The following is a 71435-nucleotide window of genomic DNA, read 5'->3' as shown; positions in this document are numbered from 1 at the left end:
ATAACGTGGGGCGAAGAGGAGGAGACTGATGACGAGGAGGACACCCGGTAAATTTCTCGGAAACTAAGAGAAATCATTTTTCCCAAGCATTTTTATTTTTCTGCATAGTGCGTTGGTCCACGGTTGCTGGCGCTCACTCGGAATTCGTGTGGTTCTGCAGATCGCCGCCGACATCGTGGGACGAAAATACTGATGATGAGGACGTTCCCTCCGGGAGCTCCGAGGACGTTCCTTCCGGGAGTTCCGAGGACGTTCCCTCCGGGAGTTCTGACGACGTTCCTTCCTGGAGTTCCGAGGAAGTTCCCTCCGGGAGCTCCGAGGAAGGGGAGCCCATGTACAATTACAGCACGGTGGATGAGGTGAGTCACAAGCAGACATTGTCCCAGTATGGTCACTCTCTGTTTCCTCATGCCTATCAAGTGTAGCTACATTCCTCTGCTACTTATGTGTACACTCTTTGCTCTGAATCCTACCGCTGTTCGTTGAGCATAAGTTACTTCAGCGAAAAGTCAGACCAGAGGCGGTCACCCAGCTCATTCCAGTGTTTGCTTGGTTAAAACCTCAGCGTGTTGCTCAAATTATGTGTCTCTATTATTCAATCTTCGGCGCGGTCTTCTTGATAAACGTTGCGAAATGTCATATCCTGGCAGGGTATAAAATGTTTTAACCTGTATGCTACATGGCCAAATCTGCATAACGTAAACTGTTTCTCCGAGCCACACATTTACTTTCTGTTTAAAATATTTTCAGCTACTTTATCTCCATTTTGAAATTATAAGTACATAAATCGCATCCACATCATGTTGTCGTGCGCTTGCCTTCTCTAGACTACCACAGTGTTATTTGGTACTAATTTCGATATATGAAGGTCATTACTGCACTGAGAGAAGCTGGGCTTGAATCATCAAATCTGATTTTTGGCATTGACTTCACCAAAAGCAACGATTGGTCAGGTAATGTTACTTCTGTATCACTGTCACCGTCAGATCTGCCGTTTTACCCAACAGGGTCCCTGTCGTTTAACTGAATAAGTATCCTGCTGGATTTCTGTAGGTCAGCATTCCTTCGGAGGAGAATCTCTGCATGCCATTAGTCGCACCCCAAATCCATATGAGCAAGCCATTTCTATTATTGGGCGAACACTATCACCTTTTGATGATGATAACTTGATACCATGCTTTGGATTTGGTGATGGTAAGTATTCGCTCACTGTTTTTTCCTTTTCTATTTTAACTTTCTTTCAAGGAAATTTTGTACTTCTTCTGTGACTTGATGGAATGTAATTCAAACCTGTAGTTTCTACATGTGATCATTCCGTCTTCAGCTTTTACGAAGATTACCGTCCTTGTTGTGGTTTTGAGGAGGTTCTTGACAGATACAAACAAATGATTCCATATTTGGACCTTTCAGGTAATGAAGGCTTATTCCCCTTTTTTTCTTCAGTAGAGATTCTGGGATTGTAAAACCATAACAAATCTGAGTTTTATCTGTCTCAGTAACTTTGACAGTGGAGACAATCTTTTTCTAATCGATGAACTGTTTTTAGGACAAGTTATGTTTTTAGGTAGCCATATAGTGCTGTGCTCTGTTTCCTTGCTTCAACTTATTTGATGGCGTGCACGCCAGACCTCCTGACCCCTCCCTGCATTGATGGATACCTAGCCGTACAGTTTTCTGTTTTTTGTTTCATTTACTCCAGGCCTCCCTTTGTTTAATTTTGTTGGCTTTGCCTTGCTTTGTTTTCAGTTGGTCGCCTGTACAGGTCGCGTCATCTTGATACCTCCTCCTAATACAAAATAACGCGCACTTTGGTGCTTATTTGAGAAAAAGAACTTATTTGATAATGTTCCCAGATTACCCTAGGATAGCACACAGCAAATAGTTCTATTTAGTGCATCTTTTAAGTTTCTGACATCACTTGTTGATAAGGTTTATATCCTTGCGATCGTTGCATCATGATTACACACATTATTTTGACAAAGACAAAGGTATTTGCAGTATAACTCATGTATTGTGTGTTGACTGAATAATTTTGTATCTATGACGCCGTCTCTGTCTAGGGGCAGCTGAATACTTCACTAGCAATACTTAAATCTTTTGTTTCATCCATAATTTGGTTGAGCTGGTGACTGTAGGACCAACTTCCTTTGCACCTCTTATCTACGCGGCGATTTCAGTTGTTGAAAACAGTAACTACCAACATCATGTCCTCGTCATCATAGCTGATGGACAGGTAATGTGTTCATTCTAGCAGTAAATTCTTCAATGGAACTTCATCCCTTTAGCGTGAGTCTCACTTGAGCAAAAGTTGCAGGTAGCCACCTCAAAGTCTTACAGCATCGTAAGTCCACAAGAAGAGGCAACTATACAAGCACTTATTGATGCTAGGTAAATGCAGTTCATCTATTGTTATTCGACTTGGTGTTGTTGTATTACTAACTAAAGCCTTTTTGTTTGCTAGCTTCTATCCTCTTTCAATTGTGATGGTGGGAGTGGGCGATGGACCATGGAAGGAAATGCAGCCTGCTGATGAATGTATTCCTGCCAGGGCTTTTTACAATTTCCAGGTGATTTAACAATGCTATTACGTTGCTTCAGTTCCAAATTTTTTGTTGTGCCCACACTAAAAACAGTGCTACCTTCAATGCTAATGATTCTAGCTGTGTTTCTTGGACTTAATGATGTGGGAAGGCTGATGATTCCAATAAGAAATAAAATAACAAACTATGTTGAGATCAATTTACTTTGTGCTGTTGCCTTCTCTGATTAGAAGAATTTCAGATTTGTGTTGCATTCATATATCTATTGATGCAGTTATAACCTTGTTGATAAACTACTGCAGTTTGTGAACTTTACTGACATCATGTCAACAAGCAAGGATATGGCGAAGAAGGAGGCTGCATTTGCCTTTGCAGCTCTGATGGAAATACCCACTCAATACAAAGCGGCCCAAGGCCTCTACCCCCCAGAGTACTCGCTCTTCTTCATTCTTGGAGTCCCTGCATTAGTCATCCTTGGCATCCTTGTCATATTCTCATTTGCCGGCGTTGTACTTATTGTCTTATCCTAAACTAATCTCTCAGGTGGCACGAAGAAATGGCTGATCCTTGGATGATCCTTCCGCCACCAATTGAAGTCCTTGAACGTGACGATGCTGTTGCAGCTACCTATGCTCCAGCCGCAACCTTCCTGCCAACCGACGTTGGCAATGACGCTTCAGTTGAACAGGTTGGTACCTTCAGGCTAGTAGTAAGTCTGCACCATATTCATTTTTTTTACAGTCATGGCCTCTTATTAAACTCTGTTTTTGTAAAACTTGTAGGTATGCCCCATCTGCTTAAGGAATCCGAGGGACATGGCTTTCCAGTGCGGTCATCTGGTAAGTCTAGCGCCGGACAAACTCGACTTGTGAACTTGCAATGAAAACCCGACTATACTATGAACAAACACGGCTAAATCCAGATACAATGAAGTAGTAGCCCTTTTCTCGGATTAGTGCCTGATCTAACCTCCTTTTGCCTTCTTTTTGCTGTACGAAGACATGCAGGGAATGCGGTCCGACACTATCGACTTGCCCCGTGTGCCGTGTCCCGATCACGCATGAGGCTCTTCTCGTAAAGAGGGTGCGGCCTTCTGAAGCGGAGGATCTGCCGTTCCATCCAATTTGGTATGAGTAATTCAGGAGCAAGAGGTTGGAAAGACAATCCGTTCAAAAAAAGGTTGAAAAGACAGATATATATGAATAGAACTGTACTTTATATGTCCAGAACCAACTGTATTTCAGACTTCCAGTGACCTGTTGATTGCACCGTTTATTACTGTCATCATGTACAAAGTTGCAGTGGTAGTTAACTGTGTTTTTTCTGGTAAAACCTGAATGGAATACCAGCAACTGTGTTACAGTATGATCTGCATGACTCTTATCTTCATATCACGGACCTGATACTTCCACCATTAAGGATGCAAAGCGGGCAACCCGCGAAGCATTTTCGTGTGTTTGCACAAAGTCAACCAGTGTAATCCCTCCCTCGGCATTAACATAAGGTTGACTTTCAGCATGCTCACATTCGAGCTTTCGCGGGTTCCGCTTGCATAGGTACTTGCCATGTAGCTGTTGTTTCTTATGAAAAATCATGGGAGACGAATGGACTAGTAATCAATCAAATGAAAATGTTTTAGCTAGAGCGGAAAAATTATGAAAATGCTAAAGGTCTGAAGTCAAATTTTTGGACATGGCAAATTGAACATTTTTCATGGCAAATTATATTAGCGTCAGGACGGCAAATTTAGTTTGAAGCATGGCAATTTTCTGACAAAAAATGAACTGAGCCGGATTTGCTATGCTCGCCAACTAAACTTACCATCCTGGCCAACACAAGTTGCCATGAAAAACGTTTGTTTTGCCATGCCTAAAAATCTGACGTTCGCTAGATATACGGATCCAAAAAATATGGGTTGCAGAACTAGGGTTGTCAATTCACGAAAGACTACTATTGACACATAGTCAGTGCAGCGAGTTGAAATACTCTGTGCGGGCATTTCTGAGACTAGGTTGTTTCGATCAGTTCGGATTCGCTGTCCGATTCGGTGAACCCAAACTAAAACAGCGCCCTGCTAGTTGTGCTCTTGGTTGTGGTCATCCTCGCGCGTCACTCCGCCCACTGCCCCACGACGCATTGAGAGGAGTGATTCCACGTTTCCTTTCTTTCCTAGAAAGAAAGACTCCCAACCGTCTAGGGTTTCTCTGCCCCCTGCCGGCACCGCCGCCAATCCAGTGCCATTAGTCGCACCCCAAATCCATATGAGCAAGCCATTTTTATTATTGTGCGAACACTATCACCTTTTGATGATGATGATGACTTGATACCATGCTTTGGATTCGATGATGGTAAGTATTCACTCGCTGTTTTTTCTTTTTCCATTTTAACTTCTTGCAAGGAAATTTTGTATTTCCCACAAAAAAAGAGGAAATTTTTTATTTCCACCAACAATAGAAGGAATTTTTGTACTTCTTCTGTGACTTGATGAAATGTAATTTTACTAGGATGCTCATGACTAAATTCAGATACAGTGTAGTACTGGCTCCTTTCTTGTATGAGTACGCTGAGCAAACACGACTAATGTATGCCCCAAAAGACATGCTAAGAAGCAGGAGGGTTGTGCGTGCTTTGCTGCGCCGTTGATGTTGTTAGATTTTTCATAATTTTATTACTCCATCTATTTCAAAACATAAGGTGTATTAGATTTTGAAAAGTCAAACCTCTGTAAGTTTGACCACATATGTGTAGAAATATATCAATATCCATAATATCAAATCGGATTTTTAGATTCATCATGAAATGAATTTTCATATTTTATTTATTTAGTATTGTGGATGTCGTTAATTTTTTTTCTCTCTGAACTTGGTCAAAAGAATTTGACTTTTCAATAAAGTAATATACCTTATATTTTGGAATAGAGAGAATATTTGGTTTGGTTAGTGGGGAAGATGATGGAGTGTGTTTTATTTTTTATTCATATAATGCGGTGTTTTGATGGGACTTTTGTGGTGTGATTTTGTATTGTCTGCTAATCAAGTTGTACTTATGTGAGATTTTTTTTTGCATCGGTGGCTGCATGTACTATAGTGTCTCTACAGTATCACTTCATTTTTCTAGGTGATGAGAGGGTGCACGGGATTGGTATGGTTTTATAGGACGGATGCTTCCGATTGATTTGAAAAATTATTGACCCGGTCAAAATCATGAACCACAAATTCAATATGAAATTTCTCAATGGAATGAGAGAGCTCCAAAATTAGAGAGCATAGGGAATTAAAAGAATTGAGTGAGAGATTGTTGTCCCGGTCAAAATTGGCGACCCAATTTTAAATTGGTGACCTCAATTGAATGAGAGGCCTCCAATGCTAGGGAGCTTAGAGCATCTCTAGCACACCCCGCATCCCGCCGACCCGCAAAACGCGTTTGCAGTTCGCGAAAAAACGGTTTTGTAGGCCGGCGCGGACGGAATAAAACTTTCGCGATGATTTTTCTTGGACCAGAAGACACCCAGGAGACTTGGAGTGCAAGTTAGAAGAGCCACGAGGCGGCCACAAGGGGGAGGGCACGCCCCCCAACCCTGTGGGCCCCTCGGTGGCCTCCTGACCTAGATCTTCCTCCTATATATACTCTTATACCCCAAAAACTTCCAGGGGAGCCACGAAACCAGTTTTCCACCACCGCAACCTTATGTACCCGTGAGATCCCATCTAGGGGCCTTTTTGGGCATCCTGCCGGAGGGGGATTCGATCACGGAGGGCTTCTACATCAACACCATTGCCTCTCCGATGAAGCGTGAGTAGTTTACCTCAGACCTACGGGTCCATAGCTAGTAGCTAGATGGCTTCTTCTCTCTCTTTGATTCTCAATACCATGTTCTCCTCAATGTTCTTGGAGATCTATTCGATGTAATACTCTTGTGCGGTGTGTTTGCCGAGATCCGATGAATTGTGGATTTATGATCAGCTTATCTATGAATATTATTTGAATCTCCTCTGAATTCTTTTATGCATGATTTTATATCTTTGCAAGTCTCTTCGAACTATCGATTTGGTTTGGCCAGCTAGATTGGTTTTTCTTGCAATGGGAGAAGTGCTTAGCTTTGGGTTCAATCATGCGGTGCTCGATCCTAGTGGCAGAAGGGGAACCGACACACATTGTATTGTTGCCATCGAGGATAAAAAGATGGGTTTTCATCATATTGTTTGAGTTAATTCCTCTACATCATGTCATCTTGCTTAAGGCATTACTCCGTTCTTTATGAACTTAATACTCTAGATGCATGCTGGATAGCGGTCGATGTGTGGAGTAATAGTAGTAGATGCAGAATCGTTTCGGTCTACTTGACACGGACGTGATGCCTATATTCATGATCATTGCCTTAGATATCGTCATACTTTGCGCTTTTCTATCAATTGCTCGGCAGTAATTTGTTCACCCACCATAATATCTTTGATCTTGAGAGAAGCCTCTAGTGAAACCTATGGCCCCCAGGTCTATTTTCCATCATATAAGTTTCCGATCTACAATAGTTTCCTATTTACTTTCTTTTGCAATCTTTTACTTTCCGTTCCATAAACTAAAAATACCAAAAATATTACTTCACCATTTATCCATCTCTATCAGATCTCACGTTGCAAATAACCGTGAAGGGATTGACAACCCCTTTATCGCGTTGGGTGCAAGGTTGGTGTTTGTTTGTGCAAGTATTCGGTGGCTTGCGCGTTGTCTCCTACTGGATTGATACCTTGGTTCTCAAAACTGAGGGAAATACATACGCTACTTTGTTGCATCACCCTTTCCTCTTCAAGGGGAAAACCAACGCAAGCTCAAGAGGTAGCAAGAAGGATTTCTGGCACCGTTGCCAGGGAGATCTACGCCAAGCCAAGACATACCAAGTACCCATCATAAACTCTCATCCCTCGCATTACATTATTCGCCATTCGTCTCTCGTTTTCCTCTCCCCCACTTCTAAAACAATTTTCGAAAAGATTCGCCTTTTCTTTGCCCCTCTTTCGTTCGTCTTGTCGTTTACTTTTTGTGTACTCGTGTGTTGGATTGCTTGCTTTGTCACGATGGCTCAAGATAATACCAAATTGTGTGACTTTTCCAATACCAACAACAATGATTTTAATAGTACTCCGATTGCTCCTGATGCTAATGCGGAATCTTGTGAAATTAATACCGCTTTGCAGAATCTTGTTATGAAAGATCAATTTTCCGGCCTTCCCAATGAAGATGTCGCATCCCATCTTAATAATTTCATTGATTTGTGTGATATGCAAAAGAAAAAATATCTGGATAATGATATTGTTAAATTGAAGCTATTTCCGTTCTCGCTTAGGGATCATGCTAAAACTTGGTTTTCATCTTTGCCTAAAAATAGTATTGATTCATGGAATAAGTGTAAAGATGCTTTTTATTTCCAAGTACTTTCCTCCCGCTAAGATCATCTCCCTTGGGAACAATATTATGAATTTTAAGCAACTTTATCATGAACATATTGCACAATCATGGCAGAGGATGAAATTGATGATTAGAAATTGCCCCACTCATGGTTTGAATTTGTGGATGATTATACAATTTTTTTATGCCGGATTGAATTTTGCTTCTAGAAATCTTTTAGATTCGGCCGCGGGAGGCACTTTTATGGAAATAACTTTAGGAGAAGCTACTAAACTCCTAGATAATATTATGGTTAATTATTCTCAATGGCATACTGAAAGATCCACAAGCAAAAAGGTGCATGCGATAGAAGAAATAAATGTTTTGAGTGGAAAGATGGATGAGCTTATGAAATTGTTTGCTAATAAGAGTGCTCCTATTGATCCTAATGATATGACTTTATCTACCTTGATTGAAAACAATAATGAATCTATGGATGTGAATTTTGTCGGTAGGAACAATTTTGGTAATAACACGTATAGAGGTAATTTTAATCCTAGGCTGTTTCCTAGTAATTCCTCTAATAATTATGGTAATTCCTACAACAATTCTTGTGGAAATTATAATAAGATGCCCTCTGATTTAGAGAATAGTGTTAAAGAATTTATTAGTTCGCAAAAGTATTTCAATGCTTTGATTGAAGAAAAATTGCTTAAGATTGATGATTTGGCTAGGAACGTGGATAGAATTTCTCTTGATATTGATTCTTTAAAACTTAGATCTATTCCACCTAAGCATGATATCAATGAGTCTCTCAAAGCCATGAGAATTTCCATTGATGAGTGCAAAGAAAGAACCGCTAAGATGCGTGATAAGAAAGATTGGTTTATAAAAGCGTGTTCTTCCAGTTTTCGTGAAAATAATTATGAAGATCTTAAAGTGATTGATGTGACTCCTATTGAATCTTTGTTTTCCAATGTAAATCTTGATAAAGATGGGACTGGAGATGCGTCAACTTTAGTTAGAAGGCGTCCCAATGATTCAGAGTTTTTAGATCTTGATGCAAGAATTGATAAAAGTGGGATTGGAGAGGTCAAAACTTTAGGTAGCAATGAACCCACTCTTTTGGATTTCAAGGAATTTAATTATGATAATTGATTTTTAATAGATTGTATTTCCTTGTTGCAATCCATGTTGAATTCTCCTCATGCCTATAATCAAAACAAAGTTTTTACTAAACATATCGTTGATGCTATGATGCAATCTTTTGAAGAAAAGCTTGAATTGGAAGTTTCTATCCCTAGAAAAATTTATGATGAGTGGGAACCTACTATTAAGATTAAAATTAAAGATTATGAATCTATGCTTTGTGTGATTTGGGTGCTAGTGTTTCCACGATTCCAAAAACTTTATGTGATGTGTTAGGTTTCCGTGAATTTGATGATTGTTCCTTAAATTTGCATCTTGCGGATTCCACTATTAAGAAACCTATGGGAAGGATTAATTATGTTCTGCTCGTGGATTTCATTGTTCTAGATATAGATTGCAATCCTACATGTCCTATTATTCTTGGTAGACCTTTCCTTAGAACGATTGGTGCAATTATTGATATGAAAGAAGGAAACATTAGATTTCAGTTTCTGTTAAGGAAAGGCATGGAACACTTCCCTAGAAAGAAAATTAAATTGCCTTATGAATCTATTATGAGAGCCACTTATGGATTGCATACCAATGCAAAGATGATAACACTTAGATCTATTCGTGTTTTATGCCTAGCTAGGGGCGTTACACAATAGCGCTTGCTGGAAGGCAACCCAATTTTATTTTTGTTCTTGTTTTTTAGGTCCTGTTTCGCAATAAATTTTTCATCTAGCCTCTGTTTAGATATGGTTTTGTGTTTTAATTAGTGTTTGTGCCAAGTAAGACCTTTGGGATTGTTGGGGAACGTAGTAATTTCAAAAAAATTCCTACGCACACGCAAGATCATGGTGACGCATAGCAACGAGAGGGGAGAGTGTTGTCCACGTACCCTCGTAGACCGAAAGCGGAAGCGTTAACACAACGCGGTTGATGTAGTCGTACGTCTTCATGATTCGACCGATCAAGTACCGAACGCACGGCACCTCCGAGTTCAGCACACGTTCAGCTCGATAACGTCCCTCGAACTCCTATCCAGCCGAGTGTTGAGGGAGAGTTTCGTCAGCACGACGGCGTGGTGACGATGATGATGTTCTACCGACGCAGGGCTTCGCCTAAGCACTGCTACGATATTATCGAGGTGTAATATGGTGGAGGGGGGCACCGCACACGGCTAAGAGATCAATGATCAATTGTTGTGTCTATGGGGTGCCCCCTTGCCCCCGTATATAAAGGAGCAAGGGGGGAGGCGGCCGGCCTAGGAGGAGGGCGCGCCAAGGGGGGAGTCCTACTCCCACCGGGAGTAGGACTCCTCCTTTCCTTGTTGGAGTAGGAAAAGGGAAGGGAGAAGGAGAAAGAAGGAAGGGGCGCCCCCCCTCCCTAGTCCAATTCGGACTAGTCCATGGGGAGGGGTGCGGCCACCCTTTGGGGCCTTTCTCTCCTTTCCCGTATGGCCCATTAAGACCCAATACGAATTCCCGTAACTCTCTGGTGCTCCAAAAATACCCGAATCACTCGGAACCTTTTCGATGTCCGAATATAGTCGTCCAATATATCGATCTTTACGTCTCGACCATTTCGAGACTCCTCGTCAAGTCTCTGATCTCATCCGGGACTCTGAACTCCTTCGGTACATCAAAACACATAAACTCATAATATAACCGTCATCTAACTTTAAGCGTGCGGACCCTACGGGTTTGAGAACTATGTAGACATGACCGAGACACGTCTCCGGTCAATAACCAATAGCGGAACCTGGATGCTCATATTGGCTCCCACATATTTTACGCAGATCTTTATCGGTCAGACCGCATAACAACATACGTTGTCCCTTTGTCATCGGTATGTTACTTGCCCGAGATTCGATCGTCGGTATCTTAATACCTAGTTCAATCTCGTTACCGGCAAGTCTCTTTACTCGTTCCGTAATACATCATCCCGCAACTAACTCATTAGTTACAATGCTTGCAAGGCTTATAGTGATGTGCATTACTGAGTGGGCCCAGAGATACCTCTCCGACAATCGGAGTGACAAATCCTAATCTCGAAATACGCCAACCCAACAAGTACCTTTGGAAGCACCTGTAGAGCACCTTTATAATCACCCAGTTACGTTGTGACGTTTGGTAGCACACAAAGTGTTCCTCCGGTAAACGGGAGTTGCATAATCTCATAGTCATAGGAACATGTATAAGTCATGAAGAAATCAATAGCAACATACTAAACGATCGAGTGCTAAGCTAACGGAATGGGTCAAGCCAATCACATCATTCTGCTAATGATGTGATCCCGTTAATCAAATGACAACTCATGTCTATGGCTAGGAAACATAACCATCTTTGATCAACGAGCTAGTCAAGTAAAGGCATACTAGTGACACTCTGTTTGTCTATGTATTCACACATGTATCAAGTTTCCAGTTAATACAATTCTAGCATGAATAATAAACATTTATCATGATATAAGGAAATAAATAATAACTTTATTATTGCCTCTAGGGCATATTTCCTTCAGTCTCCCACTTGCACTAGAGTCAATAATCTAGTTCACATCGCCATGTGATTTAACATCAATAGTTCACATCACCATGTGATTAACACCCATAGTTCACATCGTCATGTGACCAACACCCAGAGGGTTTACTAGAGTCAGTAATCTAGTTCACATCGCTTATGTGATTAACACCCAAAGAGTACTAAGGTGTGATCATGTTTTGCTTGTGAGATAATTTTAGTCAACGGGTCTGTCACATTCAGATCCGTAAGTATTTTGCAAATTTCTATGTCTACAATGCTCTGCACGGAGCTACTATAGCTAATTGCTCCCTCTTTCAATATGTATCTAGACCGAGACTTAGAGTCATCTAGATTAGTGTCAAAACTTGCATCGATGTATGTAGGGAATCGTAGCATAATTTTAAAATTTTCCTACGCTCACCAAGATGCATCTATGGAGTCTACTAGCAACGAGGGGAAGGGAGTGCATCTACATACCGTTGTAGATCGCGAGCGGAAGCGTTCCAATGAACGTGGATGACGGAGTCGTACTCGCCGTGATCCAAATCACCGATGACCGAGTGCCGAACGTACAACACCTCCGCGTTCAACACACGTACGGTGCAGCGACATCTCCTCCTTTCTTGATCCAGCAAGGGGGGAGGAGAGGTTGATGGAGATCCAACAGCACGACGGCGTGGTGGTGGATGTAGCGGCTCTCCGGCAGGGCTTCGCCGATCTTCTGCGAGAGAGAGAGAGGTGTTGCAGGGGAGGAGGGAGGCGCCAAAGGCTGTAGCATACTGCCCTCCCTCCCCCCCTTTATATAGGCCCCCTGGGGGGGTGCGCCAGCCCTAGGAGATGGGATCTCCAAGGGGGGGGGGGGCGGCGGCCAAGGGGGGAAGGGGTTGCCTTGCCCCCCAAGGCAAGGGGGAACTCCCCCCTAGGGTTCCCAACCCTAGGCGCATGGGGGGGAGGCCCAAGGGGGCGCCCCAGCCCACTAGGGGCTGGTTCCCCTCCACTTTCAGCCCACGGGGCCCTCCGGGACAGGTGGCCCCACCCGGTGGACCCCTGGGACCCTTCCGGTGGTCCCGGTACAACCCGATAACCCCCGAAACTTTCCCGGTGGCCGAAACTGGACTTCCTATATATAATTCTTCACCTCCGGACCATTCCGGAACCTCTCGTGACGTCCGGGATCTCATCCGGGACTCCGAACAACTTTCGGGTTTCCGCATACATATGTCTCTACAACCCTAGCGTCACCGGACCTTAAGTGTGTAGACCCTACGGGTTCGGGAGACATGCAGACATGACCGAGACGCCTCTCCGGTCAATAACCAACAGCGGGATCTGGATACCCATGTTGGCTCCCACATGTTCCACGATGATATCATCGGGTGAACCACGGTGTCGAGGATTCAATCAATCCGTATGCAATTCCCTTTGTCAATCGGTATGTTACTTGCCCGAGATTCGATCGTCGGTATCCCAATACCTAGTTCAATCTCGTTACCGGCAAGTCTCTTTACTCGTACCGCAATGCATGATCCCGTGACTAACGCCTTAGTCACATTGAGCTCATTATGATGATGCATTACCGAGTGGGCCTAGAGATACCTCTCCGTCACACGGAGTGACAAATCCCAGTCTCGATCCGTGCCAACCCAACAGACACTTTCGGAGATACCCGTAATGCACCTTTAGAGTCACCCAGTTACGTTGTGACGTTTGGCACACCCAAAGCACTCCTACGGTATCCGGGAGTTGCACGATCTCATGGTCTAAGGAAAAGATACTTGACATTGGAAAAGCTCTAGCAAACGAAACTACACGATCTTTTATGCTATGCTTAAGTTGGGTCTTGTCCATCACATCATTCTCCTAATGATGTGATCCCGTTATCAATGACATCCTATGTCCATAGTCAGGAAACCATGACTATCTGTTGATCAACGAGCTAGTCAACTAGAGGCTTACTAGGGACAGGTTGTGGTCTATGTATTCACACATGTATTACGATTTCCGGACAATACAATTATAGCATGAATAATAGACTATTATCATGAACACAGAAATATAATAATAACCATTTATTATTGCCTCTAGGGCATATTTCCAACAGTCTCCCACTTGCACTAGAGTCAATAATCTAGTTACATTGTAATGAATCGAACACCCATTGCGTCCTGGTGTTGATCATGTTTTGCCCTAGGGAGAGGTTTAGTCAACGGATCTGCTACATTCAGGTCCGTGTGTACTTTACAAATATCTATGTCTCCATTTTGAACACTTTCACGAATGGAGTTGAAGCGACGCTTGATATGCCTGGTCTTCCTGTGAAACCTGGGCTCCTTCGCAAGGGCAATAGCTCCAGTGTTGTCACAGAAGAGAGTCATCGGGCCCGACGCATTGGGAATCACCCCTAGGTCGGTAATGAACTCCTTCATCCAGACTGCTTCCTGTGCTGCCTCCGAGGCTGCCATGTATTCCGCTTCACATGTAGATCCCGCCACGACGCTTTGCTTGCAACTGCACCAGCTTACTGCTCCTCTATTCAAAATATACACGTATCCGGTCTGTGACTTCGAGTCATCCGGATCTGTGTCGAAGCTAGCGTCCACGTAACCCTTTACGACGAGCTCTTCGTCACCTCCATAAACGAGAAACATATCCTTAGTCCTCTTCAGGTACTTCAGGATATTCTTGACCGCTGTCCAGTGTTCCTTGCCGGGATTACTTTGGTACCTTCCTACCAAACTTACGGCAAGGTTTACATCAGGTCTGGTACACAGCATGGCATACATTATAGACCCTATGGCCGAGGCATAGGGGATGACACTCATCTCTTCTATATCTTCTGCCGTGGTCGGGCATTGAGCCGTGCTCAATTGCACACCTTGCAATACAGGCAAGAACCCCTTCTTGGACTGATCCATACTGAACTTCTTCAATATCTTGTCAAGGTATGCACTCTGTGAAAGACCAATGAGGCGTCTTGATCTATCTCTATAGATCTTGATGCCTAATATGTAAGCAGCTTCTCCAAGGTCCTTCATTGAAAAACACTTATTCAAATAGGCCTTTATACTTTCCAAGAATTCTATATCATTTCCCATCAATAATATGTCATCCACATATAATATGAGAAATGCTACAGAGCTCCCACTCACTTTCTTGTAAACACAGGCTTCTCCATAAGTCTGTGTAAACCCAAACGCTTTGGTCATTTCATCAAAGCGAATGTTCCAACTCCGAGATGCTTGCACCAGCCCATAGATTGAGCGCTGGAGCTTGCATACTTTGTTAGCATTCTTAGGATCGACAAAACCTTCCGGCTGCATCATATACAACTCTTCCTTAAGGAAGCCGTTAAGGAATGCCGTTTTGACGTCCATCTGCCATATCTCATAATCATAGTATGCGGCAATTGCTAACATGATTCGGACGGACTTCAGCTTCGCTACGGGTGAGGAAGTCTCATCGTAGTCAACCCCTTGAACTTGTCGATAACCCTTAGCGACAAGTCGAGCTTTGTAGATGGTCACATTACCATCCGCGTCCGTCTTCTTCTTAAAGATCCATTTGTTTTCTATGGCTCGCCGCTCATCGGGCAAGTCAGTCAAAGTTCATACTTTGTTTTCATACATGGATTCTATCTCGGATTTCATGGCTTCTAGCCATTTGTCGGAATCCGGGCCCGCCATCGCTTCTTCATAGTTCGAAGGTTCACCGTTGTCTAACAACATGATTTCCAGGACAGGGTTGCCGTACCACTCTGGTGCGGAACGTGTCCTTATGGACCTACGAAGTTCAGTGGCAACTTGATCCGAAGCTTCATGATCATCATCATTAACTTCCTCTCCAGTCGGTGTAGGCACCACAGGAACATTTTCCCGCGCTGTGCTACTTTCCGGTTCGGAAGGGGTGACTATCACTTCATCAAGTTCCACTTTCCTCCCACTCAATTCTTTCGAGAGAAACTCCTTCTCCAGAAAGGACCCGTTCTTGGCAACGAAGATCTTGCCTTCGGATCTGAGGTAGAAGGTATACCCAATAGTTTCCTTAGGGTATCCTATGAAGACGCATTTTTCCGATTTGGGTTCGAGCTTTTCAGGTTGAAGTTTCTTGACATAAGCATCGCATCCCCAAACTTTTAGAAACGACAGCTTAGGTTTCTTCCCAAACCATAATTCATACGGTGTCGTCTCAACGGATTTCGACGGAGCCCTATGTAAAGTGAATGCGGCAGTCTCTAAAGCATAGCCCCAAAATGAGAGCGGTAAATCGGTAAGAGACATCATAGATCGCACCATATCCAATAGAGTGCGATTACGACGTTCGGACACACCATTTCTCTGAGGTGTTCCAGGCGGCGTGAGTTGTGAAACTATTCCACATTTCCTTAAGTGTGTACCAAATTCGTGACTTCAATATTCTCCACCACGATCTGATCGTAGGAATTTTATTCTTCTGTCACGTTGATTCTCAACCTCACTCTGAAATTCCTTGAACTTTTCAAAGGTTTCAGACTTGTGTTTCATCAGGTAGACATATCCATATCTACTTAAATCATCAGTGAGAGTGAGAACATAACGATATCCTCCGCGAGCCTCAACACTCATTGGACCACACACATCGGTATGTATGATTTCCAATAAGTTGGTTGCTCGCTCCATTGTTCCGGAGAACGGAGTCTTGGTCATCTTACCCATAAGGCATGGTTCGCACGTGTCAAATGATTCGTAATCAAGAGACTCCAAAAGTCCATCTGCATGGAGCTTCTTCATGCGCTTGACACCAATGTGACCAAGGCGGCAGTGCCACAAGTATGTGGGACTATCGTTATCAACTTTACATCTTTTGGTACTCACACTATGAACATGTGTAACATCACGTTCGAGATTCATCAAAAATAAACCATTGACCAGCGGGGCATGACCATAAAACATCTCTCTCAAATAAATAGAACAACCATTATTCTCGGATTTAAATGAGTAGCCATCTCGAATTAAACGAGATCCAGACACAATGTTCATGCTCAAAGCTGGCACTAAATAACAATTATTGAGGTTTATAACTAATCCCGTGGGTAGATGCAGAGGTAGCGTGCCGACGGCGATCACATCGACCTTGGAACCATTCCCGACGCGCATCGTCACCTCGTCCTTTGCCAGTCTCCGTTTATTCCGTAGTTCCTGTTTTGAGTTACAAATATGAGCAACCGCACCGGTATCAAATACCCAGGAGCTACTACGAGTACTGGTAAGGTACACATCAATTACTTGTATATCACATATACCTTGGGTGTTGCCGGCCTTCTTCTTGTCCGCTAAATATTTGGGGCAGTTCCGCTTCCAGTGACCACTTCCCTTGCAATAAAAGCACTCAGTCCCGGGCTTGGGTCCATTCTTTGACTTCTTCCCAGTAACTGGTTTACCGGGCACGGCAACTCCCTTGCCGTCCTTCTTGAAGTTCTTCTTACCCTTGCCCTTCTTGAACTTGGTGGTTTTATTCACCATCAACACTTGATGTTCTTTTCTGATCTCCCCTTCCGCTGATTTCAGCATTGAATATACCTCGGGAATGGTCTTTTCCATCCCCTGCATATTGTAGTTCATCACAAAGCTCTTGTAGCTTGGTGGAAGCGACTGGAGGATTCTGTCAATGACCGCGTCATCCGGGAGATTAACTCCCAGCCGAGATAAGCGGTTGTGCAACCCAGATATTCTGAGTATGTGCTCACTAACAGAACTGTTCTCCTCCATTTTACAGCTGAAGAACTTGTCGGAGACATCATATCTCTTGACCCGGGCATGAGCTTGAAAAACTAGTTTCAGCTCCTCGAACATCTCATATGCTCCATGTTTCTCAAAACGCTTTTGGAGACCCGGTTCTAAGCTGTAAAGCATGCCGCACTGAACAAGGGAGTAATCATCAGCACGTGATTGCCAAGCGTTCATAACGTCTTGGTTCTGTGGGATTGGTGCATCACCCAGCGGTGCTTCTAAGACATAATCTTTCTTGGCTACTATAAGGATGAGCCTCAGGTTCCGGACCCAGTCCGTATAGTTGCTGCCATCATCTTTCAGCTTGGTTTTCTCTAGGAACGCGTTGAAATTGAGGGCAACGTTGGCCATTTGATCTACAATACATAGTGTAAAGATTTTAGACTAAGTTCATGATAATTGAGTTCATCTAATCAAATTATTTAATGAACTCCCACTCAGACAGACATCCCTCTAGTCATCTAAGTGAAACATGATCCGAGCTCAACTAGGCCGTGTCCGATCATCACGTGAGACGGACTAGTCAAGATCGGTGAACATCTCCATGTTGATCGTATCTTCTATACGACTCATGCTCGACCTTTCGGTCCTCCGTGTTCCGAGGCCATGTCTGTACATGCTAGGCTCGTCAAGTCAACCTAAGTGTATTGCGTGTGTTCCGAGGCCATGTCTGTACATGCTAGGCTCGTCAACACCCGTTGTATTCGAACGTAAGAATCTATCACACCCGATCATCACGTGGTGCTTCGAAACGACGAACCTTCGCAACGGTGCACAGTTAGGGTGAACACTTTCTTGAAATTATTATAAGGGATCATCCTACTTGCTACCGTCGTTCTAAGAAAATAAGATGCAAAAACATGATAAACATCACATGCAATCAAATAGTGACATGATATGGCCAATATCATCATGCTCCTTTGATCTCCATCTTCGGGGCACCATGATCATCTTTGTCACCGGCATGACACCATGATCTCCATCATTGTGTCTTCATGAAGTCGTCACGCCAACGATTACTTCTACTTCTATGGCTAACGCGTTTAGCAACAAAGTAAAGTAATTTACATGGCGTTATTCAATGACACGCAGGTCATGCAAAATAATAAAGACAACTCCTATGGCTCCTGCCGGTTGTCATACTCATCGACATGCAAGTCGTGATTCCTATTACAAGAATATGATCAATCTCATACATCACATATATCATTCATCACATCTTCTGGCCATATCACATCACATAGCACTTGCTGCAAAAACAAGTTAGACGTCCTCTAATTGTTGTTGCAAGTTTTTACGTGGTTTGTAGGTTTCTAGCAAGAACGTTTCTTACCTACGTATGACCACAATGTGATTTGCCAATTTCTATTTACCCTTCATAAGGACCCTTTTCATCGAATCTGTTCCGACTAAAGTAGGAGAGACAGACACCCGCTAGCCACCTTATGCATCTTGTGCATGTTAGTCGGTGGAACCTGTCTCACGTAAGAGTACGTGTAAGGTCGGTCCGGGCCGCTTCATCCTACAATGCCGCCGAAACAAGAAAAGACTAGTAGCGGCAAGAAGAATTGGCAAACTCAACGCCCACAACCACTTTGTGTTCTACTCGTGCATAGTAACTACGCATAGACCTGGCTCATGATGCCACTGTAGGGAATCGTAGCATAATTTTAAAATTTTCCTACGCTCACCAAGATGCATCTATGGAGTCTACTAGCAACGAGGGGAAGGGAGTGCATCTACATACCGTTGTAGATCGCGAGCGGAAGCGTTCCAATGAACGTGGATGACGGAGTCGTACTCGCCGTGATCCAAATCACCGATGACCGAGTGCCGAACGTACAACACCTCCGCGTTCAACACACGTACGGTGCAGCGATGTCTCCTCCTTTCTTGATCCAGCAAGGGGGGAGGAGAGGTTGATGGAGATCCAACAGCACGACGGCGTGGTGGTGGATGTAGCGGCTCTCCGGCAGGGCTTCGCCGAGCTTCTGCGAGAGAGAGAGAGGTGTTGCAGGGGAGGAGGGAGGCGCCAAAGGCTGTAGCATACTGCCCTCCCTCCCCCCCTTTATATAGGCCCCCTGGGGGGGTGCGCCAGCCCTAGGAGATGGGATCTCCAAGGGGGGGGGGGGGGGCGGCGGCCAAGGGGGGAAGGGGTTGCCTTGCCCCCCAAGGCAAGGGGGAACTCCCCCCTAGGGTTCCCAACCCTAGGCGCATGGGGGGAGGCCCAAGGGGGCGCCCCAGCCCACTAGGGGCTGGTTCCCCTCCACTTTCAGCCCACGGGGCCCTCCGGGACAGGTGGCCCCACCCGGTGGACCCCCGGGACCCTTCCGGTGGTCCCGGTACAACCCGATAACCCCCGAAACTTTCCCGGTGGCCGAAACTGGACTTCCTATATATAATTCTTCACCTCCGGACCATTCCGGAACCTCTCGTGACGTCCGGGATCTCATCCGGGACTCCGAACAACTTTCGGGTTTCCGCATACATATGTCTCTACAACCCTAGCGTCACCGGACCTTAAGTGTGTAGACCCTACGGGTTCGGGAGACATGCAGACATGACCGAGACGCCTCTCCGGTCAATAACCAACAGCGGGATCTGGATACCCATGTTGGCTCCCACATGTTCCACGATGATATCATTGGGTGAACCACGGTGTCGAGGATTCAATCAATCCGTATGCAATTCCCTTTGTCAATCGGTATGTTACTTGCCCGAGATTCGATCGTCGGTATCCCAATACCTAGTTCAATCTCGTTACCGGCAAGTCTCTTTACTCGTACCGCAATGCATGATCCCGTGACTAACGCCTTAGTCACATTGAGCTCATTATGATGATGCATTACCGAGTGGGCCCAGAGATACCTCTCCGTCACACGGAGTGACAAATCCCAGTCTCGATCCGTGCCAACCCAACAGACACTTTCGGAGATACCCGTAATGCACCTTTATAGTCACCCAGTTACGTTGTGACGTTTGGCACACCCAAAGCACTCCTACGGTATCCGGGAGTTGCACGATCTCATGGTCTAAGGAAAAGATACTTGACATTGGAAAAGCTCTAGCAAACGAAACTACACGATCTTTTATGCTATGCTTAAGTTGGGTCTTGTCCATCACATCATTCTCCTAATGATGTGATCCCGTTATCAATGACATCCTATGTCCATAGTCAGGAAACCATGACTATCTGTTGATCAACGAGCTAGTCAACTAGAGGCTTACTAGGGACAGGTTGTGGTCTATGTATTCACACATGTATTACGATTTCCGGACAATACAATTATAGCATGAATAATAGACTATTATCATGAACACAGAAATATAATAATAACCATTTATTATTGCCTCTAGGGCATATTTCCAACAACGTAACCCTTTACGACGAACCTTTTGTCACTTCCATAATCGAGAAACATATCCTTATTCCAGTAAGGATAATTTTGACCGCTGTCCAGTGATCTACTCCTAGATCACTATTGTACTCCCTTGCCAAAATCAGTGTAGGGTATACAATAGATCTGGTACACAGCATGGCATACTTCATAGAACCTATGGCCGAGGCATAGGGAATGACTTTCATTCTTTTTCTATCTTCTGCCGTGGTCGGGCTTTGAGTCTTACTCAATTTCACACCTTGTAACACAGGCAAGAAACTCTTTCTTTGACTGTTCCATTTTGAACTACTTCAAAATCTTATTAAGGTATGTACTCATTGAAAAAACTTATCAAGCGTCTTGATCTATCTCTATAGATCTTGATGCTCAATATGTAAGCAGCTTCACCGAGGTCTTTCTTTGAAAAACTCCTTTCAAAACACTCCTTTATGCTTTGCAGAATAATTCTACATTATTTCCGATCAACAATATGTCATTCACATATACTTATCAGAAATGTTGTAGTGCTCCCACTCACTTACTTGTAAATACAGGCTTCACCGCAAGTCTGTATAAAACTATATGCTTGGATCAACCTATCAAAGCGTATATTCCAACTCCGAGATGCTTGCACCAGTCCATAGATGGATCGCTGGAGTTTGCCTATTTTGTTAGCACCTTTATGATTGACAAAACCTTCTGGTTGCATCATATACAACTCTTCTTTAATGAATCCATTAAGGAATGCATTTTTGTTTATCCATTTGCCAGATTTCATAAAATGTGGCAATTGCTAACATGATTCGGACAGACTTAAGCATCGCTGCGAGTGAGAAAATCTCATCGTATTCAACACTTTGAACTTTGTCAAAACCTTTTTCCGACAAGTCTAGCTTTGTAGATAGTAACACTACTATCAGCGTCCGTCTTCCTCTTGAAGATCCATTTATTTTCAATGGCTTGCCGATCATCGGGCAAGTCAACCAAAGTCCATACTTTGTTCTCATACATGGATCCCATCTCGGATTTCATGGCCTCAAGCCATTTTGCGGAATCTGGGCTCACCATCGCTTCTTCATAGTTCGTAGGTTCGTCATGGTCTAGTAACATAACCTCCAGAACAGGATTACCGTACCACTCTGGTGCGGATCTTAATCTGGTTGACCTACGAGGTTCAGTAATAACTTGATCTGAAGTTTCATGATCATTATCATTAACTTCCTCACTAATTGGTGTAGGTGTTGCAGAAACTGGTTTCTGTGATGATCTACTTTCCAATAAGGGAGCAGGTACAGTTACCTCATCAAGTTCTACTTTCCTCCCACTCACTTCTTTCGAGAGAAACTCCTTCTCTAGAAAGGATCCATTCTTAGCAATGAATGTCTTGCCTTCGGATCTGTGATAGAAGGTGTACCCAACAGTCTCCTTTGGGTATCCTATGAAGACACATTTCTCCGATTTAGGTTCGAGCTTATCAGGTTGAAGTTTCTTCACATAAGCATCGCAACCCCAAACTTTAAGAAACGACAACTTTGGTTTCTTGCCAAACCATAGTTCATAAGGCGTCGTCTCAACGGATTTCGATGGTGCCCTATTTAGAGTGAATGCAGCTGTCTCTAAAGCATAACCCCAAAACGATAGCGGTAAATCAGTAAGAGACATCATAGATCGCACCATATCTAGTAAAGTACGATTATGACGTTCGGACACACCATTACGTTGTGGTGTTCCAGGTGGCGTGAGTTGCGAAACTATTCCGCATTGTTTCAAATGTAGGCCAAACTCGTAACTCAAATATTCTCCTCCACGATCTGATCGTAGAAACTTTATTTTCTTGTTACGATGATTTTCAACTTCACTCTGAAATTCTTTGAACTTTTCAAATGTTTCAGACTTATGTTTCATTAAGCATATATACCCATATCTGCTCAAATCATATGTGAAGGTCAGAAAATAATGATACCTGCTACGAGCCTCAATATTCATCGGACCACATACATCTGTATGTATGATTTCCAACAAATCTGTTGCTCTCTCCATAGTTCCGGATAACGGCGTTTTAGTCATCTTGCCCATGACGCACGGTTCGCAAGCATCAAGTGATTCATAATCAAGTGATTCCAAAATCCCATCAGTATGGAGTTTCTTCATGCGCTTTACACCAATATGACCTAAACGGCAGTGCCACAAATAAGTTGCACTATCATTATTAACTTTGCATCTTTTGGCTTCATTATTATGAATATGTGTATCACTATGATCGAGATCCAACAAACCATTTTATTGGGTGTATGACCATAGAAGGTTTTATTCATGTAAACAGAACAACAATTATTCTCTAATTTAAATGAATAACCGTATTGCAACAAACATGATCAAATCATATTCATGCTCAACGCAAACACCAAATAACACTTATTTAGTTTCAACACTAATCCCGAAAGTATAGGAAGTGTGCGATGATGATCATATCAATCTTGGAACTACTTCCAACACACATCGTCACCTCGCCTTTTACTAGTCTATGTTTATTATGCAACTCCCGTTTCGAGTTACTACTCTTAGCAACTGAACCAGTATCAAATACCGAGGGGTTGCTATAAACACTAGTAAAGTACACATCAATAACATGTATATCCAATATACCTTTGTTCACTTTGCCATCCTTCTTATCCACCAAATAGTTGGGGTAGTTCCGCTTCCAGTGACCAGTCCCTTTGCAGTAGAAGCACTTAGTCTCAGGCTTAGGACCAGACTTAGGCTTCTTCACTTGAGCAGCAACTTGCTTGCCGTTCTTCTTGAAGTTCCCCTTCTTCCCTTTGCCCTTTTCTTGAAACTAGTGGTCTCGTCAACCATCAACATTTGATGTTTTTCTTGATTTCTACCTTCGTCGATTTCAGCATCACGAAGAGCTCGGGAATTACTTTCGTCATCCCTTGCATACTATAGTTCATCACGAAGTTCTACTAACTTGGTGATGGTGACTAGAGAATTCTGTCAATCACTATTTTATCTGGAAGATTAACTCCCACTTGATTCAAGCGATTGTAGTACCCAGACAATCTGAGCACATGCTCACTGCTTGATCTATTCTCCTCCATCTTTTAGCTATAAAACTTGTTGGAGACTTCATATCTCTCAACTCGGGTATTTTCTTGAAATATTAACTTCAACTCCTGGAACATCTCATATGGTCCATGACGTTCAAAACGTCTTTGAAGTCCCGATTCTAAGCCGTTAAGCATGGTGCACTAAACTATCAAGTAGTCATCATATTGAGCTAGCCAAACGTTCATAACGTCTGCATCTGCTCCTGTAATAGGTCTGTCACCTAGCGGTGCATCAAGGACATAATTCTTCTGTGCAGCAATGAGGATAATCCTCAGATCACGGATCCAATCCGCATCTTTGCTACTAACATCTTTCAACATAATTTTTCTCTAGGAACATATCAAAAATAAACACAGGGAAGCAACAACGCGAGCTATTGATCTACGACATAATTTGCAAAATACTATCAGGACTAAGTTCATGATAAATTTAAGTTCAATTAATCATATTACTTAAGAACTCCCACTTAGATAGACATCCCTCTAATCATCTAAGTGATTACGTGATCCAAATCAACTAAACCATAACCGATCATCACGTGAAATGGAGTAGTTTTCAATGGTGAACATCACTATGTTGATCATATCTACTATATGATTCACGCTCGACCTTTCGGTCTCAGTGTTCCGAGGCCATATCTGTATATGCTAGGCTCGTCAAGTTTAACCTGAGTATTCTACGTGTGCAAAACTGGCTTGCACCCGTTGTAGATGGACGTAGAGCTTATCACACCCGATCATCACGTGGTGTCTGGGCACGACGAACTTTGGCAACGGTGCATACTCAGGGAGAACACTTTTATCTTGAAATTTAGTGAGAGATCATCTTATAATGCTACCGTCAATCAAAGCAAGATAAGATGCATAAAAGATAAACATCACATGAAATCAATATAAGTGATATGATATGGCCATCATCATCTTGTGCTTGTGATCTCCATCTTCGAAGCACCGTCATGATCACCATCGTCACCGGTGCGACACCTTGATCTCCATCGTAGCATCGTTGTCGTCTCGCCAACTATTGCTTCTACGACTATCGCTACCGCTTAGTGATAAAGTAAAACAATTACATGGTGATTGCATTGCATACAATAAAGCGACAACCATATGGCTCCTGCCAGTTGCCGATAACTCGGTTACAAAACATGATCATCTCATACAATAAAATTCAGCATCATGTCTTGACCATATCACATCACAACATGCCCTGCAAAAACAAGTTAGACGTCCTCTACTTTGTTGTTGCAAGTTTTACGTGGCTGCTACTGGCTTAGCAAGAACCGTTCTTACCTACGCATCAAAACCACAACGATAGTTTGTCAAGTTGGTGTTGTTTTAACCTTCGCAAGGACCGGGCGTAGCCACACTCGGTTCAACTAAAGTGAGAGAGACAGACACCCGCCAGTCACCTTTAAGCAACGAGTGCTCGCAACGGTGAAACCAGTCTCGCGTAAGCGTACGCGTAATGTCGGTCCGGGCCGCTTCATCTCACAATACCGCCGAACCAAAATATGACATGCTGGTAAGCAGTATGACTTATATCGCCCACAACTCACTTGTGTTCTACTCGTGCATATAACATCAACGCATAAAACCAGGCTCGGATGCCACTGTTGGGGAACGTAGTAATTTCAAAAAAATTCCTACGCACACGCAAGATCATGGTGATGCATAGCAACGAGAGGGGAGAGTGTTGTCCACGTACCCTCGTAGACCGAAAGCGGAAGCGTTGACACAACGCGGTTGATGTAGTCGTACGTCTTCACGATTCGACCGATCAAGTACCGAACACACGGCACCTCCGAGTTCAGCACACGTTCAGCTCGATGACGTCCCTCGAACTCCGATCCAGCCGAGTGTTGAGGGAGAGTTTCGTCAGCACGACGGCGTGGTGACGATGATGATGTTCTACCGACGCAGGGCTTCGCCTAAGCACTGCTACGATATTATCGAGGTGTAATATGATGGAGGGGGGCACCGCACACGGCTAAGAGATCAATGATCAATTGTTGTGTATGGGGTGCCCCCTTGCCCCCGTATATAAAGGAGCAAGGGGGGAGGCGGCCGGCCTAGGAGGAGGGCGCGCCAAGGGGGGAGTCCTACTCCCACCGGGAATAGGACTCCTCCTTTCCTTGTTGGAGTAGGAAAAGGGAAGGGAGAAGGAGAAAGAAGGAAGGGGGCGCCCCCCCTTCCTAGTCCAATTCGGACTAGTCCATGGGGAGGGGTGCGGCCACCCTTTGGGGCCTTTCTCTCCTTTCCCGTATGGCCCATTAAGGCCCAATACGAATTCCCGTAACTCTCCGGTGCTCCAAAAATACCCGAATCACTCGGAACCTTTCCGATGTCCGAATATAGTCGTCCAATATATCGATCTTTACGTCTCGACCATTTCGAGACTCCTCGTCAAGTCCCTGATCTCATACGAGGACTCTGAACTCCTTCGGTACATCAAAACACATAAACTCATAATATAACCGTCATCTAACTTTAAGCGTGCGGACCCTACGGGTTTGAGAACTATGTAGACATGACCGAGACACGTCTCCGGTCAATAACCAATAGCGGAACCTGGATGCTCATATTGGCTCCCACATATTTTACGCAGATCTTTATCGGTCAGACCGCATAACAACATACGTTGTTCCCTTTGTCATCGGTATGTTACTTGCCCGAGATTCGATCGTCGGTATCTTAATACCTAGTTCAATCTCGTTACCGGCAAGTCTCTTTACTCGTTCCGTAATACATCATCCCGCAACTAACTCATTAGTTACAATGCTTGCAAGGCTTATAGTGATGTGCATTACTGAGTGGGCCCAGAGATACCTCTCTGACAATCGGAATGACAAATCCTAATCTTGAAATACGCCAACCCAACAAGTACCTTTGGAAGCACCTGTAGAGCACCTTTATAATCACCCAGTTACGTTGTGACGTTTGGTAGCACACAAAGTGTTCCTCCGGTAAATGGGAGCTGCATAATCTCATAGTCATAGGAACATGTATAAGTCATGAAGAAAGCAATAGCAACATACTAAACGATCGAGTGCTAAGCTAACGGAATGGGTCAAGTCAATCACATCATTCTCCTAATGATGTGATCCCGTTAGTCAAATGACAACTCATGTCTATGGCTAGGAAACATAACCATCTTTGATTAACGAGCTAGTCAAGTAGAGGCATACTAGTGACACTCTGTTTGTCTATGTATTCACACATGTATCAAGTTTCCAGTTAATACAATTCTAGCATGAATAATAAACATTTATCATGATATAAGGAAATAAATAATAACTTTATTATTGCCTCTAGGGCATATTTCCTTCAGGGATAGCTTACGGTGATAGTTGATTTGATCCTGCTGAAAATAGAAACTTTTGCGCCCAGAAGATTAGTTTTCATTTTTTACAGAAGCATGATAAAATACTGATTATTTTTGCAGAGGATTAATAAACAAATTGTCTAGTACTTACTAATTTCTCAGGATTTTTGGAGTTGCAGAAGTATTTGAAATATCCAGATTGCTACAGGCTGTTCTGTTTTTGACAGATTCTGTTTTTCGCGTGTTGTTTGCTTATTTTGATGCATCTATGGCTAGTATCGGGGGGTATGAACCATGGGAAAGTTGGAATACAGTAGATATTACATCAATATAAATAAATAATGAGTTCAAAACAGTACCAAAAGTGGTGATTTATTTTCTTATACTAACGGAGCTTACGAGATTTTCTGTTGGAGTTTTGTGTTGTGAAGTTTTCAAGTTTTGGGTAAGGATTTGATGGACTATGGAATAAGGAGTGGTAAGAGCCTAAGCTTGGGGATGCCCAAGGCATCCCAAGGTAATATTGAAGGATGTAAAAAAGTCTAAGCTTGGGGATGCCCCGGGAAGGCATCCCCTGTTTCGTCTTCGTCTATCGGTAACTTCACTTGAGACTATATTTTTATTCGCCACATGATATGTGTTTTGCTTGGAGCGTTTTGTATGATTTGAGTCTTTGCTTTTTAGTTTTCCACAATCATCATTGCTGTACACACCTTTTGGGAGAGACACGCATGAATCGTGATTTATTAGAATACTCTATGTGCTTCACTAATATCTTTTGAGCTAGGCAATTTTGCTCTAGCGCTTCACTTATATCTTTTTAGAGCACGGCGGTGGTTTTATTTTATAGAAATTGATGAACTCTCATACTTCACTTATGTTATTTTGGGAGTCTTTAGAACAGCATGGTAATTTGCTTTGGTTATAAAATTAGTCCTAATATGATAGGCATCCAAGAGGGATATAATAAAAACTTTCATATAGAGTGCATTGAATACTATGAGAAGTTTGATTCCTTATGATTGTTTTGAGATATGAAGATGGAGATATTAGAGTCATGCTAGTAAGTAGTTGTGAATTTGAGAAATACTTGTGTTAAGGTTTGTGAGTCCCATAACATGCACGTATGGTGAACCGTTATGTAACGAAGTTGGAGCATGAGATGTTTTTTGATTGTCTTCCTTATGAGTGGCGGTCGGGGACGAGCGATGGTATTTTCCTACCAATATATCCCCCTAGGAGCATGCGCGTAGTACTTTGTTTCGATGACTAATAGATTTTTGCAATAAGTATGTGAGTTCTTTATGACTAATGTTGAGTCCATGGATTATACACACTCTCACCTTTCCGCCATTAATTGCTAGCCTCTCTAGTACCGCGCAACTTTCGCCGGTGCCATAAACCCACCACATATCCTTCCTCAAAACAGCCACCATACCTACCTATTATGGCATTTCCATAGCCATTCCACCGTTCCGTTTATTATGACATACATCATCATTGTCATATTGCTTTGCATGATCATGTAGTTGACATCATATTTGTGGCAAAGCCACCGTTCATCATTTTTTTATACATGCCGCTCTTGATTCATTGCACATCTCGGTACACCGCAGGAGGCATTCACATAGAGTCATATTTTTGTTCTAGTATCGAGTTGTAATTCTTGAGTTGCAAGTAAATAGAAGTGTGATGATTTTCATTATTAGAGCATTGTCCCATGTGAGGAAATAAAAAAAGAGAAAGGCCAAAAAAAGAGAAGGCCCAAAAAATGGAAAATAAAAAAATAAAAAAATGAGAGAAAAAGAGAGAAGGGACAATGTTACTATCCTTTTTTGCCACACTTGTGCTTCAAAGTAGCACCATGATCTTCATGATAGAGAGTCTCCGATGTTATCACTTTCATATACTAGTGGGAATTTTTCATTATAGAGCTTGGCTTGTATATTCCAACGATGGGCTTCCTCAAAACGCCCTAGGTCTTCATGAGCAAGCAAGTTGGATATGCACACCCACTTAGTTTTTTTTGAGCTTTCATAAACTTATAGCTCTAGTGCATCCGTTGCATGGCAATCCCTACTCACTCACATTGATATCTATTCATGGGCATCTCCATAGCCCGTTGATAAGCCTAGTTGATGTGAGACTATCTCCTTCTTTTTTGTCTTCTCCACAACCACCGTCTATTCCACCTATAGTGCTATGTCCATGGCTCACGCTCATGTACTGCGTGAAAGTTGAAAAGGTTTGAGAACATCAAAAGTATGAAACAATTGCTTGGCTTGTCATCGGGGTTGTTAATGATTTGAATATTTTGTGTGATGAAGATGGAGCATAGCCAGACTATATGATTTTGTAGGGATAAGCTTCTTTGGCCATGCTATTTTGAGAAGACATAATTATTTTGTTAGTATGCTTGAAATATTATTGTTTTTATGTCAATATCAAACTTTTGTTTTGAATCTTACAGATCTGAACATTCATGCCACAATAAAGATAATTACATGGATAAATATGTTAGGTAGCATTCCACATCAAAAATTCTGTTTTCATTATTTACCTACTTGAGGATGAGCAGGAATTAAACTTGGGGATGCTTGATACGTCTCCAACATATCTATAATTTTTGATTGTTCCATGCTATTATATTATCTATTTTGGATGTTTTATATGCATTAATATGCTATTTTATATGATTTTTGGGACTAACCTATTAACCTAGAGCCCATTGCCAGTTTCTGTTTTTTCCTTGTTTTAGAGTTTCGCAGAAAAGGAATACCAAACGGAGTCCAAACGGAATAAAACTTCCGCGATGATTTTTCTTGGACCAGAAGACACCCAGGAGACTTGGAGTGCAAGTCAGAAGAGCCACGAGGTGGCCACAAGGGGGAGGGCGCGCCCAGGGGGGTAGGGCGCCCCCAACCTTGTGGGCCCCTCGGTGGCCTCCTGACCTAGATCTTCCTCCTATATATACTCTTATACCCCAAAAACTTCCAGAGGAGCCACGAAACCACTTTTCCACCGCCGCAACCTTCTGTACATGTGCGATCCCATCTAGGGGCCTTTTCCGGCATCCTGCCGGATGGGGATTCGATCATGGAGGGCTTCTACATCAACACCATTGCCTCTCTGATGAAGCGTGAGTAGTTTACCTCAGACCTACGGGTTCATAGCTAGTAGCTAGATGGCTTCTTCTCTCTCTTTGATTCTCAATACCATGTTCTCCTCGATGTTCTTGGAGATCTATTCGATGTAATACTCCTTTTGCGGTGTGTTTGTCGAGATCCGATGAATTGTGGATTTATGATCAGCTTATCTATGAATATTATTTGAATCTCCTTTGAATTCTTTTATGCATGATTTGATATCTTTGCAAGTCTCTTTGAACTATCGATTTGGTTTGGCCAACTAGGTTGGTTTTTCTTGCAATGGGAGAAGTGCTTAGCTTTGGGTTCAATCTTGCGGTGCTCGATCCTAGTGACAGAAGGGGAACCGACACGTATTGTATTTTGCCATCGAGGATAAAAAGATGGGGTTTTCATCATATTGTTTGAGTTAATTCCTCTACATCATGTCATCTTGCTTAAGGCGTTACTTCGTTCTTTATGAACTTAATACTCTAGATGCATGCTGGATAGCAGTCGATGTGTGGAGTAATAGTAGTAGATGCAGAATCGTTTCGGTCTACTTGACACGGACGTGATGCCTACATTCATGATCATTGCCTTAGATGCCGTCATAATTTTGCGCTTTTCTATCAATTGCTCGGCAGTAATTTGTTCACCCACCGTAATATCTTCTATCTTGAGAGAAGCCTCTAGTGAAACCTATGGCCCCCGGGTCTATTTTCCATCATATAAGTTTCCGATCTACAATTCTAGTTTCCTATTTACTTTATTTTGCAATCTTTTACTTTTCGTTCCATAAACCCAAAATACCAAAAATATTACTTTACCTTTTATCCATCTCTATCAGATCTCATGTTGCAAATAACCGTGAAGGGATTGACAACCCCTTTATCGTGTTGGGTGCAAGCTTGGTGTTTGTTTGTGCAGGTATTCGGTGGCTTGCGCGTTGTCTCCTACTGGATTGATACCTCGGTTCTCAAAACTGAGGGAAATACTTACGCTACTTAGCTGCATCACCCTTTCCTCTTCAAGGGAAAAACCAACGCAAGCTCAAGTGGTAGCAGTGTACAATCATTTTCATTACTCAATATATTATTCAATAGCAATTCAGCCTGCTCAACAGTTCTTTCCCTGAAAACACAACCAACACAACTATCCAGGTGGTCTCTGAAAGCATCGGTTAGTCCATTATAAAAGATATCAAGTATTTCATTTTTCTTGAGAGGATGATCAGGCAAAGCATTAAGTAATGGGAGAAGCCTCCTCCAAGCTTGTGGGAGACTCTCTTCTTCAATTTACACAAAATTAAATATTTCCTTTAAAGCAGCTTGTTTCTTATTAGCAGGGAAATATTTTGCAAAGAAGTAGTAAATCATATCCTGAGGACTACGCACACAATCAGGAGCAAGAGAATTAAAGCATATCTTAGCATCAACCTTTAATGAGAAAGGAAACAACTTGAGAATATAGTAATAGCGATTTTTTTCCTCATGAGCAAATATGGTGGCTATATCATTCAATTTAGTAAGATGTCCTACAACAATTTCATATTCTTAACCATACAAAGGATCAGATTCAACCAAAGTAATTAACTTAGGATCGACAGAGAATTCATAATCCTTATCAGTAACAAAGATAGGTGAAGTAGAAAAAGCGGGATCATATTTCATTCTAGCATTCAAGGATTTTTCTTTCAGCTTAGCTAACAGTTTCTTCTCTATCATTGCAAGCAAAGAAGTCGCTAGTAGTTTCTTCATCCATAACATAACCCTCAGGAACGACAGGCAATTCATATCTAAGGGGAGAATCATAATCATCATTTTCAATAATATCACTAGTTTCAGTAATTTCATTCTCTCTAACCCTAGCAAGTTGTTCATTAAGAAATTCACCTAGTGGCACAGTATCATCAAGCACAGAAGTAGTTTCATCATAAGCATCATGCATAGTAGAAGTGGCATCATCAATAACATGCAACATATCGGAATCAATAGCAGGTGTAGGTGTCGCAAGTTTTCTCAAAACAGAAGGAGAATCAAGTGCAGAACTAGATGGCAGTTCCTTAGCTCCCCTCGTAGTTGAGGGGAAAATCTTGGTTCTTTGATCTTTCAAATTCCTCATAGTGATCAACAGATATAAATCCCAAGTGACTCAAAGAATAGAGCTATGCTCCCCGGCAACGGCGCCAGAAAAGGGTCTTGATAACCTACAAGTATAGGGGATCGCAACAGTTTTCAAGGGTAGAGTATTCAACCCAAATTTATTGATTCGACACAAGGGGAGCCAAAGAATATTCTTGAGTATTAGCAGCTGAGTTGTCAATTCAACCACACCTGAAAGACTTAATATCTGTAGCAAAGTATTTAGTAGCAAAGTAGTATGGAAGTAACGGTAACAGTGGCAACAGAAAAGTAATGAAGCAAAGATCAATATGTGAAAAGCTCGTAGGCAATGGATCAATGATGGATAATTATGTCGGATGGCATTCATCATGCAACGGTTATAACATAGGGTGACACAGAACTAGCTCCAATTCATCAATATAATGTAGGCATGTATTCCAAATATAGTCATACGTGCTTATGGAAAAGAACTAGCATGACATCTTTTGTCCTACCCTCCCGTGGCAGCGGGGTCCTATTGGAAACTAAGGATATTAAGGCCTCCTTTTAATAGAGTACCAGACCAAAGCATTAGCACTTAGAGAATACATGAACTCCTCAAACTATGGTCATCACCGGGAGTGGTCCCGACTATTGTCACTCCGGGGTTGCCGGATCATAACACGTGGTAGGTGACTATAACTTGCAATGTCGGATCAAGAAAACAAATGTATTCATGAAAACATAACAGGTTCAGATCTGAAATCGTGGCACTCGGGCCCTAGTGACAAGCATTAGGCATAGCAAAGTCATAGCAACATCGATCTTAGAACATAGTGGATACTAGCTAGGGATCAAACCCTAACAAAACTAACTCAATTACATGGTAAATCTCATCCAACCCATCACGGTCCAGCAAGCCTATGATGGAATTACTCACGCACGGCGATGAGCATCATGAAATTGGTGATGGAGGATGGTTGATGATGACAATGGCGACGGATTCCCCTCTCCGGAGCCCAAAACGGACTCCAGATCTGCCCTCCCGAGGAAGAACAGGGCTTGGCGGCGGCTCCGTATCGTAAAACACGATGAATCCTGCTCTCTAATTTTTTTCTCCCCGAAAGAGAATATATGGAGTTGGAGTTGAGGTCGATGGAGGTCCAGGGGGCCCAGAAGGTCGGAGGGCACGCCCCAGGGGGGTGGGCGCGCCCCCACCCTTGTGGCTAGGGTGTGGGCCCCCTGTTGTTGATTCTTTTGCCAATATTTTTTATTAATTCTAAAACTTACCTCCGTGAAGTTTCAGGTCATTCATAGAACCTTTTATTCTGCACAAAAATAACACAATGGCAATTCTGCTGAAAACAGCGCCAGTCCGAGTTAGTTCCATTCAAATCATGCAAGTTAGAGTCCAAAACAAGGGCAAAAGAGTTTGGAAAAGTAGATACGACGGAGACATATCACACATGCAGCCGCATCATTGCCTTCGATTCTACTAAGGAGTGCACGAACGTCTATGAAGTTTCTTTCTATCAATAAATCTATGTATTCGCCTTCCCAAAACCAAAATGAGCATCCATCTTCCTACACACATGATGATGTTCGAAATGAGCTATCGCAATTGAACCAAAGAATGAGCTATCGAAATGAGCCAAATGAAAACAGCACGTACCCTCTCGTTTTCGCATTTGAAGAACACCCATTCGGGGTGCTTCGGTATCCTCGAAGTTAGCCGCAGCACTGTCTGCGCGCAGTCATCGCACTGAATGAGCAGCATCGGCGAGCCACAAAGCCTCTGCGCGAGCATCGAGCCCAGCGGACGGCCGGCCGAATCCATGCCTGCAAACCATCGACGGCGGCGACAGGACGAACCCGTACCTGCATGCAGCGATGCGACTTTGCCAGGGCTGTGCGAGATGCTCCCCGACCATTCCATCGCCTAGTGCAGCCACTGGCGGCCGAAAAAGCCAAATCCGGCTGCCCGCGACGAAGGGTCATAGATCCGGAACTTTCCGGCCGGCCGGCGCAGGAGGGGGGCGGAGGGCAACCTCGTGCGTGCAGCGGCCTTTCGGCATGCTCCTGCCAGCTACTTTCGCCAGAATCTTGGGCGGCGGCCTGGCGAGGGGGAGAGGGGAGGTGGTTGGTGAGGAAAAGCGTGGGCTGAAATGTCCTCCCCACCAACCGCTCCCGCTAAATGCAGGGCACCGACGGGCCGGGGGGGCACCCGCGTATTCGCGGGTTGGGGTCAAGATTTTGCCGCGCCCCTCAAAATTTTGTGTGGGCCGTCCGCGTTTGCGAGGTCTGTTCGGGCGGGATTTTCCGCGCTGACCCGCATTTTGGCGGTTATTTTACGGGTCGGGGCTTTTTGCGGGGTCTGCTAGAGTTGCTCTTAGTGATATAGTAGACATAGTGAATTAAAAGTTTTGAGTGAGAGATTGTTGACCCGGCCAAAATCAGTGACCCAATTTCAAATTGATGACCTCAGTTCAATGGGAGGTCTCCAATCCTAGGGAGATAGCATAGTGAATTAAAAGAATTAAGTGCGAGGTTTGTTGACCCGGTCAAAATAGGTGACCCAATTCCAAATTGGTGACCTCAATTGAATGAGAGGCCTTCAATCCTAGGGAGCTCAGTGATATAGTAGATGTGATCCAACTACCGACCTGCCCCATGTATCGTGCCCCGATCACCGTGTGTGTGAGGCTTTCTCGTGAAGATGGTACTGCATTCTAGAAGTTGAAGGATCGGCCATTTCATGAAACACCAAAACATGGTTAAGGAGCAAGAGGTTGGAAATACAAGGATATACTCCCTCTGGTCCTTTTTTACTCTGCATGTTAGATTTGTGTCAAGTCAAACTTTACAAGGTTTGACCAAATTTACCATTGCAACAACAGTAGTAACAGTAGCAGTAGCAGGAGTAGTAATAGTAGCAGTAGCAGCAGCATAAGTAGGAGGAGTATGAAACTTGAGTTATAGTATGATCTATATGATTATATCTTCACATCACAAACCATGTAGTATGTTGTTGTTTCCGTTGAAACTGAGAAGTTGAGGAAGTTCTCACAAAAGTCAACTGGAGTGGTTTCCACTTTGCATTTCTCGTTTAACGTGCTCGCCGTTTGTTATTCGTCACAAGGTTTGTCATTGTTGCACCTACAGTGAAAAAACAAATGTTGGAATGCCAAATAACTAATCAAAGGAAGGTATTTATTTAGAGTGAAAAACAATCATGAATTTGCAAAGATAGGAGTGTCAATTCACCAAAGACTACTATCTTAGTACATAGTTAGTTTTCCCTCTACATCATTAGAACGGATGTGGGATATGCTCTACTGTGGCAAGGTCATTTCTGAAACTAAAAAATGCAGCATGATGAACATAACCAAAAGTGACCATGAGTAGTTTTCTTATCTCTCGCCTCTCTGTGAGGAGTAGATCCTTTGCCTAAACCGGCTCACCTGCACCTCGCATGTCGCTCCAGTGGCGGCAACAGTGTGAGGAGGACCGGTTCCTTTTGTCCGATGTCTAGGTCTAGTCTTAGTTTCTCGGAAGACGTCACTTAGTCGGTACAATCATAAACTCATAATGATCAGAGGCAGTGGCGGAGCCAGTATTGGCCTACGCCCCAGGCGAGAAACTAAGGGATAAAACTACACCCCAAAAAACTCCATTGCAAGGCATATAAAAAGTCAATCTATGTTGCATAACTAATAAAAACCCAAACATAATATTCAAAGGAAATATTTGTTCCATGATGGATCAACTAAAAAAGCAAGACAAATCAAAAGACCATATGTAGCATAGATGATACAAAAGATTGATACCAACTCAAAGGATTGGTTGACCTGAGCCTTCCATGACTACATCTTCAATAGCTGAAGAAGCTAAACCTTGGCCTGTTTCTACTACCTCTCTAAATAAACTTGGAAGAATGACTAATATGTGAAATAATAAGTACTGTGTTAAAGGACATGCCCCTCTTTGATAAAATCGAGCCCATTCAAAGTAGTCAAAATTGGACTGCGCTGGCATGTTTCATCATTATCTAACAGTGCATTACAGTAAATCATTATCAAAAAATTTATGAAAACTGCAAGCTATATGACTAACTTCAGAAACTGTTGCAGACGCATGACCTATGAGGCTGCTACACCTCCAGATTATTAACAATTTACTATGCAATTTCCTAAAGCAAGCTACTCTGAAGCAGGGTGAAAGATCTCTCCTAAAATACAAAAGTAATTTTGTAGCTAGTGGAATAAACAACAAGGAAATTAAAGACAAGCATAGGAAGGTGAAGATCTTGCTTGTTCTCAGCCAACCCAGACAGAACTCTGACGAAACTGAAAATAAAATAAAACAGCAGCACAAAAGTTCAGACAAGTGCACGCACGAACACACATGACACTAATTTTATTTGGTTTTCTCTAAAATTGAACAAGAAATATGAATCTAATAGAGGACAAGACCTTCTATTATGCAAGGGAACAAGCAACCCACTGATTTATGTAACTAAGCAGGAACTAAATTCACTCGGATTCACAGAAGGGGATTGAAGTGGGACAGCGTTGGAAAGAGTTGGGCGGCTGGGTGGGCAGGAGACGGCAGGCAGCGGCGGTGGGCAGCGCCGGCGAGCAGGGACGCAGGTCACGCACCACGCCTAGTGTTCGACCAAGTAGGGCGAAGAGGCGGCGGACGGCCGGTTGGTTCGCCCAAGTCAGAAATGGCTGCCCAGGCAGGCAACGAAGCAAAGCCGGCCCCAGGCGAATTGGGCCAAGCCCAAGGCCGCCTTCGTCCAGGTCTACAGTAGTTGCTACAGTGCTCGAAGGAGATGGGCCTCACGCCCCAGGCCGCCGCCCGGGCTGCCTGGGGCCTATCTCCGCCCATGATAGGAGGGGCCACGCCGGCTGCGAGACCGCTCGTTTTGGCTCACCTCAGCGCCGGCACCCCCCTCCTCACCCTCCACATCAACCGGATCGCATGGCAGATCTATGCTCGAACCTAACAATAAATAGCTCATACTAGACGATATTTAATTGCCATGAATTTAAAAATCTAATATTTATACTAAATATTTTTAGTTTATATAATTTGTTTATATAAATTTACAACCCTAAATAATATATATTTATATTTATATACTTAACCACATAACAATGTTGCTAAATATTAGTTGTACGATTCTTTATTATGTATATAGTTTAAACATTCATACTTAAAAGAATACACGCACACAATGCTAAGTTTGTGCTATATCTTGTAGCATTAGTTATTTTCTCTTTATAACAAGATGTCACTATTAAACATGAAAAATAAAAAGAACAAATTTACATGTCTTTATGGATTAATATTATGATAATTGTGTAAACTATAGTGTATATTTATGTGTAAATTGTATGGTTTGAGAAATATCTTGACATCGGGTTCTAGAGTATGATTAAGCCCAAGCAAATAGCATATCTGAAAAAAAAAGATAAAGAGAATAGCAACCTAATTAAACTAACAGACACATCAATTAGATTGTTGTTTTGTCTCTATTGCTACTACCTACTAAAACAACGTCTGTATTTCCTAAAGGAGGGAGTACTTTGGTACGTTGTGTGAACTTTCTTCTACGAATTGGACTTTGTTTTCCATTAGATATCTTATATACACAATCCTATATAACTAAATAGTTGATCTCCACGAACTTATTTCTTTCAACATGCACGGAAATGCCCACCTCAATAAGTAACCATGCATGGGAAAAGCCCAACCATTTCCATTATATTATGTTATTTATATTCAATAATTGCTTTATAACTACACAATAATCAAATTGTGTACAATAAATTCCTATTCCAGCTATCATATTATTAGTTCAAATATCCATGTTCCATACAACCAAATTGTATTGAATATATTGCAACTAATTGCTGCAGCATTGCGTGGAGTATCACCTGGTAACTAATAGTGTATTGGCTACTTCTCCATCCTTCCCAAATTATGTCACGTTATTTGCATGTTGTCAATCTTTTAGAACTTTGAGCACTAATATGCACACATATATACAGATTGAACACATAAGAATGATGTCACAATATTTATCTTGCAAAATACCTTTTATTTCATGCACATTTTCACTTTTTTAGCTATACGTCTTAGCCAAAGTCGTGTGTTGAAAACTGTCAAAAGTAAAAATCTTCTTATATTTTGAAACATAGAATGATCGCCTGTTTGCCCGACCATTGTGCTGGCTGCCCCAAAGCGGTTTTCCATGTGCCAACCCTTATTTTGTGTGACAAAGTTTATTGCCGTATCTGCCATTGTTGCATTACGATTGTGAAAAGAACCCCAAATTAAAAGTTTCTTTGCTATCGTGAAAAAAGTGCATTGAGATTTCATTTTTTGTAAAACCACTCTATCAAAATTTTAAGAAAAACGCCACTACTATGACTTCTAAAAAATCTATGTATTTGAGGCATCTAGGTTACAGACACTGACTGTTGTTAGCATTTTAATACGAGATGTAACAAAAGGAGACCACTCGTGAGGACCAACATGACCTGCCACTGTGAAAAATATGATGAGGTTTACATGGGTCCCACCTCTCAAGTCTCAATGCCAACACCAACACGCTCACTACCTTGGCCCTAGACGGGAGGGTGAGGCGGTGACTGCAGGAGGACGCTGGACACAGAGGAAGAAGAAGGCGACCCGCCTTGTGGGCTGCTGTCCACCGCATCATATTTTTCCATTGAGGCACGCCATGTCCATTGGCAGAGCCTAACGGAGGCCAAACAGGGTTGCGACCCCCCTTCCAAAAGTTTTATATTATTTGACTCTACTAAGCATTGGTCTCAACATCTCACAATTATCCATGCCTTCTTCAAATCAACTGAAACCGTGTGTCTCTCCATGACTCACCACCATGGCTAGTGAAATTCCAGGCCTTCCCCCCAAGTCTCAATCCTCAATCTTGTTCTTTCCCTTCTCGTCCACTCCATCGATTCTTTAATTTCCAACCTTCGCCGCGCCGCCTGCTTGCTGCTGCACTAGCAATGGCTACTTCTACATGCCACCGCTTCTGATTCCCTTCTCTTCATATGGTGCTGCCGCTGTGTGTTGCTCGTCACCGATCATCATCGGCGGCTTGATGCCGTCACAGTTGCGGACCTGCACGGCCCAATGTGACGACTGTCAATGAGCTGAACAATGAAGTGCTTCTGAGGACTAAAGAAGCAGAGCAAGGTATTTTCCAAATGTTCTTAAAGAAAATTGTTTCAGAGATGTTCAGATGATGTTTATGTAAGACTTGATTCAGATGTTCACTCACTCAGTCAGTCATGTTCTGATTGCGTCGATTAACGAAATTTGAGTTGGAAAAGTGTGAACGATATTTGGATTTCGTTTCAGGTACATATCATGCATGCAGTCCTTTTTCAAAAAGAAGAAGAATGAAGCAGCTATTATTGATTGTGTATTCATGCATATGTTATGTTTTCTGTTTGAAATTGGCCCCCTCTCGGATGATTGTCACGAGTCACGACTGGCCATGCCGACCTTGACGTGCGGGCCCTTTTTACGGGCGTTTGTGTCAAAATACAAACAAACATAAACACTGCTGCAAGAGACGAGCTGTCTCAAATATGGTGGGGTTTTGAGAATCTTCACAAAGTGGTTATGTGGTATGCGGTGACTTTCTACTAGTATAATTTACTGAAATAACATAGGACTTAAAAATAAATGCCGGAGGATGAATTTACCACACTCCCATATTCTGAGGGTCCTTTTTGCAAGATCTCCCTTTCAATCTGCATCCGGAGCGAGAGCCACAGCCGCGAGCAGAGCAGAGCGCAGATAGGCCGCTCCCTCTCCCCCTCACCGTCTCCGGCGATGCTGCTCCGCCTCCGCCCGCCGGCCACCGCCGCGGGACTCTCGTCCTTCCTCTCTTCCGGCCCCTTCACCCGCCCCCTCCCCTCGCCGTCCTGGCGCCCGCGCCGCCCGCGCCTCTCCACCGCCGCCGCCGCCGCCTCCTCCTCCGCCCCCAACGGTAACGCCCCCCTTCCCCGCACTCCCCTGCCCCCGAACGGTTCGAGGAACGAGGGGTTGCCATTGACGCGTTTAAGCCGTGGCGCCAGGTCCGGGAGGGAGGCTGGAGTCGCTGCGGGAGCGGTACGACGTCATCGTGGTCGGAGGGGGCCACGCCGGCTGCGAGGCCGCGCTCGCGTCCGCCCGCCTCGGCGCCCGCACCCTCCTCCTCACCCTCAACATCGACCGCATCGCCTGGCAGGTTTGCTGCGCTCGGCCGAGCTCCGTTACAGTTCTCAGTTCAGGTTTCTGCAGTAGCGTGCTGGCATATCCTTTTGATTCGTGTAAATTTTTAGTTTCTCATCTTTCTATCCATAATAGCTCATAAGAAAAATATGCAACCGAGTTCATGTGCTGGATGGATGGATGCGAGTAAGCCAGGAATAATGTTCAATGGGGGGGTTAGCATACATCCAGTGCAGTAATCTTACCATATAATGTGCTAATCAATGGTGTCAAAAGCTGTGATGCATGGACATTTCTAAGAGCAACACGAGAAAGCATAGGTGTTAGTTGACACCAATGGCTCTTTCCTGGCTCCGTCCCTGCATCGAATCCTTGCGATGTACTGTAGTTCAGGTCTGTAATGAAGTTCCTTGCACCCAGAATCGAGCCATTAAACCATGTGCTGCTGTAAGAGTGAACAATGTGCAACACTGTGATATGTTAGTGTATCTGTAGGCTGCAGCACACAGGTTCTGTTACAAATTTTGATGTTGGTGGGTATCTGATCAAGGGCTAGATAACTACATAAGACAAAGCTGTTTGAATTTGCAGTAGAAGGGAACTTCAATATGGCGGTTGCAAATTTCTACTCCCTCCGTTCCTAAATATAAGTCTTTTTAGAGATTCCACTACAAACTACATACTGATGTATATAGACATATTTTAGAGTGTAGATTCACTCATTTTGCTTCGTATATAGTCCATAGTGGAATCTCTAAAAAGACTTATATTAAGGAACAGAGGGAGTATATGCTATAAAGAGCTAAGGAAGGATCCTTAGTCAAGGAGCTGTCTGTCAGTTTTGCGACATTCCAGGCACCAAAAATGCATTTCTGCTGACTCATTTTTCTCCCTGATATGTTATACAGCCTTGCAACCCCGCCGTGGGCGGGCCTGCAAAGTCTCAACTTGTCCATGAGGTAGATGCCCTTGGCGGTGATATTGGAAAGATTGCAGATAGGTAGGAAGTTAAATCTGCTCCTGTTTACACAGACAAATCATTTCATGCCTTTTGTGCTTGTGGCTGGGGTTTTGGGCTGAGAGAAACTTGCAATGCTACCAAATCAACAGAGATCTTTTGGTATATACTCATTACCTCTTCTTCTGATAGGTGCTATTTGCAAAAGCGTGTGCTGAACAGCTCAAAAGGTCCTGCTGTCCGTGCACTGCGTGCTCAGACCGATAAGAGGGAGTATGCAATGGAGATGAGGAAAGTTGTAGAAAGGTCAGTATATACAAAACAAACTTGTCATAACTTGCACACTTAGCCAAAAATATTCATTCTGTTGACAAAGTAAGTGGTTAGTGCTATGTAAAGATGAATATTCATTTTGCTGGTCTCTCAACTAAATCACATATTTCATATGTATATTCTTAGGTGCTTCTGACAGAATCACGATCTTATTATTATTTATAAGCTACAAAACATATCAACCTCCCTAATTTGGCATGTCGTAGTGTTACTCCTGACCAAAGACTATGTAGGTATTACTATTTGAGTAGATGAATGTTTTCTCCCGCATATTGACTCCCAGAATCGTAAAGGTGAACCTGTTGTGCAGATTTTTCTCATTATCAACTGAAAAAAGCAATGTCAAGGCTATTATGACATCTAATCTATATATTTATTGTTGTTGCCGGCATATTTATTAGTCTGGTATCTTTTCATGCTACTTACTTGTTGTTGCACATGCTATTTTCAGCACACAAAATCTTTTCATTAGAGAGGCAATGGCTACAGAAGTTATGATAGGCAAGAATGATAGTGTTGAGGGTGTTCACACTTTCTTCGGCATGGACTTTTATGCACCATCTGTTGTACTTACCACCGGGACATTTATGAGTGGTAAGATTTGGGTTGGTAGGACATCAATGCCTGCAGGGCGAGCTGGAGAGTCAGCTTCTCAGGGACTTACTGAAAACTTGCAGCATCTGGGTTTTGAAACTGACCGTTTAAAAACTGGCACGCCACCACGAATTGATCGCAGAACAGTTGACTTTTCTAGATTGGAAGCCCAGCATGGTGATGAAGAGGTGTGTAGAACATGTGAAAATATTGTTTTCTTGTGATTATATTTTCTTGGTTATCTGCATTGATGGTGCCTCTTGAAACAGGTAGGCTGGTTTAGTTTTGATCCTGAACTTCACGTTGAGAGGGAACAAATGTGCTGCTATTTAACGCGAACTACAAAAGAGACACACCAGATTGTTACAGACAACTTGGATGAAACACCAACGTATGGTGGCTGGGTTGAAGCAAAGGGACCAAGGTACTGCCCAGCAATTGAAGACAAGGTATTATATCATGGACATTTTTGTTCTGTGACTTTGTTCGACAAAAGATTATGTTTTGACCTATTATGTGTAATCGACCTAAACTTGAAAAGATCATGGAAAGAAAAACTAGTTTTTCCTATATAGATTAACTTTTTTGCTGATCACAGTCCAAAACATAACCGTATATTTGTTTGTTACAGATTGTAAGGTTCAAAGATAAAGAATCTCATCAGGTGTTTCTTGAACCGGAGGGTAGAGATGTCCCTGAGCTATATCTACAGGTTTCTCTCTCCCCCCCCAATTCTGTATATTTTTCCTTTTTCACCAATTGTTTTCAGTTTGAGATTTGGTATCACTTGTTCTTATCTATGTAATTTTTGTGTAAAAACGATATTTTCTGCATCATTGTGTTACTCAAAATCTACAACTTAGACCATTTATACACCTCATACAGGGCTTTTCCACTGGTCTTCCTGAGAGATTGCAATTACCACTTGTGAGAACACTGCCAGGACTGGAGAACTGTGTGATGCTAAGGCCAGCTTATGCTGTTGAATATGATTACTTGCCTGCTTATCAGTGCTCAAGATCGCTTATGACAAAAAGGTTCGAGGGCTTGTTCTTCTCTGGTCAGATTAATGGAACAACAGGATATGAAGAAGCCGCGGCTCAGGTGTGTTCATCGCTTCTGATATGCCCATTTCAGGACATATGGTTGATTGAACCTGATTTTCTGGATCCTAATCTTGCTCACTTTTATTACAGGGTATAGTTTCAGGAATCAATGCAGCTAGACATTCTGATGGAAAGCCACTAATCGTTCTTGAGAGGGAAAGCAGTTACATTGGGACTCTGATTGATGATCTTGTTACAAAAGATCTTAGGGAGCCTTATCGCATGTTAACAAGGTATGGGTTATCAATACAACAGCTCTTGGTATTAATGCTTAAATGGTCTGATGGAAAAAACATAGTTGCAGGCTCATAAATATTAAGACAAAGCAATGTGACATAGTATTTGTATTTAACAGTGAATATTAGAATCTGTATAATTCTACAAGGCTCCATGCCAACTTTTAGGGTTTGCCACTCAATTTGTTGGCATTCATGGAGTTGCAAATTGATGTCTCACAAACACGTGGGTCCAGGGGCCACATTTCAATGAGATATGAAGTGGCAAACCCTTGTGTGCCAAGGATTGTAGTGGCAAGTTTTGTTAACCATAGAGTAACGGCCATGATTCTCACCAAGGACTGCATCAGAAAGGGCTAGTTAAATGCAGAGCATAAAATTAGACAAAAGTTACAAAACTATGCTCGAAAGATGTTATAGATCTTCGAGAAACTCAGCATGAGCACTGCTCATTCATTATGAAGAAAAATAGAGCCATAATTACAAATCACTTGTTTTCTGAAGGAACAAGCCAGAAGAACTTTACTGACAGCATGCTGTGATGTTTTATGTTGTCTAATATTGTCAATTAGAAGGAATCAATGAACTTACCATTTAAATAATCTAATGACTCTTTGAATCACAGTTTGACTGATAATTTTTGTTGTTGGCACTTGTGTACATTCAGTCGTTCAGAGCACCGTCTACTATTTCGATCCGATAATGCCGATAGTCGGTTGACCCCTTTTGGGAGAGAGATTGGTTTAATAGATGATAGACGCTGGGAGCTTTATAAGTCAAAGCAAGCCCGCATTAAAGAAGAAAAAGAACGATTGAAGCATACAAGAGTATCGGGTAAGCTTTATATACTTTCGAAGCTGCATTGCCACATATTTTATGCGGAGTTCAGAAATATTATATTATTATTGTTAAGATCTATTCTCTTCGTGTATTTACAAGCATGGTTTCTGGTTCTATAATCAAGTATTCCGTTTGCAGGAGTTGAATTTGCTGCCGAAGTTACTGCAGTATCAAACCAACCTGTAAAGGAGTCATCGACACTTGAAGCCATACTGAAAAAGCCACATGTACAGTATAAACTTCTGGACAAGCACGGATATGGAAATGAGCATTTATCTTCCATTGAGAAAGACTGCGTAGAGATTGATATCAAGTACGAAGGTTTCATAGCACGACAGCAGAGTCAATTACAACAGGTAATTTGCTTATGGTCATGTCATTTTGTTCGAATTAAATATGCAAGGGAACTTCTTTCAAGTGCAAGAGAAATGGTAAATACATGTTTAAGAAGCCTGGCAGTGATGCATATTGCACTTGTTGTGCAAGTATCTGTCGTGCTATGCATGTTCTTTTTCTCTGTTGAGGAACTTGTTTTTAGCTCTTTTGTAACTGTAGCTGATTCTGTACCTTTCTCCGTTGTAATATAGAATGTCAGGGGTTTAAGTTTTTTATTCTTGCTTTTCTTAAGAAAAAGACCAGCTCCATTGACTTTGATAGGTTCAGTTATTTAATCCTGTCATTATTGCTACTTGAAAAACCTCCTCTTCAGATTATAAATCAGGAACACAGGAAACTTCCTGAAGACTTGGATTACCACTCGATGCTAAATCTATCCCTTGAAGCTCGTGAGAAACTTTCCAAGGTATGAGAAGCATCTGCTTCTACAGTATATTTGCTCTTTCTGGAGTAGTATTTAGAATATGTTCAAGAGCCTTACATAAGATAACCTGCCAATAATAACCCAGGGGCATGCACTTTTTTATTCAGTCCTTAATTTAGCAACAACATCGACTCAAAAAAAAATTTAGCAACAACACACATGTTGTGTGCACTTCAGTCTTGTGTGATATAATCGATGGTGTGGGAATCTTAAGATGCCTTCCTTTTTTGCCCAACATTTCCTCAAGATTTCAGCGCTGCAAATTTGATCTGCTTGACCACATCCTGCCTGAACTTCTCTGTCATGCACACACACACTGAACCAAGTGGTTAAAACCTGTCGACTGCAGCGCTGTGCTATTCTAAGCAGGGCGTTCTGGTTTTACGATTGCGTCCGATACAACTCTTATTTGGATGATGAATCTGCAGGTAAGGCCACAAACCTTAGGCCAGGCTGGCAGGATCGGTGGCGTGAGCCCAGCTGACATGACGGTTCTCCTCATCTCGATGGAGAGCACCCGCCGCGCGGCTGAGTACAAGCGACAACAAGAAATGATGAGGTCCGTCGCCGCGGCCAGGGCCAACGCCAATGCCAATGCCAAGGCGGACGATTCTTCAGACGAGGCGGTTCATGCCAGCACCGCGTAACTGCATGCACCCCTGGCTGTGACTGCTACAGGCAACCGAACCGGGACCCTATCAACAGAAGTTGCGTTTCGCGGGGCAGTGTGCCCCACGACGAAATAGAATCTCACGGGCGAGGTAGCTGGAACGCAGCGGAATTGTTCAGGAGATGCTGAGAATGCATGTGCTATACCTGGACATCCACCTCTTTTAGATGGCCTGGCGGGAGGGGTAGGTGGTGCTGCCACAGTTTTCAGTTTCAGGCATGTGGATGACTGAAGCTTATTTGTAATGCTGGGTCCAGTGAGGAGACCATGGAGGATCCGTCGCGCTTAGGGGTCAGTAGTAGGCACGAATGTAAAGGAAAAGGCGACGACGATGAACCGACGCTCGCTGTTTTTTGTGTACATATATATACATTCGTGTTTTTTAGATCCTGGAATAATGCAATGAAGCCATGCCGTTTGTGTTTCATGGGAGTTGTCATTAGGATTCACAGTTAATTAAAAACATAGTGCGAAGTAGCGCATTCTTAGTCACACAATGTGAACTATTAGCTCTCTCAAACACATTGCTGAGATGAAGATCGATTAGTAAGTTGATGAAGTATCATGTAACGATGTACAGTATTAATTGGAGTTGGAGCACCACTGAAACATTTGCAGCTTCCCTCTAACTGAGCAATGGGTGAGCCAGGCACCATCAGTAAAAACCTCTGCAAAACACTAACATTCTATCTAATCTACCACCATAATCGTTCGTAGGAACTAAGGCCTAATCCCCAGAATGAACCAATGATCATCTATACACAAAATCTCTCTCCAGCACTACCCCCTCTCCTCCTCTACCACCCCAGTCACAACAAAACTGTCTGCTAAAACAATGCCATCAGCCAAGGTGTGGCCGGCGAACCTCTGTAGGCGCCCCGTGAGCTCCGGCGCCGTTGGTCCTGATGCGCGCGTAGACCTGCAGGTTGCCATGGAAGAAGCCGACGATCTGCTCCAGCGCGGGGACGAAGCCGACCGGCAGAGTGGCCGACGCCGCAAAATGGACATGCCTCACCACCTCGTCGTGCTTGGCCATCTCGTTGTCCAGTTTCCTCCTCATCTTGTGCAGATCGACGGTGTGATCACCACGGTTCTCCGGGAGGGTGACCATGTCGGTGCCCGTGCCCGGGCCAAGCTCTCGCTGCAGGGCCTCGCGCCTTTTGTTGTAGTCCCTGGAGGCGTGGTCGACCTTCCTCTTCTGCCGGTCCTCGTCCTCCTGCCTCTTCCTGAGCTCATGGACGAGCTTGTAGAAGTAGTCGATCGACTTCAGCGCGTCGCTCTTGGGCACCAGATCGATGGCCCGGAACCAGTCGTTCGACACGATGAATATCGGCCGGGCGCCGAGCTTGCCCGGGGAGAAAGGCGGGGCGCCGTCCGGCGCGTCTTGCTCGTCCTGCACCTCCGGGAACCATCTCCTCAGCCATCCATTCAGTGCCTCCACATAAGACCTCTGCGAGCTGGTCCACTTGTTGAAGCAGCGGTACCATTTCGTGAGCTCCCTCTCCAGCTCCAGCGTGGCCAATGTGGCGGCGGCGGATTGGCTCACGGTCCTCGCCTTGAGCAGGTGCAGCCTGCTGTCCCTTATGGCCGACAGCTGCTTCTCATGGCATTCCAGAACTGCTTTCCACATCCTCCGCAATCTGTGTTTGATTGAACAAAAACAAGAGCAGCAATGAGTGTGGTCAGTTTAAAGGTTTTGTTCTGTCAGACAATGAAGTTGTGCAACAACTAGAACCAGGAGGGGAACTTCATCATACCCCTGGATAAGATCAACGAGCTGAGGGTACAGTTCTTCGTCCCGAATTTTCTCTATCTTCGACGAGAAAGCCTTGGCTGTTTTGATGTTGATGGTGATCTTCGACCGCAAGTCCCGCACCGACGATCTGGCCGTCTCTATCGCATCCGGCTCTGCCCCTTGTTCGTCTAGCGACTTCAGCCTGTTGTACTTCTTTTCATACAGAGTCCTCAGCTTCTCTTCATCCTAGAACAATCACCTAACCTTTTTCAACACATATTTTGGCAGTAAATAAAGAGATAATATGAATGGACGCTTGTAGCTTGTTGATGTGGCCTCAAATGTTCTCACCTTAACCTCCTGATATAGCTTCTTTTCCCATACACAGAGCTTCTCCAGAGTTGAACAGAGACTTCCGTTGCGATTTCCTCCGCCATTGGCCGATGAAGCTGAAGTGCTCGGTAACCTTGAGCGCCTTTCCCGCTTTGGAACGCAGTAAGAAGAGGACGGCACACTAAGCGACATAGGCTCCATCACCCTGGAGGAGAAATCTGCAGAAACAACATAATATGTCAGTCACCTTTCAATGCACTTGCACATATATAACAAAATTTCAGACATGTGTTGCTCCAATGAAATATTTCCATTACCCACATCTAAGAACTTTAGGCGCCGTCCGGTGAGGCACCTTCCCCACCTCGAGCATCCTGGAGACCTCATCGCCGCAATGCAGCGCCTCCTCGAATCGCTCCTTGACCTCCTCCATCGCCTCCACGACATCTCTCTCCCCATTGTGCAACGGCGAGAAGGACTCGCTGCTCACTGTCATGGCCGACCGCACTGACTTGCCGTGGCTCCCCCCAGCGCCATCTGCATCGACAATCGACCCGGCCTCATCAACCGCAGCACCCTTCTTCCCGGTGGAGCTGCTGCCGACAATGTTGTCACCATTCTCACCAAATGGTACACCCTTCTTCTTCTTCTTGTTCTCGGAGGAGTTGCCGCCAGCAATGTCACCAAAGTTGGCGCCGTTCAAGCTCACTGCATCGCTCCTGCCCCCTTTCTTGCTGTTCGTATCGGAGCCGGCATTGCTCGGCACTGAATCGTTCCTTGAGAGCGGCTTATTCGCCTCAGCATTGGCACCAGGTGATCCCTTGCTCTGCAGCTTCACCTCAGTGGAGGAGGTGCCCTTGGGAGGGGCGGCATTGGTGGCAGGACCAGGAGCTGGTCTGTTCCCCTTCACGTTCTGATCTTGAACGACGGCCGAGGTTGACGGCTCCAGCTTAGACTCGTCCTCAAGCTCCGGGATCCCCTCCATCCTCCTCAGCTCGGCGTAATTGGCGTAATTGGGGCTGCTGGTGGGCAGATTCCGATTCGCGTCGGCGGTCTCGCCGGGCATGCCGCGCGGGTAGTCCTCCAGGAACTGGTCGTAGGGCGTGGGCGTGAAGAGGTCTAAGAAGTCCCACGGCGAGGCCTCCGGGGGCGGCGGCGTGGGCGGCGGGCCGCGCGGCCTCGCCTCCTCCGCGACCGGCTCGCCGTAGGGGCCGTACGTGTAGGCGGACCCGTAGCCGTAGCTGGCCGCGCCCTCGGCGTACTCGGCGTAGGGGTCCTCGTAGACCACCGTGGGCACGGTGGCGGAGTTCCTCATGTGGTGGCGGTGGTGCTGCGTCGTCGGGGGCGGCGCGTGGCCGCGGACGCGGGCGCGACGGGAGTGGTCGAGCGCGTGGAGGTGCTCGTTCTCGTCGTCGTCGGAGTCGGAGAGGGAGTGGGAGAGGGGCGAGACGGTGGAGGAGGAGGAGTCCGGGGACGGCGGGAGGCTCGACGCGGCGGCGGCGGAGGAGGAGGCGACGGCGGGCTGCGGCGGCTTGGCGTCGGGGGACGGCGGAAGGGTGAGCACGGGCGAGGCGGCGGGGTCGGGGGTGGCCGGGAGCAGCGCGGCCGCGGCGAAGCGCCGCAGCGCGCCGCCAACGGCGACGAGCGAGCGGAAGTAGGCCGCGTGCGCCGCCGCCAGCGCGAAGCGCCTGTCCGCCGCGGCCCGGATCAGCGCCACCCGCTGCCGGCACTGCGCGGCGGGGCCCCGCGCCCGCCGCGAGGACGAGGCGGCGGCGGCCCCCGTCGTGGCCCGGCGCAGCGTCTCCCTGGCCGCGGCGGCCGCGGTGGCCTTGAAGGCGTCGTGCGAGGGCGCGCAGCCCATGGTCGGGGGGCCGCTCGCCGGGCGATGAGGAGGCGAAGGGAGAAGCAACCGGAAACCCTAGCTAGACGGGCAGCGGCGGGGGTGGGAGCCGGACGCGCTTGGTTTTTGTGGGCTCTGGCGGCTCGTCGGCGTCCATTACATATAAGGGATCGGTGGCTCGGTCGTGTGGGCTGCCGCCTCCTCCTCGCACCAGGAGCGGCTCCGGCGCGGCGTCGGATCGAGCTGCGGCGGCGGAAGGAAGGATTGGGATTTGGGATTGGGAGGGAGGCGCGAGGCAGAAGGAAGGAAAGGATGGAAAGAGGGAGACGAGAAAGGAAGGAGCGGTGGTCGCGTACAAATTTGCCCCTCGGCTTTTCCTTTTCTTCTGCCCCGCCCCCTCTCCTCTCCGCTTGCCTTATTTTTCTAGCGCTTGACCTTTTTGAGATTGTTGGCGGCAACTCCTCCTAGACCGACGATGAAGTTGCCACAGATGAAGTTGCCACAGATGCCTTCACATACCGTCCCTAAACACACATTGCGGAGAGACGCGAAATAAATTCAGAAAAACGCAAGCATCAATGTCAAGTCTTAGACTTGAAGTCTGACGACACAAATTGATCCGACATGTATCATTATTACGTGTTTTAAGACTTTTTTTTAGAACCTCCCTCAAGGCATTTTATTTAGGACCCCCTTGGCTAAGAGGAGTAGCGTTTGCAATATTTTGTTGACATTTTTATTTGTGTGCGGGGTGATAGATTATTTGGAATGGCATGTCATTTTCCGGGATGAAGCTCAAAACTGCCGTCCTCCTAGGAAATGTCATGTCACCCCGAAGAAATTGTCACACCTCATACAGCTAAAACTGTCAGCAGAAACAATCGAAATGCCACTCTCTCCCAGCAAACGTCATCCAGATAAGATTTCTGTTTTATTTGTTCAGACGATTCAAATCCGATCAAACAATATCAGTCAGATGAGTAGGGATTACAGCGAAAGTTTCAACCAGATCTATTCAATTTAGTGCTTCCCTACCACGATTATGGGCTGCACAATTCACTTCTCTGCCTACATGGCGAAGAGGAAATCCTTGAAAGTTCACAAAAAAAATCTTTCATCTCTCCAAAATTCCGGGAGCCCTCATAGCGCTCCTCCTCCACGTTCCATAGTGTTTTAAGACTCGGTTCGAGAAATATTTACCATGGTGCAATGCATACACGCCCCGCGTCTCACAACTTTGTCCATTAAATGAATATTTTTAAGCCATGATCTAACCGGTTTGACCTACAAAGGAGTCCATTGAGTTGTAGCCATGTGTTCTTGAGATTCTTCTGTTCGAGTCATTGTCTCATCCGTAGAAGATCGCCGTTTTGTGTCCTTTGTCGAATGACAATTATGTATAAATCATGCTTAAACACACGAACACAAGGAGAAATTAATAATCAAAGATCACATCGAGCACAAGTTATTAAGAAATAAAGAACTATACAACCGCCGTAGCTCTAACACACATTTGATATTGATCCTTGCTTCCATGCGAAGAAAGTGTAAGGTAAGGCATGACTATACTCACACCAGGGCCGGGGGTAGGGCGCGCAGTGAACATTACATGACGAACTTACGGTTCACTTGGTTTTACATGCCTCGTGCTCTTGGGCAAGAAATGGCCTTGAAAAAAATGCAGAAGAAACAGATGGCCTATCTTCAAAACATAACAAAACACAGTCCTTGTTGTCGTCGAAAATGTCAAGCCGGCTCTGACAGGGGAGGGAGCAGAGACGGTGGTGCGTCGGCGGATTGTTTGTCTGCCGTAGTAGTCGTTCGGTGGTCTAGGACATCATTGTAATTTTTAATGCTGTCCGAGGTGCTTTATAATTTTGGCGGGTCTGTACAATAGATTGGGATCTTGAAAAAAGAGACACAATCTGTTTGCTCATAATAATAATTAAGAAAGAAAATGTGTGTAGTATAATAGATAAGCTAGCCGCGAGAGAGAGCCCGTTTCAGTTTCGCGTGAATCCGGAGGAGGTGCATGGCATGCAAGGTGTACGTACGTACCCTGCAGAAGGCACTTTGTGTCCCGTCCCGTCCCGTCCCTCGCGAGCACGGTGGCGATCGAGAGCACGCAGCAAGGAAGGGGTGTCCCCGGACGGGATCCTCGTGGGCCCACGCCGCAGCCACCCAGGAACGTTGGTTCAAGAGAGACTTGGGTGAGAATCACGCGTCCTCTCTCTCTCAAGTCGTCCGTCCAAGTACAAGTAGACGGTAACAACGAACAACGACGTCGTCGTCTCTTTTTTTCCTTTTGGATTGGAATCGAACCGTCAAGCGCGTTGTCAGCTTGTCGCCCGAATCGAAATGCACGCACGGATTCGAGACGCCATCGGTCCACTACACCACATATATTTCGGGTAAATCTTCTTTGGCCACTCCAGACGTACGTACGTCGTACGCGTCACCCAGAGCAGAGCAGACTTTGCGGCGGAAAGCACCGCGCAATGCCGTGAACCGATGGACCTATAAGCAGTGACAGCTGATTAACTACGCGTCTGGAATATACCATATGCAGTGGCAATCAAATTAAATGGATTGAATTAGCCGACCGATCGATGACAATCCTTGGCGCGTACGTACGTCGACCCATCGTCGTTATAGTCCTGGGATGGATGGGCCGTCCGTCGGTCACTTTCTCTTCAGGGTGGTATACGGACCAGTTGTTGGCCGGAGAGGCTCCGTACGTAGCTGTCTCGTCTAATACACAATAATCCCAAGTGATTGGTTGATTAAACTGTGCCATCCTACTGACATGCATGACAAACAGGGATCAACAGTAAAGAACCTACTATTAGCTTAGCTTGGAGCAAGAGAGGATTTACAAATTAATAATGAGGAAAAGTAGTATATCGGGTTAGACGATCGACGTACGCGTCGCTGTCTCAGGTCGGTCCTGACTGAGAGAATCTCCGTCCATCACTTTCTGTTGAAGATGGTGGCGAGTCGAACCCGACACCGGCCGATGGATGCTCTCAACTTCTACGGACGGTCAGGGTGGTAAACATCATATCGATCCCGTTCGTTACCAAACGCGTCACTCCAAATCAGATTTGTGGTGGCCGATGGCGGAAAGTTGAGCGTTGCTCCTTTTTCTTCTTTTCTTTTTTCTTTTTTATGGATGGGAGCCGACATGGGTGCATATGTAGTCTTTATCCGTTAGGACTGTGGACTTTCTGATGCAGAGGCCGAGGTAATCCCCTTTTCGGAAGAAAAAAAAAAGTGAATTTTGTGCTTTGGGACCATATCCCCCATTTTTTGTGTTGCTCCTTTTATTTTAGAAAGCTTAGAGTTGAGTTGAAAAGTTTTTTCCTTCAAGATATACATAAGCTATTTGTGGTTTGGGCAAAAATAAGTGAAAATGGGCAACTAAATTAGCAAATTTATCTTTTGACGAACGGTTTGAGCTTGTTCTTTTCCACAGCTTGCAAATGACCTGGGATTTTGACAAAATTTAAAATCCGGAAACAAACTTGATTTATAAGGGGGTGCGGTTTTTCTTGGAAACAAACAGTGGCTAGGTGACTCTGATTAGCAAGACTTGACGCGTCCTCCTCGTCGTCGTCAGCATAAGAGAGAATCTCCATCAACCGCTTTCTTTCTTTCTTTGGCGGTGAGCTGTCTACCCAGTTATTAACAAAAAACAACTGTAGACATATAAAAATAGAGAAAATTTCGTTTCGAATAAAAGTTAATTTTTGTTGGTTCCAAATAGAACATAAAGAGAATACAAAACATGATATAAAAAATGCAGGATTTTCGACTCCAGCGAAAAACGGATACACAATTTAAAGTGAGTAAACAAAATTTCATACTCTCGATCTCATATATCCCTATAGAATTATGTGGGAGCACACGCTCGATCTCTGCATAGCTAGTAGAAAAAGCTTGGTAGTTTGTCAAATCCTTCTTGCATTGAAAATACATTCTCGCCTAACTATTAGTAATTATTAGTAAATGAATATAATAAATAGGATAAGGGCAAGGACCAACTAAACCAAACATATGTTCTTCTAAAAGCAAGTAGAATTAATCACTCAATACAATGCGTCCACTCCATATACTGAACTCAAATTAAATAGTACTAGCTGATAGATCTGAAATCGATTTGTTAATGCACCCACGAGCTTGCGGAGGGGCATCACGGTCCCGTCGTTGTGAATTGCGATGTGTGAAACTATGAACTGGGTTGCGACATAAATCGAAGCGGCAGCCTTTTGGTCGCTGTCCGGCCGTACGTGTGCCAGCCAAAACGATCTTACTTTTCCTTGCGAATTTTCAAGGCTATGCAAAAGGCTGGGGGTCCTCTTGGAGATCTTAGTTGAAATACGTACCGGGAAAACAAAATGGTTATTTGTAGTACGATTTTGATTTTCATCGTTGGTTGCATATCAAATGAATTTCGTAACGTACTGATAGATATTTTCCTAGACGATACTACGACAGAACACAAATAAATCAGAGAACACGGCCCGTTGCCATCAAGGATCATCGGCACGGAACGGACATAACGAGCTGAACTGAATATAAGCTGTTCATATGTAATCTCGAGCTGTCAGAATGAAGTGACAGATGCATGCATGGCATACAAATCATGCTCGCTGTCCCGGTTAGGTCACCAAAACATTTGTTATCTTTTCCCATTTATAATCACAGTGACCACGACTCATTTGGCTTAATCAGGAGCCTGGCTGGCTGGCTTGTCCGGTTGTGCGCCGTGATCATGTGTAATAATTGTGTATATAAGAGCAACTCCAACGAGGCGATCCAAACGGACGCGTGCTTTGTCCGCTTTTTGTCCATTTGGGTCGGCCAGCGGATGTGCGCGTCCGCATTTTAAAATGGGTCGGTTTCACGGCCCAACGGGGAGGCCGACCCAAATATGCCGCCGTGAAAAAAATAATAAATTGCACGAAATAAACATAATTAAACATAAAATGGCCGGTCAAACGCCGGCCAAAGTCCACCTAAATCTAATAAACATTAAAAAAAACATTAAAAAAAAGTCTGCGCCCACCTGCTGCCGCCCGGCACGCTGCCCTAGACGTCGTCGGCCTTGCCCTTGCCGTCGACGTCGCCGTCGTCGGTGAGGTCGATGAAGACCGGAGAAGGCCAGCCCACCCGAACGCCGCCTGGTACGCTGCCAAGGCAGCCTCCTCCGGCGCCTGCTGGGGCGGCGGCATTGCGGCAAGCCGCGCGCGCTCCTCCTCCTCCTCCTCCTCGAGCCGGAGCGCCTCCGCGTCGCGTTGGAGCATGGCGTCGTAGCACATTTGCTCCTCGTCGTCGGCCTGGTCCTGGCGGAGCCAGTGCTCCTTCCATCGCTGGAGGTGGGGCGCCTCCTCCTCCGGCGTCGCGGCGAAGTGGACGGGAGGCGCGCTCACCCACTCGCGGTACTGGCCCGTCCACGAGTAGGCCTCCTCCGGCCAAGTGGGTGGAGGCGGGGAGCGCTTACGCGTCGGCTCCGGCTCCGGCTTGGGCTGGACGGGCGGCGACGGTGGTGGTGGCGGCACGAAGAGCGGGGTGTGGACAGAGTCCCCCGCTGCCGACGGGGCAAGGGCTTGCTCCAGCCCATCCCAGTGCGCGTCCTCCTCGAGGCGGCTAGCCTCCAGCGCGTGCTGCAGGGCCTCCTCGAGGGCGGCTTGGTACTCCGCCTCCACCTCCATGTCCTCCGGCTCTACCTGCGGGGGCGGCGGTGGGAACGGCGGCGGGACGGCGTCGACACCCGAGCACCGTTGCTCCTCGTGTTCGAGGGCGAACCACGCCTCCCAGTTGGGGGAGTCGGCGGCGTACTCTGGCAGCCGACGCTGGTCCGGCGTGAGCTGCGCGCGGCGCCTGCGCACCTCCTCGTCGTGTGCCCGTTGGGTACGAGGAACCGCCGGCACCGGGATCCGCTGCGGATCCAGATGCCAACGATGCGGCAACGTGACATCGGGGTACGACAATGGCTGCCTGTACTCCCAGTGCCACCGCGCTTGGTGCACCGGGATGTGTAGGCGCCGGCGACCAGGGCGGAAACGTGTCGCCGCCGGAGGAGGAGGAGGAGGGGGAAGGGGAGCACGGGAGGACGAGGCGCCGGGGGTGCCCTTGCCCTTGCCATTGCTGCTGCCGAAGAGGCCCATGGCTAGGGTTTGCGGTCGCCGGCGAGGAAGCAAAGGGAGTGGTGGGGGGGGGGGGGGGGGCAGATGTGGACGGGAGAAGTGGATGAGGCCGACCCCGCCGCACGCGTGGTTAAAAAAGGATGCTTCCACTGGCTGACGCGTGGGCCCGCTGTCGGTGGTCGTCATAAATAAGACGACCGGTGGCGGTTGGGTGGCCGCCAGGTGGGGACGTGGCGGACGGCGAGGGGACGCGCGGCGCGTCCGCTTCACGTCCGCGCCGACGCATTCCAGGCGCAATTTTGGGCCGGAAATGGGTCGGCGGGGACGCCAGGCGGACACGATTTGAGTTTGGGTCGGCGCGTTGGGCCTTCATTTTTGTCCGCGCCGAACGGACGCGGGCGGACGAAATGGGTCGCCCCATTGGAGTTGCTCTAATCTAATGCAAGTGTCATGTAATCTAACTTCAGATCCTGTACGGAGGAGCACGTGACAAGACAAAAAGCAATCAATGATCAGATTAGGGCATCTCCAATGGGAGCCGCTTGTATAGATGCTAATGAAGGAAAAAAATAAAGATGAAAAAAATAAAAACACATCTAAGCGCCCGGGCTTACAACGGCAGATGCTAATTACATAGACTAATCAAACAGCCTTGGCGCTTACAGCAGGAAGGAAAAGTGCCTGGCGCTCGATGCACACTTTTGCGTCGACGCTTTACCTGACATCAGGATTAAAGAAAGCAACTGCTAATTGGCCGGGATTTAGACCCTAGCGCCTGTGTTTAAGCGCCGCATTGGACATGCCCTTAAGACGCCTTTTTTGGGTTTTAGTCGCAGGGACAAAAACGTCGTCCATCGATCTGCATGCTTACGTGAACCTCACTCCTACAGAGAAAAAAGAGAACATCATTATCATGATATCGATGATGCGTGTGATGGATTAATCTGTGATGTTGCCGTACTTATACATAATAAAGATAAATTCTATAGATAAAAAGTGCCATTAGTTCGTTGTTTTTGCTATAAGTGTCATAGGAACCTTCCGGAAACACGCCAAATTGGAGAAAAATGAAAAACGTGAGGATTATATTTGTGTGCAATTTAGCTAACATGCTTAATCATCACTGGCATTATTATAATCTGCTAACAATTTGTTTGACATAATCTCCTGTTAATAGGATTAGACGACAACGTAGACCGGTGATGTTTTTTTTAGCACCGATCTTATGAACAAAATTAATGAACTCTCGATCTGGCCCTAGCTAGGAGATTGACGGCATATATATACACAATGCCTGTATTTCGTAGTGCTTTTCGAAAGGGTTTTACACAATGCAAATGTAACTAGTACTCCATGTAAGTTGACCTGAGCTAAGACCATGCCGGGCCAGCCAACAAGTAGTAGTACTATATATCAACTTGAACGTGGATATTGTAAAACAAATAAATGGAAGTTGACCTGGCCTAAAGATTCATTTTATTTTGACCAACAACCAATGGCTAGCTAAGCTGAGGTTCCTTCATTTTGACTTTTGCGTTCTTGGTAGTACAGTACGACTTGTGTTGTTTTTCTTGGGTGGCGATAGAATATGCAGAGTAGAACGTGTTTGGATGGAGCATAGTTATGACTCAAGTCGGCCAACGCACTCAGCAAGACGTGATCCGCGTGGGTCCGGGACGCAGACACCCAGCAAGGTTTCACGACCATGGAATGGAAGAACCAAAACCGATGTTCAACCCCCTCAAAAAAAAAAAAAAACGTTCAAAGAGTGAGCGAGAGTCACGCGTTCACCCATCCATCCTCTCAAGTCGTGTTACCAGACGGTAAAACAAGATCCATTTTTCCCTCTCTCTTTCGAACAAGCGCGTCGTTACCCAAAATGTACACACAGTCACACACACGACAGTTGAAAAATGAACCGTGCGAGCTCCTTTTTGCTCGGGAGCCAAACGGAAGCGTCGTTCGTCCAACGATAGCGAGAAGCGAGGACGAGCAACGCGTTAACAGCTACCATCGCCGACCGCCCGACCGGCCAACCTTCTCCTGCTCTACCCTCCCGCATATGGATATGGTAAATCTTCCCGTCCTCTCCAGACGCGTCACCCAGAGTAGATTTTGTGGTGGAAAGTTGAGCACTTTGCTCCTACCTTCTTTGTGCCCCAGGCTGCCGTCAACCGATTTGAGGCTATGCATGCATCTAGCTAGCTAGCTAGGTTCTTCTCATCAATCAAATCAAAGAAGAAAAAACTTGCTAGGCTGTCTTAGTCAATTAGGTGTAGCACCCAGTGAAACCTTTTTTAGAGAAATTTCTAATCTATTCATCAAGCTCCATGAACCACCTAACGACGATTACAAGTACTGGAATGAGCCGAAGGCACGCCGCCAACATCGCCCCTTCCTCACTGGAGATGAACAAACTTTGTTGTAGTATACAGTCGGGAAGTCGTCGTGCTAAGGCCTTAAACAACAACCATCGCCGATGAAGAGAGTTGTAAATTGGAAAGATCAAATCTGTAACCACACGAACGAAGACAAACAAAAATGAGTCCAAATAGATTCGACAGAGACACACCTCCACACGTCCTCCTCCGGCGGTATTCGCACCGTCGGGATGGGGTCAGACGTGGGAGACAGTATTTTCTACCGAGGGACATAGGCACTGCCACATAGGCCCCACCAAGACGTTAAACGTAACAAAAATAAGAGCGGGGTCCCTCCCGCCGGCTGGGGGGTTCCTCCGCATCTCCACGGCTCAAAGGCCATCGGAGGTGGGGCAGATCGGCGACGACAGAAGGAGGAAGGAGATATTTCTTGAGGAGGAGGAAAGACTTTTCTTAACTAATCACTTGAGTCAAATCTAGTTGTCGAGGAGACTTGACGCGTCGTTGTCGGCGTCATTATCTCAAGTCATGAGAGACAGAGAAAGAGAGAGAGAGATGGCCTCACTTTCTGTTCACGACACACACCAGTTGGCCGGAGATGGTAGCTGACTATATATCATATCCAATTTGCATTTATATAAAAAAATAAGAAAATGAAAAAAGGTCGTAGGTCTCTAATTAATCCTTTGTTGTTTAAATTACGCTGTCACCTACTTTCCATTCACTACAACAAAAATGCCATGTAGAGACACTCAATGTAGGTGCTAAAGGCGCATTAAATCATCTCTAGCAGATTTTAGAGTCGCTCACTGAAGCGTCCCATGAGCGTCTCCTCACGCACTGTCTCAAAGACAGTTGAGGCGCATAGGAAGCGCGTCTACATGGAAATGAGGCATTTTCAGAGCGTCCTTACAAAGCGTGTCTACATGGTATGAGACGTTTAGAGAGCATCCTTATGCCCCTAGGGGCATTGAAAAATTCATACTAGATGCAACTGCGTATATGATATATCCTATTTATATTGTATAAAAAATTATTGTTCAATTGCGGTTAATGAAATTACTTGCTAATACCAAATAATTTGACTCTCATCTACATATCAGAATATATTAAAAAATTGTATGTCATCGCACAAAATAATAATGTTGTATTACAGCATAACTGAGAGAGGGAGCCAGTAGTAGTTTACAAAGTCAATTGTACACATCGTCTATAAAAGAATTACATGTCTCACAAACTAGTTGATACATATATGACTTGTAGTATCTACATGTTGATAGTGGAACAATAGATCCTTGTTTTCTCTGCCTCTCTAGTTTATCCTTGTGGTTGCTGCCTTTAAAATTCGTACATAGATGTTTTTTCTGCAAAGAAAGGCAAATGAGATATAAATAAATTCATTGGAACTTCTACTAGTAATTTTTACTTCACTGAATAGACAACCATAAGAATAGAGAAGAGCGATATTTACATACCACATCGAGGTAAACATGCACTGCAGAAGTTCAATCTAGTTTGGTAGATGTCATGTAACCATATGAAGTGTAGAGACATACTGTAAAAAGAGAGATAAATCTTGATGTAATTGATGGATTCGCTAAGGTGAGAATGCATGAAGTATATTTGTAAGAAAAAATAACAACAATTTACAAAGAAGTATATGTACAGAAATAACAGCAGTTTAACATACAGGGACTGAGTTCTCATGGTTGTTGACACCAATAATATCTAAGCCTTAATACTAGCTCTACATAGGATGATAGTTTACCATTAAAAGACTAAATTCTCATGGTAGTTCACCTTAATAATCTTCAGTCTAATACAAAATCTACATAAGTGAGCATCACACCATTTAGCTGCTCCAGACATAGTGCAAGGCACGTGACCCAGACGTTTCACATAAGCATATATGATTAAATCTTACCAAACATGATAATATATCCATCCAGGGAGCGCTCTTTATCAGATAACATGAGAAAAGTTTCTGCAGATGAGAAACTACATGTATGATAGTAGAAGGCATGTTTATTCCAGAAAATATTAGAACATGGGCGCAAAATTCTCATTTTCATTTATGGTGGGAATGAGGTGCTTTGATAGTTGATACACGAGCTTTAATTATTAACCGCATGAAAAAGAAAGGTTCGTAAAGAACACTGACCATCTTGTATTATCAGGGTATTCTCAGAGGTTGTTTGTCAAACACCTGCATACGTGAGTGTCCGTAATCTGGGAGAAAACAATGAAGAAAGCTATGTGTAAGATCGACATTAAATTGAACCAGTGGTATAATTAGTAAAAAATGAGTTCGGAAAAAGACAAAGTAGTGTTGTCCTAATCTTAATATAGATAATCTGAAGTACGTGCAGTGTCAGATTCTCCTCCACAATTAATTACGCATGAAGGGAGAGGCTCCAATTTTTTACTTTGAATGAATTGATAGAACAGCTGAAAAGAAAAAGTAGATCGACTCACCTACGATGAACTGGCCAAGCTGTTGCTAAAGATCCAGTGACCAGGCCTTGTGCGCTCGATCGCAGGATCCCTCATGGCCTCCAAATCACCGTGTTCCTGAGGCTGGGCCGCCACCAGGAGGACAGCGTCCCCGGGGCTGCTGCTGGCGGCCGGCGAGCGCATGGCGGTGGACCTACGATGGCGAGTCCGGTGTAGGAAGGAGAGGAGCTTGGCAAAGGAGGCGGCGTGGCATGGCGGCGCTAGGTTTAGAGGTGAGAGATCGATCTCTTTTTTCACGGTAGTTATCTTCTTAGCCCATATCGCACGATGTATGGCCGATGGTGGGTTATTTTTAGTGGGCAATGGTGGTTGAACAAAATATACGGAACCACCCAGATTTTTTTAATCGGAATATCAAGGGACGATGTGTTGTGCGTCTCAAAAAACGTCCATATGCACCAAGTGGATTTTAGTAATGAGACGTACACAAAAGCGTCGAATTGAAAACATCTCTACATGGCTATTTTGTTGTAGTGATTACACCAGAACACTTAGTTAACTTGCGAAATATTAGACAAGGTCAATGACGGTATGCATCCGACCACACTGCGACAAATTTAACCAAAAACATGTTTTTTCCAAAATCAATTATAGAAATGAAGTGCATATTTTGTTTTCGAGACTCTGGCCCAGTTTTGCACCACACTGGGATCTGGGAGGGCATATTTGCGTAGACTTCCGGCGAATATGTGCACTTTTTGTGCTCTATCTCTGATGCAACTAATTTACTTACGTGAGCCTATACTGTAGATCCAACACGATGGCGCGACGTTAATCTCCGTCGGTCACCTTCTCTTGATATGAAGGTACACACCAGTCGTTGGCCGGAGAGGGGTACGTACCGAAAATTCTAATCTCACTTTTCTTGCGAACTTTTCAAGGCCATGGAAAATGCTTTGGGTCCTCTTGGAGATCTGAGTTGAAACACCAGGAAAACAAAATGGTTATTTGTGGGAGTAGGATTTTGATCGTTGGTTGCACGTCAAATGAATTTCGTAACGAATAGATATTTATTGTTTCAGAAACACTGTACAGTTATTTTCCTAAATGATAAGACAAATACCGTATACGGTTGATGCAAATACCGTATACATGTTACAACACATATTCTAACACCAAACATATGCTTTTTTTTTGCGGGAAACACCAAACATATGTGACCTCGAGCTCTTCAGAATGAAGTGACAGATGCATGCACCGCATGCAAATCTTGCTCGCTGTCCCGGTTAGGTTAGGTGATCTAACCATTTGTTATCTTTCCCAATTATAATCACACTGACCACGACTCATTTGGCTTAATCAGGAGACCGGTTGTCCGGCTGGCGCTTGTCCGGTTGTGCGCCGTGATCATGTGTAATAATTGTGTATTATAATCAACTGCAAGTGTCACGTAATCTAACTCCAGGTCCTGTACGGAGTAGTACGTGACAAGATAAAAAGCAATCAACGATCAAATTAAGACGCCTCTTTTTGGGTTAGTCGCAGGGACAAAACCGTCGTCCATCGATCCACATGCTTACGTGAACCTCACTCCAACAGATGACGGATCATGATCGTTATCTCATTTATTCTGCAAAATGAGAACATGATTATCATGATATCGATGATGTGTGTGATGGATTAATCTGTGATGTTGGCGTAGTTATACGTAATAAAATAATATTATGTGGATAGAAAGTGCCATTAGTTCGTAGTTTTTGCTATAAAGTCATCCGTACCTTGCGGAAACATGGCAAATGAGAGAAAAATGAAAAACGCGGAGATTATATTTGTGTGCATATTTAGTTGATGCCTAATCACCGCTGCCCTTATTATACTCTGTTAATATTTAGTTGATGGACATTGTAAAACAAATAAATGGAAGTTGACCTGGCCTAAAGATTCATTTTATTTTGACCAACAACTAATGGCTAGCTAAGCTGAGGTTCCATCATTTTGACTTTTTCGTTCTTGGGGGTACAGTACGACTTGTGTTGGTGGCGACAGAATGTGCAGAGTAGAACAGGACGTGTTTGGATGGAGCATAGTCATGACTCAAGTCGGCTGATGACCCAGCTACTGGAATAAATTTGTAAACACTTCTTAATTCATCTCCGGCTGATGATCTGCTCAACAACAACAAAAAAACCTCCTCTCCGGAGGGCGAATGCCTCGCCAGCATGACGTCACGACCAGCGCACTCAGCAAAGCATCGTCCCGACGAGATCCGCACCGCACGGGTCCGGGCCGCAGACACCCAGCAAGGTTTCATGACCAAATTAAGCATACGATGGAATGGAAGAACCGAAACCAATGTTCAAAGAGTGAGTGAGAATCACGCCTTCACCCATCCATCCTCTCAACTCGTGTTACCAGACGGTAAAACAAGATCCATTTTCCCCTCTCTCTTCCGAACAAGCGCGTCGTTACCCAAAATGTACACACAGTCACACACACGAACGGTTGAAATATGAACCGTGCGAGCTCCTTTTTGCTCGGGAGCCAAACGGAAGCGTCGTCCGTCCAACGAAAGCGAGAAGCGAGCACGAGCAACACGTCAACAGCTACCATCACCGACCGGCCAACCTTCTCCCGCTCTACCCTACCCCATATGGATATGGTAATTAAATCTTCTCGGCCTCTCCAGACGCGTCACCCAGAGTAGATTTTGTGGTGGAAAGTTGAGCACTTTGCTCCTACCTTCTTTGTGCTCCAGGCTGCCGTCAATCGATCGACTTGAGGGCTATGCATGCATCTAGCTTAGCTAGGTTCCTCTCATCAATCAAGGAAGAAAAAACTAGCTAGGCCGTCTTAGTCGTGCACTGTCAATTAATTGGGTGTAGTACCCAGTTAATTCTAACCAGGCATCCCACGTCAAAGGACTAGGAGATCTTCATTAATCAACATCAAAACATCCTAATCAACACTAGTTAAAGAACTCGATCAGGTTAGCTGACTAGGAACCTCACTTTCTGCTCAGGACATACACACGTATATGATACATCATGTTACTTCCTCTGTTCCTAAATATAAGTCTTTGCAGATATTTCATTATGGACCACATACAAATGAATCTAGATGCATTTTAGAGTATAGATTCACTCATTTTTGCTCCGTATGTGGTCCATAGTGCAATCTCTCCAAAGACTTATATTTAGAAACAAAGGGAGTAGATCCTAGTCATCCTACTGACATGATGAAAAACACCGATGAACAGTAAAGAATATGTTAGTTTGGAGCAAGAGGATTAATTGATTCATGAAAAAATACCGACACTAGTAGAAAAAGGCCCATTTGTCCCGGTTCATAAGGCCCATCTGTCCCGGTTGGGGAACCGGGACTAAAGGGTCGTTACTAATGCCTAGGCCTTTAGTCCCGGTTCTTATACTAACCGGGACAGATGGGCCTCCACGTGGCCGGTGCTGCGAGCCCAGGCAGGAGGCCCTTTAGTCCCGGTTGGTGGCACCAACCGGGACCAATAGGCATACACGCGTCAGCTGTTCAGGGGCTAGGGTTTTTGTTTTTTTTTCTGAAAGGGGGGTGGATTTGGGGGTTTTGTATGGTTAATTAAGGTGTTTTTCATATATTGTGTTAGGTAGCTAATTAATTAATAGAGAGAAGTGTCCTCTCTTATCTCCGTGCTTGGTCTACGTACTATACATAGAGAGGCCCTCGACACGCTAGCTAGTAAGAAAATGAAGGAAACCATTAAGTACAGAAGTTCGTCATGCATACCGAGAGAAGTGATCGACCTTTCCTTCTCCGAGAGATTGGTCGAACAACAAGTTTTCGTATTATCTATCCGACGCTACTGGCTACATACATATACAATATGTAAGATCTCTTACAATCCCCTAGCATTTGAACTCAACTTCCACATGGTATTCTCCGGCTTTATTGATGACGTGGTCAAGAAAGAATCCCGCCAATTCCTCTTGAATTGCTTTCATGCGATCTTGTGGTAGGAGTTCATTCCGCATCTGCCACGTCTAATTTGAAGAAGGGGGTTAATACATGAAAGAACATGTGGTGCCCCCATGTTTGGTTTTGGTAATTGATGACAATCTCTATGGACTAATGGTTGCCTTGAGTTATATTTAAAGGATTTGTCCATAGGCATTTCTTGAAGTCCATGTGTTGGTTTCAAGGAGTTTATGTGGTGACCAAGGTGTTATTAAGGAATTATCCAAAGATTGGTCATGTGAGAGTTGAGCTTATTGCAAGCATGTCTTGAAGAAGAAGATAGTATGATCATTCATGTTTACCTTCAAGACATCATCCAAATGAAAAGAGTTGGAAAGAGTCAAGGTTGATCAATACTAAGTCAAGAGTGAATCAAGTTGATCAACACACAAAGCGCACAAGATGTACCGAGAGGGATCAAGCGATCACATGGTGTGGTGAGCATTGTCAATTACGCTTTGTGTACTAACCCATGATCTTCGTGAGAGTTCTTTGTGGGGTTAGGTTGCGGTGTGCAAGTTCAAGTGAAGCATCATGAAGAGATCAAATGCTTGAAGCTTGCCGTCCACTGTGGTGACAATGGACTTGTGAAGATGTGCGGAAGAGTGGCTCACCCATAGTGGAGCATGGGGGAGCAATCAACTAGTCCTCATCGAGCCAACGCAACCAAGAAAGGTGGTCCAACTTGAGGGAGTCAAGATCGTCATCATCTAGCTCAAGTGGACCATGTGCAAGGCAAAGGTTTGCTCTTGATAGGTTTTCTATTTTACCGGTCTCATGATGGTAGGTGGGAGACCGGGTTATAGGATCGATTGCCATACTATCAAGGGGGGCTCTCGATGAGTAGCTTGATCGTATCGTTCATAGAGAGCTCAAACCATTGCATCCTTGCATCATCTTTATTGGTTCTTGTTTGGTTCTTCTCTTTGTGAGTTTTGGAGCTTATGGTCATCTTGATGACAAGCTCGAGTTCATCGAAAACGGAGTTCACTCGCATCTTCTATGATGTTTTCGATGTTGGAGGCTATGCCGGTTCTTCTCGGTTGGAGGTTTCACTCCTCTATTTGTTGGCATACCTCCCCTGCCTCTTCTTACTATAACCAGTCGCTGTTTTGATGCTACTCGTCTTCCTCTATCCAACAAGCTTGAGTTTTCTCAATTCGGAGCTCATATGCAGAAGTTATGGCAGTTTTGGTTTCCTAGCGGTAGTACCGCGGGCCGGAGCGGTAGTACCGCTTGGGTGCTACAAGCGGTAGTACCGCTCTAGAGCGGTAGTACCGCTCCTGAGCGGTAGTACCGCCGCGGTCTCGTGCTAGTACCGCCTCGATTCGAGGGGTCTTTTTTCGTGTCGGGTTTTACGGTACTAACCACGGCAGTGGGGGCCGTAGTACCGCTCGTTTGCGGTAGTACCGCCCTGCCACCGCGGTAGTACCGCTCTGGGCCCAGCGGCAGTGCCGCGAGGGGGAGCGGTAGTACCGCTTATAGTGGCAAGCGGTAGTACCGCTGGCCAAGCGGTAGTACCGCTCTCTGCGGGGCTGGAGTGGGGGTAACGGTTGCATTGTTCCCCCCACTATATAAGGAGGTCTTCTTCCCCAATGAACCTTATCTCTTGAGCTCGTGTTCTTCCCCCATTGTTGACCTTCTTCGAGCTTGCTAACTCTCAATCCCTCCATGGATTCTTGCTAGTTTTTGAGGGAAAAGAGAGAGGAGATCTAGATCCACATTTCCACCAATCACTTTCTCCTCTATGTGAGGGGAACCCATTGGATCTAGATCTTGGAGTTCTTGGTGTTCTCCTTCTTGTTCTTCCTCTCATTTTCCTCCCTAGCATTAGTTGCTTCGGTGGGATTTGAGAGAGAAGGACTTGGGCACTCCGTGTGCCCTTGCCATTGCATTTGGTGCATCGGTTTGAGTTCTCCACGGTGATACGTGGAAGTTACAAGTTGAGAAGCTTATTACTCTTGGGTGCTTGGTGCCCTTGAGCTTGTTCCTCTTGGGTGCTTGGGCACCCTAGACGGTTGGTGGTGTTCGGAGCTCAATCATTGTGGTGTAAAGCTCCGGGCAAGCGTCGGGGTCTCCAATTAGGTTGTGGAGATCGCCCCGAGCAATTTGACGGGTACCGGTGACCGCCCCCAAGGGTTGCCAAAGTGTACTGGTTCGGTGACCGCCCCCAAGGGTTGCCATTTGTACGGGTTCGGTGACCGCCCTCAAGGGTCCCTTAGTGGAATCACGGCATCTTGCATTGTGCGAGGGCGTGAGGAGATTACGGTGGCCCTAGTGGCTTCTTGGGGAGCATTGTGCCTCCACACCGCTCCAAACGGAGATTAGCATCCGCAAGGGTGTGAACTTCGGGATACATCGTCGTCTCCGCGTGCCTCGGTTATCTCTTAACCGAACCCTTTACTTACGCACTTTACTTTGTGATAGCCATATTGTTTCTTGTCATATATCTTGCTATCACTTAGTTGTTTATCTTGCTTAGCATAAGTTGTTGGTGCACATAGGTGAGCCTAGTTGTTGTAGGTTTTGTGCTTGTCAAATTAACCGCTAGGTTTATTCCGCATTTGTTCAAGCCTAAACCGTAATTATTTTAAAGCGCCTATTCACCCCCCCTCTAGGCGACATCCACGATCTTTCAATACATATATATGAATGAAACTCAACATAAATGATGGTGTAATAAAATGAAATTGTGAATATTATTGCTTACGCACTTCATATTGTCTTTTAGAGTAGCCCCGCTTATTTTTCAAAGTCGCGTTGTAGATGAACTCGCGCACGTAGTATCCACAGTAATCATTCCCTTGTTCCTGCCACAACCATGCTTGTGGCAGGAACAAGGAAATGATTGACCTCTATTTCTCGTAAAGTGCGCACTTTACGAGAAATAAAGGTCAATCAAACTGATAATGAAGCATTATAAATGGCATTGATGAAAGTAGCTAGAATCAACGGGAGATGCGCGCAACTAGCTAGCTAGTAGTACTTACTTTCGGGTATGTATATCGCAGCTCCTTCGGCAGTCCCGGAGCTTTTGCGGTGAACTGTTTCCAAACCCTGCAAGACAAAGAAAATAATTATTACTTGAGATATCAGGAAATGAACAAAAAGTTGCCGATATGGTGCGATAATGATCGATTGAACTTACTTGTTGAGAATTTTAGTCATGTCCGCATAGGTTTTGGGTTCTTTTCATCTCGAGTCTAAGACGGTTACTAGTCCCCGCTCAAGCTTAATCTCCAGGAGAATATAGTGGAAGCTGCGCACGCATGTATAACTCATCAATTACATTACTATAACCTCGCTCGAGTAATAAGGGAAACCGAATATGCACACGACAGTAACACTCATTTGAAGTTGTAAGGAAAGAGTATTAAATCTTTGTTTTGATTTATTAACAATTATTTGAGCAAGTTGGCCTCGGCCTCTTCAGCGTTCTTTGTAACCTGAAATTCATCTATGAGATTTGTGTTAATGAACCCAATATCATACATTTCTGCTTTTCTGCACTCGACGATCTTCAATCTGCATAATATAGTGAGGATAATTATAAATACATGCAATGAAAGAGCTGAGCTATATATAGAGACTTAATGACAGAAGTAGTACTTACAGACAGTAGCAAGTGACCGTTAATTTATCGAGGGCCTTTTGATTGAAGAACTGGAAGAACTCCTCAAATGGAACATGCAACAGATCAGTTCCAACGAGGTCGTGCTCCTCTTTAATTCTCAGATACAAAGTATTCGCCCCCAGACTCTTTACAGGTTTTCATGTACCAATTATGGAATCTTCGCATCATCGTTGTTAGAGATTTTTCATCTTTGACGAGAGGCTTCCCGTACTCGTATCTGTGTTCGTCCACCTCCAAGAAATCATAATGTACATTGTCGGGCAGGTAATCTCCAAGATTGCTATAACCGGGCACCATCCCCGGAGCATTAGCGACGATGTCGCTAGACATTGAGCGGGGGGAACGATTGGTTTGCTTGTTCGCCGAGTTGGGAAATTTTTTTCCCAGCTGCTCGTCGTTCTTTTAACCTTTGATCACTGACAGTACTTCCCGACCGCTCCGCTTCGATATATGTCTTTAAAGTAATGCGCTCATAGTTGGTTTTTGGCGGAGACTTTGGTGGTTTCCTCAGGGCATCGATAGTGCGCTTTTCTTTCACCGGATCTACCTTGTCCTCCGGAGGTGGATGTCTCTTTGCTTTCACCCCTTCAAAGAAGTCCTTCACTTCTTTTTCCACGATCTTCTTGTTTTCTTCCGCGGTCATCTCGTACGGTAACTTCTCTAGAGGCTTGAGAGGTGGACCGTATCTGTATTGCCTCCCGCCTCTGGCTGTACTGCTAGACGCCGGAGCAGACGGAGGGGCTGCGGCTGTCTTCTTTCGTGCTTGCTTACGAGGCGGAGGAGAAGGACTACGGCGCGCCGGAGCAGCCGGGGCGGCGGCGGGTCTCTTCCGCCCTTGCTGGCGAGGCGGAGAAGGAGGAGGCTGGTGGCTGCTCGGGCGCGCCGGCGCAGGCGGAGAAGGAGACGGAGTGCCGCCACACGCCGGAGAAGGAGGCTGAGTGCCCTGATCGTCGCTCGCCGGAGGAGGAGGCGGTGGAGGAGGCGGAGTGCCCTGACTCGTCGGAGGAGGAGGAGGAGGAGGCGGAGGCATCCAGTTCGGAAGGTTGATGAGCTCCTTCCGCCATAGGCATGGAGTATTCAGACAAGAACCCAGCCGAGTCTCCCTTCACCCGTAGGGTGGTCAAGCTGGAGGTCCTCAAATCCTTCTGTGATTTCATCCACCATCACCCTAGCATATCCTTCTGGAATCGGCCGGTAGTGAAAAGTTGCGCCAGGTTCAGGAGGTGCAACAGAGCCAACAACCGCCTTGACTTTCAATTCCATCCACTGCGTCATAAGGTGGCAATGCCGAGACTCCGTGATAGCATCTACGGGGTAGCTAGCAGGAGCCGTGAAGACAGGCTCCTGAAGAAGCTCCCTGGAAGCCACGCTGCTTCTCCGCTGAGATGGCGGGGTAGCTTCGGGTGTAGGTTCGGCAGGTCGCGTGCTGCGAACTGCCTCTCGTTCCTCTTGCGCTTGTACCCTTGCTTGCAGCGCCTGTAGTTGGGTCAACTCCTTTTTCTTCTTCCTCTCCCGACGTTTGTACCCGCCTGCGTCGGGAAATCCAGCCTTCCACGAAAGAGAGCCTGGCGTGCCTCGTGTCCGTCCGGGGTGCTCAGGATTCCCGAGGGCCTCTGTGAGCTCGTCGTTCTCTCTGTCCGGAATGAACGTCTCTTGCTGCGCCTTTCCGATATACTCCTGAAGCTTCACGATGGGTGTGTTCAGCTGCTCGTCGGTCCAAACGCACTTCCCTGTTACAGGGTCCAATTTTCCCCCAACCCCGAAGAACCAAGTCCTGCAACGGTCTTGCCAGCGTCGCGTCTCTGGTTTGATCCCTTTATCAATGAGGTCATTCTCAGCCTTGTCCCACAACGGCCGGGCTTTCAGGTAGCCACCTGACCCCGTGCGATGGTGATGCTTCTTCTTTGCAGCATTTTTCTTGTTTGTCGCTGACATCTTCGCTGCTCTCTCAGATTTCTTTTTGGTGACAAATTCGGGCCACTGATCTTTGATCTTCTCAAATCGGCCGATGAATTCAGGAGTCTTGTCTTGGTCGACAAACGATGATTTCAGCTCATTCTTCCACCTCCTGAATAGCTTAGCCATCTTCTTAAGAGCATAAGCCCTGATCATTGGCTTTTTAACTGGATTCTCCGGATCCTCCTCTGGCGGGAAGGTGAAATTTTCCTGCAGCGCGGTCCAAAGATCAGCTTTCTGCCTATCGCTGACATAAGACACCTGAGAGTCTTTGTCCTTAGGCTTCAACCATTGCTCGATGCAGATCAGGATCATGTCCCTCACTAGAACCCCACACTGAGCATTAAATTTTTGCTTGGTCCGGAGGGGTTCAATCGGTTGGCCAGCGCGATCAATTTCGATGATCGTGTACCTTTCATCCGTGCGCAACTTTCTCTTCGGGCCTCGTCTCGTTACCGAAGTGCTGCTCGATCCGGGGGGCTAGAAAAGAAGAAAAAGAAGAGAGTTAATATGCGTACATACCAAAAACAATTAATGCACATCAATTAGCTATATAGTCAGCACATGCTTAATTAATTAATATATATACCTGGCTGGACTCCGTTCGGTCACCGGAGCCGTCATCACGGTGTCCTTCCCCCTCCATTCGGTCACCGGAGCCGTCATCACGGTGTCCTTCCTCCTCCATTGTTTGATCATCGTCGTAGCCCGCTTCTTCATCCAGCTGTCTTTCCAGACCATCGATGCATG

The 71435-nt window shown here is 45.0% G+C and overlaps 3 protein-coding genes and 1 long non-coding RNA gene across 6 annotated transcripts in view; 2 read left to right on the top strand and 2 right to left on the bottom strand.

Moving 5' to 3' along the window:
• The window catches only part of LOC109763169 (E3 ubiquitin-protein ligase RGLG3), a 5018-nt gene extending 1089 nt beyond the window's left edge, over positions 1 to 3929 (top strand). For both annotated transcript variants that reach the window (XM_020322024.4, XM_045233942.1), the window contains exons 4-15: positions 1 to 47; positions 161 to 359; positions 869 to 953; positions 1054 to 1194; positions 1297 to 1410; positions 2136 to 2233; positions 2315 to 2388; positions 2462 to 2567; positions 2843 to 2970; positions 3084 to 3228; positions 3323 to 3379; positions 3540 to 3929. The exon at positions 1 to 47 is cut by the window's left edge and continues 10 nt beyond it. In XM_020322024.4, coding sequence (XP_020177613.3) covers positions 1 to 47; positions 161 to 359; positions 869 to 953; positions 1054 to 1194; positions 1297 to 1410; positions 2136 to 2233; positions 2315 to 2388; positions 2462 to 2567; positions 2843 to 2970; positions 3084 to 3228; positions 3323 to 3379; positions 3540 to 3677 — 1332 coding nt within the window. In that variant the 3' untranslated portion in view covers positions 3678 to 3929. The remainder of the gene's footprint in view (positions 48 to 160; positions 360 to 868; positions 954 to 1053; positions 1195 to 1296; positions 1411 to 2135; positions 2234 to 2314; positions 2389 to 2461; positions 2568 to 2842; positions 2971 to 3083; positions 3229 to 3322; positions 3380 to 3539) is intronic.
• Positions 3930 to 40185: 36256 nt separating this feature from the next.
• Positions 40186 to 46628, top strand: LOC109774238 (uncharacterized). The gene is made up of 13 exons (XM_020332950.3): positions 40186 to 40420; positions 40509 to 40660; positions 41553 to 41644; positions 41795 to 41908; positions 42387 to 42717; positions 42799 to 42978; positions 43161 to 43241; positions 43415 to 43633; positions 43726 to 43868; positions 44539 to 44705; positions 44850 to 45067; positions 45421 to 45513; positions 45960 to 46628. Exons 1-13 carry the CDS (start codon positions 40264 to 40266, stop codon positions 46176 to 46178), a joined length of 2166 nt encoding a protein of 721 aa, XP_020188539.1. The 5' UTR covers positions 40186 to 40263; the 3' UTR covers positions 46179 to 46628.
• A 58-nt stretch (positions 46629 to 46686) lies between these two features.
• Positions 46687 to 50507, bottom strand: LOC109774248 (uncharacterized). The gene is made up of 4 exons (XM_073511300.1): positions 48591 to 50507; positions 48288 to 48487; positions 47959 to 48182; positions 46687 to 47841 (listed from the first exon to the last, which is right to left on the bottom strand). Exons 1-4 carry the CDS (start codon positions 50128 to 50130, stop codon positions 47043 to 47045), a joined length of 2763 nt encoding a protein of 920 aa, XP_073367401.1. The 5' UTR covers positions 50131 to 50507; the 3' UTR covers positions 46687 to 47042.
• Positions 50508 to 59786: 9279 nt separating this feature from the next.
• Positions 59787 to 61392, bottom strand: LOC123497761 (uncharacterized). Of its 2 annotated transcripts, none has more exons than XR_006671493.2 (3): positions 61115 to 61392; positions 60115 to 60868; positions 59787 to 60003 (listed from the first exon to the last, which is right to left on the bottom strand). It is a non-coding gene; the product is annotated as an uncharacterized lncRNA (long non-coding RNA). The 2 variants fall into 2 exon arrangements; XR_006671494.2 differs by having other exon boundaries at positions 60115 to 60194.
• Between the last annotated feature and the right edge of the window lie 10043 nt (positions 61393 to 71435).

This window comes from Aegilops tauschii, chromosome 3 (genome assembly GCF_002575655.3).
Source record: "Aegilops tauschii subsp. strangulata cultivar AL8/78 chromosome 3, Aet v6.0, whole genome shotgun sequence".
In the NCBI taxonomy this organism is placed as follows: domain Eukaryota; kingdom Viridiplantae; phylum Streptophyta; class Magnoliopsida; order Poales; family Poaceae; genus Aegilops; species Aegilops tauschii.
Note: the sequence above shows the minus strand (reverse complement) of the source record. Positions and strands in the feature narration are given on the sequence as shown.

Coding starts and splice junctions, on each gene's coding strand:
- LOC109774238 (XM_020332950.3), top strand. CDS start 40,264: ATGCTGCTCCGCCTCCGCCCGCCGGCCACCGCCGCGGGACTCTCGTCC. Junction 41,909..42,386: donor ATGAGGAAAGTTGTAGAAAG/GTCAGTATATAC, acceptor TGCTATTTTCAG/CACACAAAATCTTTTCATTA. Junction 43,634..43,725: donor ATGAAGAAGCCGCGGCTCAG/GTGTGTTCATCG, acceptor CTTTTATTACAG/GGTATAGTTTCAGGAATCAA.
- LOC109774248 (XM_073511300.1), bottom strand. CDS start 50,130: ATGGGCTGCGCGCCCTCGCACGACGCCTTCAAGGCCACCGCGGCCGCC. Junction 48,488..48,590: donor GGCGCCTAAAGTTCTTAGAT/GTGGGTAATGGA, acceptor TTGTTTCTGCAG/ATTTCTCCTCCAGGGTGATG. Junction 48,183..48,287: donor AGCTATATCAGGAGGTTAAG/GTGAGAACATTT, acceptor TGATTGTTCTAG/GATGAAGAGAAGCTGAGGAC.